The 70006-nt window shown below is 32.8% G+C and overlaps 11 protein-coding genes across 13 annotated transcripts in view; 4 read left to right on the top strand and 7 right to left on the bottom strand.

Annotated features, from left to right (window-relative positions):
- Positions 1-1519, top strand: part of LOC133038494 (uncharacterized) — a 2662-nt gene extending 1143 nt beyond the window's left edge. Inside the window, exons 3-4 of the mRNA XM_061116661.1 lie at positions 1-162; positions 273-1519. The exon at positions 1-162 is cut by the window's left edge and continues 279 nt beyond it. Of these exons, the coding sequence (XP_060972644.1) occupies positions 1-162; positions 273-1519 (1409 nt within the window). The remainder of the gene's footprint in view (positions 163-272) is intronic.
- Positions 1520-9344: 7825 nt separating this feature from the next.
- On the bottom strand, positions 9345-13349 carry LOC115716744 (pentatricopeptide repeat-containing protein At1g18485). Its single transcript, XM_030645640.2, has one exon. It carries the CDS (start codon positions 12775-12777, stop codon positions 9856-9858), a length of 2922 nt encoding a protein of 973 aa, XP_030501500.2. The 5' UTR covers positions 12778-13349; the 3' UTR covers positions 9345-9855.
- Positions 13350-13635: 286 nt separating this feature from the next.
- On the bottom strand, positions 13636-14377 carry LOC115716745 (calmodulin-like protein 2). The gene has a single exon (XM_030645641.2). The coding sequence runs from the start codon at positions 14254-14256 to the stop codon at positions 13876-13878; it is 381 nt and encodes a 126-aa protein (XP_030501501.2). The 5' UTR covers positions 14257-14377; the 3' UTR covers positions 13636-13875.
- Positions 14378-22624: 8247 nt separating this feature from the next.
- Positions 22625-24643, bottom strand: LOC115717425 (haloacid dehalogenase-like hydrolase domain-containing protein Sgpp). The gene is made up of 5 exons (XM_030646411.2): positions 24367-24643; positions 23794-23908; positions 23443-23594; positions 23102-23363; positions 22625-23032 (listed from the first exon to the last, which is right to left on the bottom strand). Exons 1-5 carry the CDS (start codon positions 24402-24404, stop codon positions 22841-22843), a joined length of 759 nt encoding a protein of 252 aa, XP_030502271.2. The 5' UTR covers positions 24405-24643; the 3' UTR covers positions 22625-22840.
- Positions 24644-26016: 1373 nt separating this feature from the next.
- LOC115716404 (uncharacterized) lies at positions 26017-29544 on the top strand. Of its 2 annotated transcripts, none has more exons than XM_030645190.2 (10): positions 26017-26193; positions 26354-26595; positions 26696-27184; positions 27415-27547; positions 27917-27984; positions 28060-28121; positions 28405-28508; positions 28594-28666; positions 28758-28938; positions 29028-29544. In XM_030645190.2, exons 2-10 carry the CDS (start codon positions 26394-26396, stop codon positions 29111-29113), a joined length of 1398 nt encoding a protein of 465 aa, XP_030501050.2. In that variant the 5' UTR covers positions 26017-26193; positions 26354-26393; the 3' UTR covers positions 29114-29544. The 2 variants fall into 2 exon arrangements, with proteins under 2 accessions (XP_030501050.2, XP_060971926.1); XM_061115943.1 differs by having other exon boundaries at positions 26021-26193; positions 26294-26595.
- Positions 29545-31116: 1572 nt separating this feature from the next.
- LOC115718170 (pentatricopeptide repeat-containing protein At4g18840) lies at positions 31117-33504 on the top strand. Its single transcript, XM_030647132.2, has one exon. The coding sequence runs from the start codon at positions 31117-31119 to the stop codon at positions 33043-33045; it is 1929 nt and encodes a 642-aa protein (XP_030502992.2). The 3' UTR covers positions 33046-33504.
- On the bottom strand, positions 33501-35105 carry LOC115718171 (expansin-like B1). Its single transcript, XM_030647133.2, has 5 exons — positions 34740-35105; positions 34513-34619; positions 34256-34437; positions 34027-34159; positions 33501-33908 (listed from the first exon to the last, which is right to left on the bottom strand). Exons 1-5 carry the CDS (start codon positions 34885-34887, stop codon positions 33711-33713), a joined length of 768 nt encoding a protein of 255 aa, XP_030502993.2. The 5' UTR covers positions 34888-35105; the 3' UTR covers positions 33501-33710.
- Positions 35106-39930: 4825 nt separating this feature from the next.
- LOC115715640 (haloacid dehalogenase-like hydrolase domain-containing protein Sgpp) lies at positions 39931-42590 on the bottom strand. Of its 2 annotated transcripts, none has more exons than XM_030644299.2 (5): positions 42249-42590; positions 41230-41344; positions 40898-41049; positions 40550-40811; positions 39931-40308 (listed from the first exon to the last, which is right to left on the bottom strand). In XM_030644299.2, exons 1-5 carry the CDS (start codon positions 42278-42280, stop codon positions 40114-40116), a joined length of 756 nt encoding a protein of 251 aa, XP_030500159.2. In that variant the 5' UTR covers positions 42281-42590; the 3' UTR covers positions 39931-40113. The 2 variants fall into 2 exon arrangements, with proteins under 2 accessions (XP_030500159.2, XP_030500160.2); XM_030644300.2 differs by lacking the exon at positions 42249-42590 and adding an exon at positions 42112-42206.
- A 1011-nt stretch (positions 42591-43601) lies between these two features.
- Positions 43602-47745, top strand: LOC115717284 (uncharacterized). Its single transcript, XM_061115944.1, has 7 exons — positions 43602-43874; positions 44837-44980; positions 45159-45219; positions 45347-45482; positions 45640-45961; positions 46769-46897; positions 46975-47745. Exons 2-7 carry the CDS (start codon positions 44872-44874, stop codon positions 47409-47411), a joined length of 1194 nt encoding a protein of 397 aa, XP_060971927.1. The 5' UTR covers positions 43602-43874; positions 44837-44871; the 3' UTR covers positions 47412-47745.
- On the bottom strand, positions 47673-50107 carry LOC115717283 (pentatricopeptide repeat-containing protein At1g32415, mitochondrial). Its single transcript, XM_030646253.2, has one exon. The coding sequence runs from the start codon at positions 50105-50107 to the stop codon at positions 47873-47875; it is 2235 nt and encodes a 744-aa protein (XP_030502113.2). The 3' UTR covers positions 47673-47872.
- A 2952-nt stretch (positions 50108-53059) lies between these two features.
- LOC115717285 (ras-related protein RABH1b) lies at positions 53060-57105 on the bottom strand. The gene is made up of 6 exons (XM_030646255.2): positions 56776-57105; positions 55372-55442; positions 55024-55112; positions 54635-54746; positions 53893-53983; positions 53060-53576 (listed from the first exon to the last, which is right to left on the bottom strand). Exons 1-6 carry the CDS (start codon positions 56890-56892, stop codon positions 53433-53435), a joined length of 624 nt encoding a protein of 207 aa, XP_030502115.1. The 5' UTR covers positions 56893-57105; the 3' UTR covers positions 53060-53432.
- Positions 57106-70006: the final 12901 nt, after the last annotated feature.

The raw sequence follows: 70006 nt of genomic DNA, 5'->3' as shown, positions 1-70006 counted from the left end.
TGGAAAAGGATAGATTTCTTACTGTGAAATCTTGGGACAGTCTTTGCCAACCGAAGAGCGTCAGAGGCTTAGGCTTTCGTAGATTCAAAGATTTTAATCGTGCTTTGCTTGCAAAATTGGCTTGGAGCTTGGCTTGTAAGGAGCCTAAACCGTGGGTTCAATGTTTACTTAAAAGGTACTGTAAAATAGAGAGCTTCTGGGAGGTTGATAAAAAACAAAGTGATTCGTTTCAATGGAGGAAATTCTTGAAGTTAGGAACATTATTAAATAAGGTGCCCACACGGTAGCTGCTAATGGGTCGACAATCGATCTTTGGACTCAACCTTGGATCCCCTGGCTTGATTATGGGGAGTTTCGAAGGCTTATAAATCAATTCAACCTAATCTATCCAGAGATTAAAATTGTAGCTGATCTCTCACAGGGCAACTCGTGGAATAGAGATAAAGTAATTGAGGTGTTTGGAGGGGAGTTGGGGAGCCGTATTCTCAACATACCTCGCCTACCTCAGTCTCAAGGAAATCGGTTGGTATGGAAATTCTCACAGAAGGGCCATTTTTCTGTGAAAAAAGCTTATGAGATGGATCAACAACATCGATTTGGAGAATACAATCTGATTTGGAAACTCATTTGGCACCCGAAGATTCATCCCCGAGTGTCGTTGTTCTTATGGCGATGCTGCAATGATGCACTTCCACTCAGAACAAAACTGTCTTTTGTCAAAGAGAAGGATTGTTTCTTCTGTCAAGCAGAAGTTGAAGATGGCCTCCATCTCTTTAGAGACTGTCCTTTTACGATGTGCCTGTGGTTTGCAGGTCTGTATAGCTGCAGAGTAAATTGTATTCCAGGTGAAAATCTAAAAGTATTTTTGTTGAACCTTTTACAGAGAAGCATGGGAGAGGATAGTCATAAGATGTTGTTGTATATTGGTTATCTAGTGGAGGAGGTTTGGTTCCAACGAAACCAGATGCGATTCATAGGAAAAACTGATTTGACTAAAGACTTGATCGCGCAAATTAATGTCAAGTTTTGTGAAATGGTAGAGGTTTCAGACGAAAGGGAGAGTTTCGAATTAAACCGTGTGGAGTTTTCAGGTAAGCCAAGGAAGGATTACGATTTCATATTCATGACAAATGAATCATGGAAGGATTGTTCTGCTGGGCTTGCTGTGGTTTTGATCCACAAAAGTTCAGGAATGTGGACTACGAATTATTGTTGTACCATAACTGTCTTTGCTCTTGATGCTGAAATTCAGGCTATGCTTTTGGTGCTGAATTGGGCAAAAGGTGAAAGTTGGGATAATATTGCTATTATCTCGGATGCTTCTTTTGCAGTTGTGGCATTTGAGGCAAGGGAGTGTCCCCCTGCCTGGAATTGTTGGCATACTTCTTCTCAGGTCTTAGAGTTATTAGCTTCTTTTGTTTGTTGTGATTTTTATCATTTGTCTAGAAAGTTTACAACCTTTGCTGATTTGCTGGCTAAGAGTGCTAGATGTTCTAGCCATAACGCTGGTGTTGTTTAAGGGGAAGGAATCCCCCCTGTGACTCCTAATTTCTTTTCCTAGTTTAATGAACTCAGCTGTTCCTTCAAAAAAAAAAACAGATTTTAATGAAGCAGATTATTGCCAAATCAATCAAGCTACTTGTAACTTTATCATTGATGAGAGAAAAAGAATAACAATATAATAACTCAAGAGAAACAGCTATAACATTACCTCCATTCCTTCCTATCAAGCTGTTAAAACACCTATACCAAATGTGCCAACTTATCAACCCATCTTATTGTTTATTTTCCATTAATTTGTCAATTTCTTAAAATCTACCTATACAAAATAGTTTATGTTAGGCCTTAAGATAAATAAAAAGGGTATAGGAGTCATTGCAATAAGGGTATGGAGATAGATAGTATATATAGGAAAGTCTTAGAAAGGGTTTGGAGGAGAGAATGAATTAGTTAATGAGTAGCTCTTGGGAGAGCACTAGGTCTTTCAAATACCCAGCAACATTGTACTCATTACATTCTATAATCAATATATCAACTTATTTTATCCTATAATTGCTATTATTATATTAAAATCCTATCAATATAACAAGATCAATTAATAAACTCATGTACAATTAATTGTCGTTAACTTTTGATTGGTTTAATTTCTTTCCCTAGCATGAGATAAAAATAGTGTGTGTCTTATAGGATTCCCTATGCAAATCTATATATATATATGTCTTTTGCTATCAATCAATTTAAATTAGTTTTAACTATTCTTAATTTACTCTTTCTCTATTCTATGCGTAGCTTGTCACTCAAGTTTCCCTAACTCAGCAGCAGAAACAACAATGGCAAATTTCCCTAACTTAGCATTGTCGGACCTCCCATGGGACACAATCGTCTACATCCTAAGCCATACCCGTTCAAGATTTTCTCCACTACAAGTGTGTTTCCAAGCAATGGTGCTCGATAATCAAAAGTCGTGATTTCATCAAAAACCACCTTAATCGCTCCATGGAAAGCAACTCCAACCTCTTCGTGATCATTGATTCTGAAGCTTCAATCCGAGTTATGAGACAGTTATTTGGAACCCATCCACCATAAAGTATAGAATGGTACTCATGTCTTAACTTAATAAGCTTCCTAGTAGTCTCTGTTGTCACTTTGGTCTCCAGGATTTTGGGTACGACCCTAAGAAGGATGACCATAAATTTGTAAAGATGATCATACATAACTATAAGGATTTATCATTGTGTGATGAGGTTTATGTGTATATAGCCTAAACACCAACATTCTCATGAGGGTTGATGATTTTTCTTACTTGGTTGGCCATTGTGGGAAAGACATTCTTGTAGGCAGTTCTATCCATTGGTTGGTAGAAACTGAACTTGACAGCACTGAATCTTCTATTATTGTCGCATTTGATCTAACCACTAAAACATTCAGCTAAATTCCACTTGCCAACATAAATGCTAAGGGCAATGTCCATCATTCAATAGCACAATTGGGTGGGTGTCTTTGTGATGTTGCAAAGTCTAGAAGATGTTATAGGTGGCTTGTTGAAGCAGAGTATGTTACGTTTTGGATTATGATGGAATACATCGTTAAAGAGTCGTTGACTAAGCTCTTTACCGTGGAACCATCAAATGTTACTAGATCTTTCAAATATTTAAAGCCTCTCAAGTATTTCAAGAGGGTCAATAAGTTCTTTTAGACCAGGACAATAAGAAGGTTATGCTCTATGATCACCCATGCAATCTCTTGAAATTTTTTAGTTAAATCCTCACACTCTTAGCCTCCTTCTTCTCTAGAGTATTAACTTTTTTATTGTCCTGGTCCAAAAGAACTTGATTGGCCCACTTGAAATACTTGAGAGATTTTAAATATTTGAAAGACCTAGTCACGTGTGATGGTTCCATCATAATCTGCAACTCAACATACTCTGCTTCAACAAGCCACTCATAATGTCTTTTGAATTTTGCAACATCACAAAGTCACCCACCCAATTCCACTATTGAGAGATGGACATTGTCCTTTGCATTTATGTTGGCAAGTAGAATTTGGCTGTATGTTTCAATGGTTATATCAAATGCAGCAATAATAGAAGATTACGTGTTGTCAAGTTCTGTTTACACCAACTAATGGATAAAACTTCCCACAAGAATATCTTCGCGACAATGGCCACCTAGTAAGGAAAATCAACAACCCTCTTCCAAATGTTGGTGTTTAGGCCATACACATAAATTTCATTAAGTAATGATAAATCCTCATAGTTATGTACGATCATCCTTACAAATTTATGTTCGCCCTTCACATGATCGTACCGAAAACCCTGGAGACCAATGTGACAACAAAGACTATAAGCAACCTTATTAAGTTCAGACATAGGTACCTTTTTATACTTTCTGGTGGATGGGTTCCAAATAACTGTCTCATAACTCGGAACTCATATTGAAGCTTCGAAATTAATGATCACGAAGATGTTAGAGTTGTTTTCCATGGAGCGATTGAGGTGGTTCTTGATGAATTCACGACTTTCGATTAGCGAGCACCATCGCTTGGACAGGCATTTGTAGCAGAGCAAATCTTGAACTGGTAGCAAACTTAGGATGTAGACGATTGTGTCCCATGGGAGGTCCGCCAATGCTGAGTTAGGAAAATTCACCGTTGTTGTTTCTACTGCTAAGTTAGGAAAACTCGAGTAACAACCTACATGTAGCACAGAATAGAGAAAGAACAAATTAAGAATAGTTGAAACTAATTTAAATTGATTGATAGCAAAAGCAAAACTAATCAAAGCAAAAGACGTGTATATATAATAAAAGAGTAAAGTGTTCAGTAGCTTTTGAGTTTTGAGTACATACATGATATCTGGATATAAAGAAATGCTATGGAGGATGGGGTTGTAACTTGTAATCTATATATCTATATAATTTTAAAATTAAGAGAGATGATGTGGCATTCTAAGATTTCATCTTTCTATATATATATTTTTTTTTTACTTTTGTATATTTTTTCAAATTTTAGGATGATACGCTCCATAGTATATATTAAAAAAAAAACTCTCACATTGATTAGTTAGTATGTTATATGTCATGTTGTACATTATAAATAACACATTCAATTATTCACTTTTACTTGTATTAAAATTATTATTACTTTTTTTCTCTTTTTATATAGGTGATTAATTAACTTAATATTACCCAATTATCTTAGTTTAAATTTTTTAATATATTTTATAAAATATCAATTATAGTAGTATTATATGATTATATTTTATATATTATTATAAAATATTTTATCACTTTTTAAAATTAAAGTTTCTTTTAATTAAAAATAGGTAAAATTTATATGTATGTAAAAATAATTTATAAGTGAAAAAAATATAAAAAAATTCTATAGTAAGGACTACTTTTTTCCTTATTGAGTTTGACATTTAAATAAATTATAATTTTATATCTAACTATAAATTTTAATTTGTACCATATATTCTTATATTATTATAAAACTTTAGGGCTTCGAAATTATTATAAAATATTTTACAATAATATAAAAAAAATAATTATATAATACTATAATATTATAAAATATTTTACTTGAATTTTACATTATATAAAATAACATATAATATTATAGTAAAAAAAAGTATATTATACATTATATTTACAAAACATGGAAATGATATCGTTGTGCTCTGTATTGTATGATCACTGAAACTACTTCGTACATCGAATTCTCTCTCGGTCGTTGTCGTCGGAGATTTTTAAAAAATAATCGAGTCACAACTAGTAATAATATACTCATTCTCTCCTTCCCTTTCTCCATCAACGCTGAGTTAAGAAAATTCACTATTGATGTTTTTGCATCTGAGTTAGGGAAACTCGAGTGACAATCTACACGTAGCACAGAATAGAAAAAGAGCGAATTAAGAATAGTTGAAACTAATTTGTAAGCATGATCATACATAACCATGAGGATTTATCATTGCGTTATGAGGTTTATGTGTATAGCCTAAACACCAACATTCTCATGAGGGTTGGTGATTTTTCTTACTTGGGTGGCCATTGTGGGAAAGACAATCTTGTAGGCAGTTCTATCCATTAGTTGGTAGAAACTGAACTTGACACCACTGAATCTTCTATTATTGTCGCATTTGATCTAACCACTAAAACATACAGCCAAATTCCACTTGCCAACATAAATGCTAAGGGCAATGTCCATCACTTAATAGCGGAATTGGGTGGGTGGCTTTGTGATGTTGCAAAGTCCAAAAGATATTATAGGTGACTTGTTGAAGCAGAGTATGTTAAGTTTTGGATTATGATGGAATACATCGTTAAAAAGTCGTTGACTAAGCTCTATACCGTGGAACCATCAAATGTTACTGGGCCTTTCAAATATTTAAAGCCTCTCAAGTATTTCAAGAGGGTCCATAAGTTCTTTTCGATTTTTGCTTTTATCAGTTTCAGTTCTAACAATGTTCGGTAGGTCGGTTTGAACATTTTTTCGGTTCTTTGAATTTTATGCTCACCCCTACATGATATCGATGGATACAAAGAAATGCTATGGAGGATGGGGTTGTAAATTGTAATCTATACATCAGTATAATTCTAAAATTAAGAGAAATGATGTGGCATTCTATGATTTTATCTTTCTATATTAATTTTTTTCTTACTTTTGTATATATTTTCAAATTTTAGGATGATACGCTCCATAGTATATGTTTAAAAAAAACTCTCACATTGATTAGTTAATATGTTATATTTTATGTTATACTTTATAAATAACACATTCAATTATTCACTTTTATTTGTATCAAAATTATTATTATTTTTTTTCTCTTTTTATATAGGTGATAAATTAACTTAGTATTACCCAATTATTTTAATTTAAAATTTTTAATATATGTTATAAAATATCAATAATAATAGTATTATATGATTATATTTTATATATTATTATAAAATATTTTATCACTTTTTAAAATTAAAGTTTATTTTAATTAAAAATAGGTAAAATTTATATGTAAGCAAAAATAATTTATAAAAAAATAAAAAATATAGAAAAACTCTACAGAAGGGAAAGGGACCACTTTTCCCTTACTGAATATCATCTCTATGTTTCACATTAGACAAATTATAATTTTAGATCTAACTATATATTTTAATTTGTACTATATATTTTTATATTATTATAAAACTTTAGGGCTTAGAAATTATTATAAAATATTTTACAATAATATATATAAAAAAAAAATATAATTATATAATACTATAATATTATAAAATATTTTACTTGAATTTTACATTATATAAAATAACATATAATATTATAGTAAAAAAAGTATATTATACATTATATTTACAAAACATATAAACGACATCGTTGTTTTCTGTATCGTCTGACCACTAAAACTATTCCGTACATCGAATTCTCTCTCGTTCGTCATCGTCGGAGATTTTCAAAAAATAATCAAGTTGCAGTTGGTAATAATATATTTATTATCTCCTTCCCTTTCTCCGTCAATGTTGAGTGAGGGAAATTAACCATTGTTGTTTTTGCATCTGAGTTAGGAAAACTCGAGTGACAATCTACACGTAGCACAGAATAGAGAAAGAGCAATTTAAGAATAGTTGAAACTAATTTAAATTGATTGATAACAAAAGAGAAACTAATCAAGGCAAAAAAAGGTATATGTATTTAGACTTAATAAAGTATCTTAATTAACAAATAAATCCTAGAATCTTTTTTCTTCACAATTAAGCCCTAGCTTAGTGAAAATTCATAAACTAGACATAGTCTAATTTTAGAATTATAATTGAGTAACTAAAATCAATTAACTGAGTCTTACAAGTAGTATTGTCTCAACTAGTATGGAGACCATGGGCCTATATATCCGAGCTTCCAATAAGCAGATCTAGAATTTACCAAATAAATTCACTAACTTATTAATTCCTCATTGCATCCACCATAGAACTTGGAATTGCACTCTCAGTTATATAGAACGCTCTATATGTTCCTCGATATAGATACGCTATTAATTATCCATTGTTATAATCCCAATAATCAATGATCCTCTAACATTGCATAGGGATTAATTTATCGTTACACCCTTCAATGTATTTTATCCTTAAAACACTTAGCCACCTATAAATGATATTTCAGTGAACTAACATAATCACTGAAATGAGTACTCAACCATTTATCTCTGTTTAGCCAAGCTCGAAGGAAATCATCATTTCACTTCTATGTCCAGATAAAAGTTATAGATTCCATATCTATGATTAGCACTCCCACTCAATTGTACTACCATGTTCCTAAAATGTACGTATCACCCTGACCAAAAAGTAGGCTTAACTAACAAATCAAAGAACATGAATAACACTCTTGAGATCGAACCAAACCATGTCAGGATTAAGATCATTTGATCTAGGATCAACTAGGTGATATTGAATTGAATGGATATTACGGTAAATTTATCATATCTAATCCAAGTTCAATATCGGTCTCTTCCAATGCATACTCCATGCATCCAACCCAAGCTTTACTTTAACCAATGCCCTGGAAAGGACATAGCACTTATCCAAGGTGCAAGTAAACTATATTATAGATTATCATATTAGTTAAACCCTGTGTACTGATAAATCTAAGAATACATTTAATCACATAATCTTGATTACTTTCCACTGTGCTGACGACACAATAAACAATAATATCAATGTGATAAGGATTTGGATGAATTTATAAATCAAATAAACATATAAATGATAACATGAACCAAATGACACACTAAATAAGTGATGAAAATACTTCTGTCTCTTTATTGATAATTGAATGATAAAGATTACATTGAAATAGAGTTTTATTTAGGGCACAAAGCCCAACAGCCTTTGGTTCGCAGGTTGTCGAGAAGAGAAGAAAAGGAGGATGCACTATTGGTCTTAGCAGGCCTCTGGTTCGCAAGTTGTCGAGAAGAGATGAAATCTGTTCTCATTCGTAGAAGTGAAGGGGGAGAGAACATGATTTTAGGGGTTAGGAATTTTATGTTCTTAGATTTTTTAGGTTTTGAATTTAATTTTGTATTTAATTTAATTTTAAGTTTTTGTGTTTAACAAAACGAATCTTCTTTTGTTGGATTTTTTTATTAACATAGGATTAAATTTTAATGCTAAATATGTGTTGTAGCCTAGTGATAATTTGATTGGATTAACAACTAAGAGGTTGAGAGTTTAGATCCCAATAACTTCACATTTTCAGTGGGCCCTAATTTTTATTTTTTGCCTAAGGCTCAAATTAACATAGGGTCTGCTTAACGACCAGGTACCTACGTAAGTTCCACACTAGTGTTGGAAAGTATTTTTACCGCCAAAAATACGACTTAGGTATTTATCTGCTACTCGGCATAAAACTTAGGTATTTATACCGTAAATTAATATTATTTTATATTCCTTAAACTCTTGTGATTAATTTCACAAAATACAACGAACAAATTTAAAGTATTATTGATAAATCTTGTGAAGAATAACTTTAAAGTGATCAATTTTATTTCTGAATTCAAGGGCAGAACATGAATTCCTTACTATATAATTGGCTTCGAGCTAACAAAGATACATCAAAGGGGATGTGTTTCTACAATTGAAGAAAACACAGGGAAAAAAAAAGGTTAGATAGAAATTACTCTTCCACAAATCATCAATTAAAAACATCTTTCTCACTCTAATAAATTAATATTCTAATAATTTTTCTCTCTAATATTTTCTCATACAACCCTTTTTTTTCTTCTGAATTTCAAGCAAAGCCTAAAGTGAACAATTTTCAAACCTAATTTTGCAGCATTTGACATATTGTAATTGGTTTGTATATGGCAAATTGTCTAATTGGAATTAAACTTCAAAAAATATTGTGAGGGGCCATTTTTACATTGATGTGTTTTTATGCTAAGATACAAATATAAGTTATATATACATACAAACACACTTTAAAGAAAGAAAACATGCAATTATAGCAATTAAATATTTCTTATATGGAGCTAATTGCCAAATCAATCAAGCTACTTATAACTATATCATTGGTGAGATAAAAAGAATAACAAATTATCAAGACAACCAGCTATAGCATTACCTCCATTCCTTCCTATCAAGCTCTTAAAACACCTATACCAAGTGTGCCATCGGATCACCCCATCTTATTTTTTTTTTTTTTCCCATCAATTTGTCAATTTCTTAAAATCTACTTAGTCCCTGCAAATGGTTTATTCTTCTCAAATTCTAATTCTTGAAGATTAGCCTCAGCCTAACACTTCTGAGCCAACCCCTTTGCCCCATTCCAACTTTATCTCCTAACATGTGGACAAAATGACCATCAAAATTTTGTCTACCAATAATCTGAACAAGAACAAAGGCCATCTTTGAAATGATGAAAGCGCTTGTTGTCTCTCACTACTATCTCCCTTTCAAATGCTTTTGATATCAACTTTGCTGCATTATGACAATCTAAACAAATTCTAAGATTCTTGCATACTCTTATAGTTGACCCTTTACTTGTCTTTAATAATCCAAAAGAAATTGCCAACTTCTCACTATGCCCTCTCAATTTCTCAATCTTCTCCTCTTCTTCTAGCTCATGAAGCACGCAGCTTGTATTCGGTACATATCCGATCAAGGTTATCTTTTCCTCTAAATTTTTCCACATATCCCTAATCTCCATAGAACTCGGTAGCATATCATCGCCAGCAAAGAAGCTGTATACCTTCCCTCCGAGCTCAATCCAGCTGCGCCCAGCATCTTTCTGCAAGCCAATCTTCTTCATCCTTTGTCGCACTCTTCTCGCATCATCCCATTTCCTTGATCCAGCATACAAATTCGATACCAAGACATAGTTCTCTGCCTTTTCAGGCTCCAATTCAAGCAATCGCTGTGCAATTTTGGTTCCCATCTCCAAATTTCCATGAATTCTACAGGAGCTAAGCAACGAGCTCCAGATTCTAGCATCTGCCTCCTCGGGCATCTCACTTGTGAGCTTTAGAGCTTCTTCTATTCGGCCAGCTCTGCCTAACATGTCCACTACACAAGCATAATGCTCTAACTTCGGTTCTATTCCATACAAATCCTGCATCTCATTGAAATATTGTATGCCTTCTTTGACCATTCCAGCATGACTACAAGCCATTAAAACTCCAATAAATGTAAATCTATCAGGCTTCAACCACAATCTATACATTTCTTCAAATAGCTCCAAGGCCTTGCTTCCATGTCCATTGATTCCATATCCTGCAATTAAAACATTCCATGATGCAACATCTCTTTCACTCAAACTGTCAAAGACCATTTGAGCTTGCTCCATGCAGCCATTCTTTGCATACATATCTAAGATAGAACAACCGACAAACATGTCTTCCATGAGGTGAGCTTTTAAGGCAAAGCAATGTAGTTCTTTTCCAAGACGCAAAGCTAACAGTTGCGAACAAGCCTCAAAGGCACTCGTGACTGCAATCTCATATGGCCGAACTCCATTAGAAAGCATTTGTCGAAAAAGATGAAGAGCTTCGCCAGGTAGTTCAAGCTGAGTGTAACCAGTTAGCATAGTGTTCCAGCATACTAGATCTTTATCTTCCATCCTAGAGAACAATGCATGTGCATATAATATCTTGTTGCATTGAATGTAAATAGACATTAGAGAGATGCCAATAAATGAATCACAATCTAACCCATTACGTAGAACAAATCCATGGATTTGTTTGGCGTAATGCATAAACTTTAAATGGGCACAAGCTAAAATAAGACTACCAATGGTAAACCAGTCAGGATCCAACCCTGCATTTTTCATTTTGAAGTAAAAATCTAACGCCTGCTTTGGACTACCATTTTGTGCAAAGCCACCAATTAGTGCATTCCAAGAGCTCACAGTCTTATTCTGTATACCATAAAACATATGTTGAGCATAATCCAAACAACCACATTTGGTATAGGCTGCAATAAAAGCATTTGCTACCATTTCATCATCGTGAAACCCATGTCGGACTGAATAACCATGAATTTCCTTTAAGCTTTCCAGCTCTTTCTCCTCTAAACAAGCTGGTAACACATTCAATATCGTGATCTCATTCGGCCTCACATTCTTGTCTTCCACTTGCATTCGTTGTAATAGATCAAATGTTCCATATATATCTCCTTCCCTAGAGAAACCTCCAATCATAGAATTCCATGAAACCACATTTTTCTTATTGTTCTTATCAAACAAGATCATAGCTTCAGATAAGTATCCACATTTCGAATACATGTCCATCAAAGCATTTTTCACCATCATTTCCTCATTGAGCCCCAACTTCACTGCCAAACCATGAATCACCATCCCCATATCTACATTTCCCTCGCTAGCACACACCGGTAACAAAGTCACTATTGTAGCATCGTCCGGTAAGAAACCTTCCCCCAAAATCTCCCGTAATAAATTATAACATTCGTAAGATAATCCATTATTGGAAAATCCACGAATCATTGAATTCCAAGAAACCAAGTTCCTCTTAGGAATTTTTTCAAACACTCGAACTGCATCCTCTAAACACCCACATTTTCCGTACATACCAACCAATGCATTGCCCACAAAAACATCCATTACCAAACCCACCTTTATTGCCATCCCATGAAACACCTGCCCCAACCCCACATCAAAAATACTAGAACATGCCTTAAACATACAAGGGAATGTGAAATAATCAGGTTTAAAATCAGTCTCCGAAATCAACTCAACAAACAAGTTGATTGAATCATCAAACAGTTGATTCCTAGTGTAAGCACTAACAAGTGCATTCCACACAAACAAGTTCTTCTCCTGTAATCTATCAAAAACCAAACGAGAATCTAAAGGAGAACCACACATGGAGTACATGGTAACAAGACGGGTATTGAGAACAATGTCATTTCTAAACCTGGTTGATGCAGAAACCAGTTCATGGATTTTGCCTCCAGTTTCCATGTCTTTCCAATATCCACATGCCTGCAACAAGACCCCTATGGCCTCCCTCCGAGAGTGATACCCTGAAAAGTCTTGAGAGTCACTACTTTTATTAAGGAGATTCAGAGCCTTGGGAAGGTTCCCAGATTGGCAAAGCTTGTTTATCTCTTGAAACCAAGGTGGGTGGTGGTGAGTTGTATTGGTTTTTTGAGTGAAAGTAAAGGACACATCTTCTAATTTTGGTTTGGGGTTTGATTGAGGAGAATGATAATTGATTCTGTGAGTTAAAGGTGGCTGGTATGAGCATGACACTGGTGGTGGTGGAGCCAACAATATGGCCATTTTGAATTGTTTGTTTTGAATGGGATTAACAAAAACAAACTTGGCTTAGTTAATAACAAACACATGTTTGTCCACAAATCCCATATCCCAGTTAGATTTGTTGCAGAGATAATAAAGAACCCAGTTGTGGAATTCCTGATTATCCAAGATTTATATGAATACTACTCTGATTTTCAAAAGGAAAAAAAATGACCAGAAACTAAGAGACTCTTTATTCATTTATTTCATTAAATTTAGAAAAGAAGGGGGAGAAATAGCTTTCCTGGTCATTAGCAGCACTGCCGTTGCCTATCTTTTTCTTTTTGTTTATTGAATTTAGATTTGTGATGTTGTGTGGTTTGATTTTCTTCCAAGAGGATGAGATTTCAGTTTCTATATCTATCTATCTATAAGTCTATAAACTTAATAACTTAAAAGAGTGGTGTTTTAATAACTTACTTATTCTGTATTTTAGTCCTTTTCTATTTCTTTTAATTTATTTATTTTTATCTATTTTGTCTTTTTCCCATTTTGTTTTTTCTTGATAACCTGTCTTTTCTCAAAAACACAGATTTTACTATACCAATGAAACTGCAGTATTTCAATCAATTTAACATACGAGGTTCCTAATCATTATTAAACAAACTACTCAAAACGACAGTTCTAATCAATTGAGATACAGAATTCGAAAAACAACACCAAGATCCAAATATCCATATCTTCAGATCATAGATAATTTGTGAGCTTCTTTTTCATTTCTCAAACAATCCTAACTCTAAAATTAATAACTGATTAATGGGTTATGTGTACAATAATCACCTACCAAATCATGTATTCAAAATTAGAAACAAAACATAATTATAACGAAACAACAAATCATAGATGAAAATCTTCAAAGACACAATTTTATTAAAACCCAAAACTTTGTTCGTTTGATCACAAACTACATTCAAAGAAAAACACAAACAAATCTCAATCTTCTTCTTTTTCAATTTTATGAAATGTATTACAATATATGTTAAAAAATTAAATGTATCAAAGTTAGCATATCAATGCAGTGAGATCCAATTAATATCGTTTTGTTTTGTAAAAACTAAGAAAAAAATCAAATCTTTTCTTTTATCTTTTTTCATGATCAACAGCAATGAGAAGCAAGCTATCCTGATGAATCGCAAGAAGAATCGGAGTACCCCCAATCCCACGAGCCATGGCCATCAACATCTCCTTCGAGAGCGATTTGAACTCGTCTCGACCAATGCTGCCCTTTCCTTCCACATCGAATCTCCCAATAACCGTATCGAACAGATTATCCACCATTTCCTTCCCCACTGTTCCGATCGGCAAAGCCTTGCCGAATCCGTCGCGAAGCTCCTGCCGCGAGAGCACACCGTCGCCGTCAATGTCGAGGGCCTCGAAGCATTTCGTTACGCCATTGTCGAACGATTCCGTGTCTTGGATGAAATCGGTCAATGTGGAGTCGTTGAGAATAGCGATCCTCATTATTCTCGCCCAATTTCTTGGATTTTGGATTTTGAAAGAGATACAGACAAAATTAGGGTTGTTCAATTTATTTATGGCACAAGTTTCTTATTATCAATGTGTTTAATATTTTAATTAAGCATGCACGTGAAAATCACGTGCTGTGCTCTAATATGTAATTTTTATTTTTATTTATTTAGATTTTGTTTAATATTTTAGTTGTAAAAATGAAAAAAAAAAAATTGGAATTACTCCATATACTATTTTTTTTAACTTTTTTTTCAAATTTACGGTTTGAGTTTCTAAAGTGGTTGTAGAGCTAGTTGCAATAGAGATTTTTATACAATTTTTTGTTGCAATTTAGGTTGCAGCACTGATTGCAATAAGAGTTTCTAGGTAGAATTCCGTAAAAATGCAAAAAAAAAAAACTAACTTGAAGTGTAAAAATGAAAAAACCTTTTTTTTTTAAGAATAATTTTAATATTTTAGTTTAAACCATATTTGTTAGGTCCTTTTTTTTTGGCAATTTAGTTGTCAATTTTTTTTTTTAATTAATGTGTATTTTTATTGATTAATTTATTTTTATTACATTGATTTTGTGCATTTAATTACTCTTTTCTTCTAAGAAAAGATTACTTCTCAGCTGGTCTCTTTTTGGTTTAGAAAACTTCTTGTAAGAGAAGGAATTCTCTTATGGAAAGTTGTCTAATTTTAGGAAATTTCCTTTTTCTAATGGATGATTTCAGTTTTGCCTTTATTAGAAGAAATCAAATAAACTTTATTTGGCAGGTATGAAGTCCAAATTCGTGATCTTGGTTCAATTTAGAAAGTTTCCTTTCTGATCCTGATCTGCTGCTGTGAAACCCGATTCTGATACTACAAATCAGGAATTTTTTTAAGAAAGTTTTGTACAGGGAAATCATTTTTGTGGTTGTCTCTAGGGTTGCTATATTCTATAAATAGGACCTAGAGAGCAACCAAACGATTTTATCTTTTCTAGTCTCATATTTTCATATCTTTCTTTGTGAGAAGAGTATTTCATTTGTAAAAACCTAGAGTGTTCAACTAGGTTTTGGTTTTCTTATTATGATCTCATACTATTCTTAGAATAAGTTGAAGAGAAGCTTTGAACAAGCGTGGGTCTTTGGGAGAAGACTTGTCCAAGTTTCATTTCGGGAGGAAGTGAGCATATATCTTCGGGAGAAGATTTGTTTAAGCCTTACTTCAGGAGGAAGTAAGCACACATCAATAGTTGAAGGGAGTTCACTACTTGGTGTGTTTCAGAGATCATATTAGCAAGGTGGATTACAAAGGGTTGCGACAAATCACTAGAGGAAGTCTAAATTTGTTTAAGTCAATTGCTTTTGTAAACTTTGATACATTACTAATTGATTTCATTCTCTGGGCGTGGCCCCGTGGACTAGTAGTGTTTGAAAGAACACTGATACCACGTACAAATCTCTTATGTCAAGTGATTTAATTTTCTGTAATTATTTTTATATTCTGCTGTTTTGGCTAGTTTCTGCAAAACTGGTTTCTGCGATAGCAGAATTACATTCTGCTGGTGCAGACGTTTACAGTTTTATATTTATTATATTTCTGTAATATTTATTAATATTTGCAAAAACTCGATTTTTCAATATTAACAGTAAATTTAACGAATAATAGACAAATTAATTATTAGATGTTATTGAATAAGAGATGACTCTGTGCTTCGCTATGTCAGTCTATTGGTCTTGTTGACATTAGCTCGCCCTTATCGAGAATGATTTGTGTTTGCTTATCTTTGAGCATTATAATAAACTTTGTCCTTGATTTTATCTCTTGAAAGAAATTTTAACTTTCTCTAAAAAAAAAGAATAAGACATTAAAAAACCGTGTTTTTGCAAATATCAGTTGTATATAAGAAAATATAAAAACTGTAAGTGTTTGCAGTAGCAGAAAGTGATTCTGCTACAGCAAAACAGAACAGGCAGAATATAAAATATTTTTGAAAAATAAATAACTTGACACAAGAGATTTATACGTGGTATCAGTGTTCTCACGAACATTCCTAGTCCACGGGGCCACGCCCAGAGAATGAAATCAATTAATAAAGTATCAAAATTACAAAGACAATTGACTTAGACAAGTTTAGACTCCCTCTAAAGTATTGCCGCAATCATTTGTAATCCACTTTATGAGTCTGACTTCTTGAAACACCTTCAAGCCCGAACTCCCTTCGTCTTTGAAGTGTGAGTGCTTACTTCCTCGCGAAGTAAGGCTTCAACAAGTCTTCTCCCGAAGACCAAGTGCTTACTTCCTCCCGAAGTAAGGCTTTATCAAGTCTTCTCCCGAAGCCCAATCTCTTGTTCAATCAAGTAGTTCTTCACAACCTCTAGGACAGAGTAAGAACAGAAATAAACAACTATAACCTAGATGAACAACTAGGCTTTCACAAAACAAAGAAACACTCTCTTCTCTCAAAAGATAAATGCAAAAAATGAATAATGGAAGAGGTGATCCGAATGGATGCTCTCTAGGCTCTATTTATAGAACATAGAAACCAAAGAGACAACCACAAGTTCGAATCTACAGCTGTACAAAAACTTTCCTAAGAAAACACGATCTGCTACAGAGGCTGACGCAGCAGATCACATCAGAATCGGTAAACTTGCTAAAATTGGGTCCGATCTTCTATCAATGCTTGATTCCTGCCAAAAACAGATTAGATATTCTGATTGTATTAAGATACAATCGAAATCAATAAGGAAAAGGCAATAATCAAAGTTTCCCTAAAAAAGACAACTTTCCAAAAGAGAATTTCTTCTCTTTTAAGAAGTTTTCAACAAAGGAAAATTCAGCTGAAAGTGCAACTTTCCTAACAAGAAAAAGAGCAACTACAATCCGAATTTATAAGGCAAGAAATCGAAAATGAATGCACAACAATCTTACCATAAAAGGAAAAAATTATTTTGTCAACTAACTTGCCAAAAAAGGACTTTACAATCTCCCCCTTTGGCACTTTAGATGAACAAAATAATTTTTAACATAAAGTACCTGCAAGGCAAAGTTAGCAAGAGCAAAAGAAACTACTCCCCCTGAGTGACACACTCGAAATTGTAAAACAACATGCTAACTTTTAATCCAAATAAGTTCACAAGTACTAAACACAACTCCTACTGGAAAAAAAGTCCAGAATTGATAAAAACAAATTGAATGCTCAATAAAATGCACATTAATTAAAAAATATTTTGACAACTAAATTGCCAAAAAAGGACCTAACAGACATAACCCCATTTCTAAAAAAAAAAAGAATAAGACATGACTATTTTATTAAGAATAATTAGTAATTTTGTCTCCTGAACTTTTACATTTGCAAAAAAATTGGTCATTTTATTAGATTTCATCTCATTATGCGCATAAATGAATATGTAGTATTTCGAGAATCGATCCACCACCACCAAGATAGACCGAAACCCCTTTACTTCTAGAAATCCCACATTGAAATCCATGCTTATTCACTGCCATGGTTTCTCAGGGATTGGAAGAGGTTGAAGCAACCATGCTTCTTGCCTTCTTTCTGTCTTATCTTGTTGACATACAAGACATGTCTTCACATACACCTCTATGTCTTGCTCCATTTTCGGCCAATAGTAAGACTTCGACAGTAAAGCTAGCATCCTAGCCACACCCGGGTGACCAACCCACTTAGGATTGTGGGTTTCTTTAAGCAATTCCCTTCTTAAAGTGCCTCTGTTTGGTACAAATAATCTGCCACCCTTGGCATAGAGAAGTCCATCTTCTTCCCGGTACCGCACCAATTCTCCATTTCTTGCTTGACGTGTATTTGTAAATTAGTAATTTTGCCCTCTAAATTTTGACAACTATCAAATCGTACCATCTCAAAATAAAAATGAGAAAGATTCAATATTTCTTTCTAGTAAACTTAAAAAATTAATTTAGATCGTAAAAAAAATAATTTTGAATGATTAAGAAAATTAAAAAAAATAAAATTTTAAAACTTATTTACTTATTATTTAAAAAATTATTTAGATATAAAAAAATATATTAAAAATTTAATTTTTGTAAAAACTAAATTTTATAGGAACCTGTTTGAGTCTTTTTTTTTTCTTTAAAAATCTAGATTTGTTTAAGTAGACTTATCCAAGCAACTATAGATGGTGCTTCATTGGTGAAGACCTTAGTGTCATATTTGGTGTGATATTTATTGTTGAATGATTGAAGTTATTACATTAAAAGTAGTAAATCCTACACCAAATTAATAATAAATGTAGATCAAAATGTTACCATTGTTAAAGATTGATCTAACAATAAAAGATTACATACTATATACACGAAGAGTGTTTAGGAGATTCTCTTTGACACTCACTCTATAAATTAGTAACAAATGTTATCTTTTGATATTAGTGTATTACAACTGCCTAAACAATAAAATTATCCTACTAAAGTTGCGAGTTCGTGGTGGTGATGGTTTGAAGAAAGAAACAGAGAGAAAGATAGGAGAGTGAGAGAGAGAGAGAGTGCGTGAAGAAAGGGAAAAAAGGTGAAAAAAAAAACATTGTTTTTTATTTAATGATTTTTTTTAATTTTTAGTTAATTTATTTTTATTTATTTTAAATATTTATTTACGTGAGTCAGTAATATCATGTTTTGTGTCCATGTGGACAACATTCTACGTACACGTGGACATCCAACTTAGCAGATAATTGCCAAAAATGAATGGAAATGGGTAAATGCTAACAGAACACGAGTTTTGGAGTTTTTGCCGTCAAAATTTGAGTTTTGATGATTAATTCTTAGCAAAATAAAAGTATTGAGAGTTACATTCAACTCTAAGTTAAAAATTAGTAGGATAATTTTATTGTAATGATATAGTTATAATAAGTACAAAAAAATTAATCTCAAAAGATTACATTTGTCACTAAATTATAGAAAGAGTGCAAAAGAGATTACAAAAGAGAATCTATTTAGCACTCATCTATATACATTTACATGCCTAGTTGGAAAGATATATAAATTTTTACACTCAATCATATTTTTATGTAGTACTTTTTAAGAGAAATAAAATTTATTAGATAATGTTTGGTTCACCGTAATGGTAATCGTTCGTAATGGTAATGAATATGTGCATTATATTATTTGCTTTTTTCTTTTAACTTTTGTAATCCATTACAATATAATGGTTATTACATTGAGTATTGTAAAAATGATTACATATCATAACTAATGTAATCCACATTACAATTACACTCCATTATAAAGAAAGAAAAAAATATTTTAATAAATATATAGTTAAAAAAAAAAGACAAAGGTCTACATTATTTTTTTTTTTTGAATATTTTATAATTATAAAATAAAAGCAATAAGGTTATTTTGGTTAATATAAATTTTATTTCATTATATTCTCATACCAAACCAAACACAATAATTATGATTACAATGTTCATTCTAACTACAAACCAAACATTTTAATCAATTCCTATTACCATTTATATTCTATTACATTACCATTATTATTATTATTACTATTCTATTACACCAAACTAAATATCAATAAACTTTGGAAGGGTAAATAGTCATGAAAATCAATACAAATAAGTCATTTTTATATGGGGAGTCTCCTTAAAAAATTATAAATCCACCTTAATATTAATAAAAAAAAACTTAAATTTATTTTAAACATTTACTTCTAATTTTTTTTTTTCACATTATTTTGTATATTGCATATCAACAAAATATCTTAATTTCAATAATTATTTTAATTTTGTTTTCATATATTTTTCTATTAAATAATATATATTTTCTGTTTTTATTTTATATCTGTGTTTCTTTAGAATGTGAGAAGGAAAAAAAAAGTTAGTATAAATTAAAAATATATATTTTATACCAAATAAAAATAATAATAATATATGGTGCCTTTACAAAATTTCTCTTTTACAATAATAAGATATGAAATAGGAAGATAGTAAGAAAAACCAAGTGAATTAATTTCATATATATAGTAAATTTATCATATTTTTAACAACATTTTAGATAATTGAGGTCTAAGATACATATATAGTAAAGTTATGTACATAGATCTTGTGAAGAATCACTTAAAAGTGAAAGTGAATTCAAGGGCACAACATGAATTCCTTGCTATGAAATTGGCTTCAAGCCAATAAAGATACATCAAAGAAGGTGGGTTTTTACAATTGAACAAAACATTGGGAAAAAAAAAAAGGTCAGATAGAGACATGAGAATTTAATCTTCAACAAATCATCAATCAAAAACATCTTTCTCTGATATTCTAATATTTCTTTGGGCAATTTACACTAATGTATACATTATATAATTTTATTACAATATATGTGCAAAATAATTTATTTTCATATAATCATACATTTTATCTATTATGAAGAAAATTATTTTCAATTTATTATACAATATATAAATGGTAGTATTTGATTATTTGATTTATTATCACTCATTATTATAGTTATTGAATGATGATATATTAGTAATTATTTTATATTTTTATATAATTTTAAAAACCAACCATTATTACAAATATTGAAAGTTTGTATTTAGATTAAATCACTATTTAATTCTTCTCTATAAAACAATTATTCAAATACATACTATATCCAAATACAATATACTTAAATTTTAAACATTTATGTTTATAAAAATTATAAAAAGAAGATTAGTTTTTTTATTTATTTATTTACAAGTGTTTTCTTTTGATTTGTATTTTTTTTTTATTATTATTATTTGTGTTATAAATGTATGTAATTTTTTTTGTTTATATTTTGTTGATATATTATCACATTTTTATTTATTGTAAAATATATGATTCTTAATATTGATTTTTTCCATAAATAGTTTTGTGTTCATTAGGTAAATTATATGCATATATACTTATCTACAATTTATATTTTATTTTTTCTAATTAAATAATGTTTGAAGTTTATAAAGTTATGTTTGTTTATTTATTTTTTGATGTAAGAATTGTTTTTTAATAGATAAATTCGTTCACTAACTCATTAGAAAATAATCAACATATAGAAACAATAGAAAAAAAATATATATTTATTTTAGTATAGTATAGATATTAGCTATGTCTATTTTTATGTTTACAATTATAATAAACATACCAATAATATAAAATATTTTGTATGTATATATGTGTTTATTTTATTTTATATTAATTTAATAAACAAAATAATAATATTCACATAGGTTTATTATATCACTCTATGTGTGTCATGTTTATTTTTTAGTAATTTTTTAGAAAATAAATAATATACATAAAAAAATTTGTTATCATTTTTTTTGTGTCCTGTTTATTTTTTCTAATTAAATAATATTTGGAGTTTATAAAGTTATGTTTGTTTATTTATTTTTTGATGTAAGAATTGTATTTCAATAGAAAATTCGTTCACTAACTCATTAGAAAATAATGAATATATAGAAAGAAAGAAAATATATTTATATTTTAGTATATAGTATAAATTAGCTATGTCTATTTTTATATTTACAATTATAATAAACATACTGATAATATAAAATATTTTGTATATATATGTTTATTTTTTTTTTCTATTTATTAAACATACTAATTTAATAAACAAAATAATAATATTCACATATGTTTATTATATTACTCTATGTGTGCCGTGTTTATTTTAGTAATTTTAAACATTGATTTATATTTATATACATTAATGTTTATAATTTTTATATTGTATTTTATTGAAAAAAAACTTATTAAATTATAATAATTCATACTAAAATAGATAATAAATATTTATTCTTTAATAAAATAAATATTTAATTTGTTTATTTTTATAAAACTATTTATTATTATTTAATTAATTTTACGGAATTATTTATTTTGAATTTTAATAAACATATTTTATTATTAATAATTTTTAAAATATTAATATAATAAACATAAGGATAATATATTATAAAATAATATTACAAACATTAATTACATTAATCTATTTATGGTAATTAGTTTAATATTTATATTATTTAATGATTAAAATGTATGGTTTTATGTAATAAGTTTTCAAAATGTATACATTTTTCAAATAATTTTTTTTTGCACATTTTTTGTAATTATTTTGTTTTTGTTGTACATTTATGAAAAAAGCCCTATTTCTTTTCTCTAATACTTTCTTTATACAACCCTTCTTTTAAAGTGAACAACCTTCAAACCTTTTTGCAGCACTTGACATGTTGTAATTGGTTCATACAATGGCAGATTATCTAATTCAGTCCTTAAAATACTCAAATTGGAGTTAAACTTCAATCAATATTGTGAAATGGGCCATTTTCATATTGTGTTTTTATATACATATAAGTTATACATACATACATACATACATACAAACACACTTTAAAAGATGCAATTAGAAGAACTACCCTTATTGAAATATAGCAAGTACACAGATTTTAATGAAACAGATAATAGAAATTAAATATAGTTGCCTAATCAATCAAGCTAGTTATAACATTATCATTGATTTGAGAAGGAATAATGGGAGAGGAGATCATATAAGGCTCCTCAAAAAAATTATTTAATCAGTTTGATGTGCTGAGATAAAAGATATTTCAAGCTGCATTGGTAGAATTACCTCCTTTCCTATCGAGCTCTTCGAGTACCTCCCACAATTTCGGGTCAGCATAATCTTTTATAAGTAAGGTTGGTTTGGCTTCCAGAAGTAAATGTTCTGGGTTTCTGATGGTTATACCAACAACAGGCATACCAGCAGCCACCCCAGCTTTAATCCCAGATGCAGAATCCTATAAAGAGAACTTGGATTAAACTTGAAACTACCTAAAAAGGGTATTGATATGAAAAACAATACAAACCTCAAATATAAAAGTGTGATCCTTAGATGCCTTAAGTATTTCTAGAGCCTTCAAGTAAGGTGCTGGGTGTGGTTTGGCATGTTCACATTCATTCCCAATTATCACAACATCAAAAAAATCTGTAAGCCCGAGACTTGTGAGCATGAGTTCAGCATTTGGTCTTGGAGCGTTTGTAACAGCAGCGCGTTTCAGACCACGATCTTCAACCCATTTCTTCACTTTTTCAAGACCACCTAGAGGCTTCAATTTTTCTGCTCCAAGTCTGTTTCATCGATCATTAAAGAAAATACTTCGTCGGGAACATAAAAGGAAATTCTATGTAAGTGAGCAATGAAATTTACCGGCGAAACATGGCTTCCTTGTCATCTGTAAACTTTAAACCGCGTTCAAAATCATCAGGGAAGAGTAGCCTAGCTACATCATCATTGTGTTTGCCAGCAATATTTTCGATATAATAATCCTCAGTAATGGGAACTCCTCCATTAAATCCTATCTGGTAAACACTAAACACATCAGGTTCTTGTTAATCACACCCAACCCCAGGTGAAATTCATTTTGATTCACAGATTCAAATTCATTAAAAGAAAACTTCTCTTATAAAACAAGAGTTGAACTATGAACATTGTCAAGTTGGGATATAAATACAAGTGTAAACCATTATGGATTAAGCTAGTAAAACATAATTCTCTGACCTCTTGAAGCATTTCATAGAAAGCCTGATAGTGAAATGGATCTGAATCACATAGAGTTCCATCAACATCAAATAGTACAGCTTCTAGTGGAGCTAATCCAGCAAACACATCCTTGCTGGTTCAACAGAAAAAATAAAATGAAAATCAAAGCAGCTCATCTCAAATTTATGTAATTACAAAATGGTAAAGGTTAAAGCTTTGATGGGTTTTGTGTGATTCAGAATCTAAATATAAATGGTCATGAATCTGAATATAGACAGTGATAAAAACACATTTATTTATGATTTAAAATACTTGACTCAAATCTTAATTACATTAGTGTCAATTCATATTCATTCCAAAATGAGATCTTGTCTTTTTCCCCCAAATATGAATTTGGCCCCATAGATTCATCATTGAACATTAGCTAATAAAAGATAATACATTTATAATTATGTGATAGAAAAATGCAGTGAAAAAATAAACATTATTCATCAAAAAATGTCATGGAAAGGATATAAGAATTGAAAAACTAGCAATACCCAGATGAAATTAGGATTAGAAAATAACAAAAAGTAAAAGAGAATTAATTACCTGTTGGGAAGAGAGTTTTGAGGAGAAGAAGCTGTCATTTTGAGTTGATGAGGAAAAAGAAATATAAGAGGAAAGGATCGAAACGCTTAAATATGAGCAAAAGGAATCTTTAGAGAATCATATTCATCACCCACACACATGCACTGCAGATGCTATTTTTTTTTTTCTTTGAATTATTATTATTATTTAGGATATTTACGTGGAAAGGCACTCAATATTTATAATTATAATACATATATTCAAATAAAACAAGTAAGAAAAGTATTTTATCTACAATCTACAATTTTATTGAAATGGTACTGTTTTGATTATTAAATGCCAACTTAAAAAGTAATAACATATTATTAGACTACGTATTAAATAATTATTATTTATTTTATTTTTTAATAAAAAATATACAAATTTGAATGGAAAAGGATTTCTAACAAAATTTTAAAATAAAGTATTTTTGTGGCCACTTAATCTATTAAGATTATATATAACAATTACAAATATTATGAGATCTCACCAATATCCTTTGTTATTTCAGATTTTTTTTTCTTTATTTATTTTTGTGATTGGATTAATAAGAATAAAAATGAGAGGAGAGTGAATTCGTGTGTGTCCTTTTCGAATTTAATCAAGGAGTTTTCTTTCTTTCAAAAATTTGTACACTCTAAAAGAAATCATTCAAAAAGTATTCTCATATAAAAGTTTTTAAGTTTTTTTTGGGAAATTTATGGTAAAAGTTTCATAATATAGTTTCACAAAAATTAGTGTTTTATGTAATTATTTTAGGAGTTTTTACAAAAATACTGAATTTTAGGTAAGAGTTTATAATTTTACTGTCACACAGATTTTTTTATAAAAATACTGTTTTTCCAAAACAACAGTAAAACAATAAAATCGAATAATTAACACAACAGTGGAACAACTAAAAAATAACCGTGGAATAACTATGAAAACTTAACACAATACACAATATTAAAAAAAAAAAACACACTATTTTTGAAAAAAATTCAGTTCCACTCCACAATACAAAAGTGAAAAAATTAGAAATTTCTGATGTGAAAATTCCATTATTTTATGGAATATTTAAAAAAAAAACACACTATTTTTGAAAAAAATTCAGCTCCACTCCACAATACAAAAGTGAAAAAATTAGAAATTTCTGATGTGAAAATTCCATTATTTTATGGAATAATTACATAAGGCACCATTTTTTGTAAAATATTTACATTTTTACGTTCAAAGAATGTTTTTTTACATTTTTACGGTTTTCCAAAAAATAACACGAAAACAATATAAAATCAATAAGAAAATAACATAAAAATAACGTGAAATTAACATCAAAATAACAACAAAAAAACAACAAAAAATAGCATACATATAACAAAAAATTAACAACAAATAAACAAAATTTTAATATAAAAGACCGTATTTTATGTAAATAAAATCAAAAAAATCGTAAAAATGTTTAAAATTCTGTAAAACTGTATTTTTATATTTTTTTTTTTTGTTGTTTTTGTGCATTTGTGAAATTAACCCTTATTTTATCCTATGTACGAAAGTATCACGTATGTTGTAGTTTGAGTTAGCCCAATACGAGAAGCCCAGGCCCAGGCCCAGGCCCAGATACAAAACCAAAGTGGGTCTGATTATCTTCATCCTTCCGAAGTCATGGCTCTCTCTCCGTTACTCTTTCGACTTTCTTGGGTTCTGTCATTAGGTAACCTTGAAATACCTTCTTCAACCTCCTTCACTACTGATCGGAGATCGGAGATCGGAGGTTACGAATTCCGTTTCACTCACTGGCTGCCGGATAAACAACTGTTTCACTCACAACAGGTACTGTATTTACGTTTCTCTTTGTCTGGTTGTTTGAGTTTTCTCAAGTGATTCTCTCTGTTTTGTTGTATAGAGTTGTTCTACATTTTCCATTCTACAGGGATATGAGTTTGTAGCTGTTAAATAAAGCATGTTCCATCTTGGTTCAAAACTTCTACAGGTTATTAATTGGTAACTAGTCGATGAAGGATTGAGTGGAAATGGCGGGTTCAGGGTCGAAGTCTCTTAAGGAGTATCTAAAAAAATATGAGAGCAATAACGAAGATGAAAATAAAAAGAAGAAGAAGAAAAAGAAACAGCAGAAAGCTAAGCCAGATGCCTTAGGTGTTTTAGTTGTTGATGAAGATCCGGTTTGGCAAAAACCAGTCCATGTTGAAGAAGATGATGAAAATGATTCTGCTGGTAGGTAGTGATTGACTGAATTATGATGTATGTATTATTCATTTATTTGAATTCATAGAGTTTATAAAGTTATGAATAATCTTTTTGGTCTTCTCTGTAGGAGAAGAAAAGCCCCAAATTGAAGAAGATATTGAGGTTAAAAGAATGAGAAGGCTTGAGCATTTAAGAGCCCTTCGTGCTAGTAATCCGATATCAGAGGATGGAAGTGGTTGGGTTACTCTCTCTCCAAAAAATGAAAATTTGAGTTCTGATTTGTCTCCACCTCGTAAACATTCGGCTAGAAATGACACGCCTTCACCTGAACTCAAGCCTTCTGAAGTAGATAATGACTTTTCACCACCACGGCACCGGCGAACACGCCACCATAGTCCATCACCAGAACCTGATAACCAGGACTTGTCTCCACCTCGTAATCGTAGAGTAAGAAATGACACACCTTCCCCTGAACGTGATAGAAAACCTATTAAGGAAAGTGTGGATTTGTCACCCCCTCGGCAGCGGAGGAAGCGCCATCACACTGAGTCACCTGAACCTGACAAGGGTCATGTGCCTTCAGACCTTTCACCCCCAAGGAGAAGTAGGAATGATGGTAAGGAAATTGAATGATTTCTTTTCTTTCTTTCTTCATTGTTAACATTTGTATGCAAAACTGAGATTTGAACTAAGAAAATACTTCACATTATTATTACTTGTTTAGAAGACTTAACAGCTTGATAAATAGTACCTAGGGTCTTTTCATAGAACACAGGTTTTATTAATGAATAGCATGCATGCTCCGTCGAAACTTGTTCTTACCATTCACATATGTCTTTGTTTCAGATCTTTCTCCACCTAGAAAAAATACAAGGCAAGTGTCTGCTCAAGATATGAAAGAGGAGCGGAAAACTGGTTTAATTACTGGTCGAGACATGAGAGATGAAATTGCTAGAACTAAGAAGCAGGATCTTATGCGGTAAGCATTTCCTTATGTCACAAGAATCCAAAATTCATTTACATTTGCTATATCAGGTCAGTAACACGAGATGACTGAAGCCAAAGAATCATAAAAAGTTGTCACTTCTTCCTTGTTCTGTTATAATCTGATAGAAATTATATTCATTAAAGCCTTTGGTTTTCTTTTATCTTCCTTTCAGATATGTAGTTAGTTAGTATGGTTACTTAGCAGCCTTCTTAACTATTGGCTTGCATTCAATATACTGGGACAAAAAAGGGAAATATAACCTTGCTCAATACCTCATAAGTTACTTTATCAATTTTATCTTCTTTTTGTTTTCTTGAACTTTTTTTGGTCTTGATATATATATATATCCACTTTTTGTAGGTTTCAAGACATGGACCCTTCAATAAGTGGCCGAGGTGCAGAGCCTGTATATCGTGATAGGATAAAAGGTCAGAAAACATTTAATTATTAGTTCATTCTCCTGCATTTATGCTTCGCCCATGTCTCATTTAGATATTTTGCAGGGGTACGTATAACAAAAGAGGAATTCTTGAAATCGAAACAAAAAGTAGAAGACAAACCGAAGGTACTTGCCAAAGTTGATATAATATTTGACTATTAGGTCTTTTTCTCACCAACCTTTGATTATGGTAATAAGAAAAGGGTGTAGATAGTATCTGCTAATTTGCAGTATTACATGTGGGGCTATGATCTATCTCTTCATTATCACCCATTTGTTTCGTTATAACTGTTTAGATGTTTTTCTTATATTATAGCTCTGTAAGACAACTAACAGTATAGATATCTTCAATTGACTTTGCAACTTTATTGTTTCTCTGGTTTTGATGGTCATTTTTTTCACATGTCAGGAGATAAAGTTGGAATGGGGCAAGGGGTTGGCTCAAAAGCGGGAGGCTGAGGCTAATCTTCAAGAATTAGAACTTGAGAAGAATAAACCATTTGCACGGACTAGGTAGATTCTAAAATACTTGCTGCCAAAAGTTATTTGTGGTTTTGTTTTGTGTTCATAATGGTCATAACATCATCTTTATTTGCAGGGATGATCCAGATATTGACAAAATGATGAAAGAAACATTGAGATGGGGCGATCCGATGTTACATTTGGTAAAGGTAAGTCGATAATGAAGTAACTATAGATTGTTTAGTGATGGAATCTACCGATTTTTAAATGCTCACTCATTACCATTTTCACACAATGCAGAAAAAGCAATCCCAACCTGCTCTCTCTAACTTCGGGGATAATGAAAAGATGAAAGAATCAGGATTTATTATTCCTCAGGAGATCCCTAATCATAGCTGGTTGAAAAGAGGATTAGATGCTGCGCCAAATCGATATGGTATAAGACCAGGAAGACATTGGGATGGTGTTGATCGTAGTACCGGTTAGTTGAAAAAATAAAATAAAATCAATCTAGTGGGAACAATATCATGGACTTAGCAGCATTTCTAATATTTCAATTTGTGTTTGTAGGATATGAGAAAGAACTATTCAAAAGGAAGAATGAGAAACAAGCTACCGAAAGAGAAGCTTATCTTTGGTCTGTAGCTGATATGTGATTGAATCAGGCATCATCCATTGGCAATTTGTATTCTTTGGGGGATTGTGGATGCCTTTCGTTAGTGAACAGCCGAAGCTTGCCTCGAACAATGACGATCCAGACTAGAATTATCAGCAACCAAATTGGACTCATGGTCACAAGTGTTGTTTCTTCTAGTTATTTGCTATTGGTTGGAACTTAATTGAGAGGCAAAAATTACAGAGTATTTCTTTATCTTACCTTTTAGGTGCAGTTTGTGCTATCATATCAAAGTAATATGTATACTATTTGGTATTAGTTTCAAAACAGAATTAGAGAAAAATGTCCCTTTCAAAATTAGAGAAAAATAGCCATTTTTCATTCTTCCTAGTTCATTATATTCTTTTGGCTATTTTTTCCTCCTAATTTACTCTTCGTTATTATATACAAATGTAATTATCTTTCACCTTAGTTGCCTAATGTACTCCATAAATTTCTTTAAACAACCATACTACTTTTGACTAGTGCTGGAAATACAGGCTCGACTATTTGACACGGTACGAAATTGACACGATCAGACATGCAAAAGTTTGAGCTTGGATACAACACAACACAAAAATGTGTATAGACATGACACAACACGAAAAGCTTAAAAAATGCACGACACTTACATACAAATTCACTAACTCGAAAAACACAACACACATTAAGCTTGAAAAGTATGTCACGTGACATTAAAAAACCCCTATAATAATAATAAATATGTATTTGTTAATGATAAATGAGTGAAAATAATAATAACATTTAAATATAATAATATTGTAATTTAATAATTAAAACTATTAAAAAAATACAAAAGTAAAACTATATATTAATTTATTTGTAGTGTGATAACAATTTGAGTTTTATAAATAAATATTCAAATTTCAATAATTGTAATATTTTTTTTTATATGCATTGTCAATAAAATATTGTTAAAAAATTATATAAATATAATTAAGATTATAAAATATACTTATAAAAAAATTATGAAAAAGTAATGAACGGAATAAAAAAATAAGCTGTCTTATTTAAGAAAAACAGGTCGATACAAGCAAAACAGTGCACAACATGAAAATATTGAGACTACATTTTAAAAATATTATCATAACACGACACGATCCTTATTTTAAAAATTATGGAAAAATAGAAAAATATTGATCGAGCCAACACGACACACATAAATTTACAGCACTACTCTTAACTAATGAATGGTTTTTTCTTTTTATTTCTCCTATAAATATGTAATTTTTCATTAATATTTACGTATGAAATAGATTATTTGAATATTATTTTTTATATTGTAAATTATCTAAAATTTATTAAAATTTAACAAAATATCTTAAATAACTTCCACGAGACTATTAAAAAAATTACATTAAAATATTGTTATGAATGCTGAAACAGTTTGAGATAAGTGCATCATAATACATGTAAAACAAATACAATAGATAGATAAAAATTATCTTAGTTGATTAACATATTTTTTTTTATAGTAAATTTATCAAAAAAAAAGGTAAATACCATTTTAGACCCTGTGTTTTGCAAAAGTTACAGATTGGACCCTGTGTTTTGTTAAATGACAAAATGGACCCTGTATTTTCTAAAATAGTAAAAATAGGACCCTCAACTTAATTTTTAACAACTTTTTTTTTAATACAACCAACTTGAAGACAATACTTAATACGAACAGATATAAAACATTTAAACAATTTTGTCATAACACTTTTAGATCGGATTATAATTAAACTTTATTTTGACAAAAAATTAATTCAGGGTCTTATTTGTACTATTTTAGAAAACACAGGGTCCATTTTGTCATTTAACAAAACACAGGGTCCAATTGTTAACTTTTGTAAAACAGAGAGTCTAAAATGGTATTTACCAAAAAAAAAATGATTTTTTTTCTCTTTTAATGGAATTTCTTGAATGAAATTTCCTTTTAAAGAGAACAGAGTAAGCTCTTGCCGCCAAAACACAATTGGGAAGAAGAGAAAAGAAGATATGTCCGTACGACTGAAACCATCGAAATCAACACCTCGTTTGTCATCGATTTCCATCGAAAAGCTTCTCAAATCTCACAAAAACCTTTCCACACCCTCTCCAAGGCTCTGGCTTAACCAAGAACACGAACTCAATGATCTAGGACTCCCCATTTTGAAGCTAACACATCCTCTTCTCCGAGCTTTGGACTCTTCCAATGGTTTCAGAGAGTTCAACCAGATTCAGACCCAGCTCGTTGTCTCCGGTCTTCTTCAAAATTCTCTTGTTGCGAGCCGAGCTATTAAGAAGCTCTGCTCTGCTCCCAAGACTCTCCCTCGTGCTGTTAACGTATTTGATTTCATTGATGAACCCGACGCTTTTCTCTGTAACACCATTATGAGAAGCTATGTTAATTCGAATGATCCGAATTCTGCAATCGGGTTCTACTACGAGAAAATGGTGGGAGGTAAGAATGTTGTTCCCAATCATTATACTTTTCCTATATTGATTAAGGCTTGCGCAGGACTTGGGTCTTTGAGAGAAGGGGAGAAAGCTCATTCAAGGATTGTGAAATTAGGGTTTGAGTTGGATTTGTTTGTTCGCAACTCGTTGATTCATATGTACTCTTTTAATGGTAGAGTTGAGGATGCTCGTGTGATGTTTGATGAAGGGTCTGAGTTGGATTTGGTAAGCTGGAATTCCATGATTTATGGCTATGTGAAGAATGGGGGTCTTAGTGTTGCACGTAATCTGTTTGATGTAATGCCTGAAAGAGATGTTTTTAGTTGGAATTCTATGATTGGGGGTTATGTTGAAATGGGAGATATTGAAGCTGCTAGACAGTTGTTTGACGAAATGCCGAGTAGAGATGTCGTTTCTTGGAACTGTATGATTGATGGGTATGCTAGGATGGTGAATGTTCTTGAAGCTTTTGACCTTTTCGAACGGATGCCTTTGCGGAACATAGTTTCGTGGAATATAATCTTGGCTCTATATGTGCGTAGTAAGGATTATAATGAGTGCTTGAGATTGTTTGATAGTATGATAGAAGTAGGAGAGGTGAAACCAAATGGAGCTACTCTAATGAGTGTCCTTACTGCCTCTACAAACTTGGGAAGGCTTGATAAAGGAAAGTGGGTTCATTCATATATTGAAAGTAATAGGATTAAGCCAGATGTATTACTTTCTACTGCATTGTTGACAATGTATGCAAAATGTGGGGATATGGACATGGCTAGGAAAGTCTTTGATTTGATGCATGAGAGGAGTGTTGTGTCCTGGAATTCTATGATAATGGGGTATGGTATACATGGGAATGGAAAAAAAGCCCTGGAAACATTTTTAGAGATGGAAAAGAAAGGTCCTTTGCCAAATGATGCAACTTTTATTTGCATTTTGTCAGCATGTACACACTCAGGAATGGTTTTGGAAGGTTGGTGGTATTTCGATCTTATGCAACGAGTTTACAATATTGAACCAAAGGTTGAACATTATGGTTGCACGGTTGATCTTCTTGCTCGGGCAGGTTTGGTAAAAGATTCAGAAGAACTTATGAGAAAGATGCCAACGGAGGCAGGACCAGCCTTATGGGGATCCTTACTTTCAGCTTGTAGAACTCATTCAAATTCAAATCTTGGGGAGATTGTAGCCAAGCGATTGATTGAGTTGGAACCAACAGATATTGGACCCTATGTGATGTTGTCAAATATATATGCATCAGAAGGGAAATGGGCTGATGTTGAATGTGTTAGGAAAATGATAGCAGGGAATGGGTTAGAAAAGAAAGAAGGGAGAAGCACAGTCCACATTGAAGAAGTTGGATCTGAATCTTCTCTGGAAAATGGTTCATTTCATAGAAGAAGTATGATGTACTCAATGTTGAGTGAAATGGGTGCTCAGATGAAATTTTCTTGTACAAATGCTCATGAGTTAGAGAGTCTAAATACTTAATCTAGAGAAAAAAGGCTCTGCTAAAGGACTTTTGGAGATGGAAAATATTGAATTTGAATACTAGACCATATCATATAAAGGAAGACAATGTCAGTAGGAGAAAATAATAAATCTGTATGCATTCAAGACAGCAAATTTGGATGCATATCCAGCAGGTAGCCCTTTATTAAGAAAAATTTGTGGCTATGTACATAAAACATATGTTGTTCTTTATACTTTGTAGCTCATAGTCGATCCACTGTGAAGAAAAATAATTTATCATTTTTTGGGGCCACCTTTGTTGTATTTTAATGACAGTTAATATAACTTTGAATTTTCTCTTTATTGCTTTAAGGAGTTCTAGTTTTCGAGTGGTATGCTTCTTCTGCTTCCATATAGTTGAGAAAAATTGGGCTATGATGCTACTGGTTTTCTTGATGTGATCCTTGCCATTGTTTTATAACAAGATTTGGATGTTTAAAACACATTTTTCTTTTTATTTTATTAGTAATATCATGAAAAGATTACATTCACAACTTCAATGACACTTTTTATAGCAGCAAAACAAAGAAATTTAATCAAAAAAATGAAGCACGCCATTACAACTATTAACAGCAAAAACCATGGACTTATTTTATGGTACTTGCTAAAGACATAAAAATAATAAATTGTTGCAGATGATTCACTTAGTTCACTTGAACTCCTGTATCATATGTTTCTCCAGCTTTCCATTCTTCTGGTATGTTATTCACAGGTACAACCCATGACTCGTCCTCATCATCACTGAACAGCATCCTTATTTGCAGAGCTCCACTTGGGGGTGAGTTTGTTGTCCATACCGATCCTTGACTCCTATCCAATACTTTGCAGACAAAATTTTGAGTCTGCACCAAACATCATCACAGTTTTCTTTAGTTGAAGTTAAGTTCACACAACGTGTAGATGACGAAAAGGTATGATATATTTGTATATTAGTTATTGTGAAGGAAGTGAAATAGGTACCTCACAAAGCTGCACAGCAGTGATATCTTTCTTTCCTTGTTGATAGTATATGACAAAAGCAAAATAGTGAGGGTAATTGCTGTTCTCATCTATTTTGATTGTGATATTTTTGTTGGGGTAGCTGCAAGAAACACTGTTTATATGGACAAAGAGAAAGAACACTATTAGTTAAGTTTCATAAAAAGAGGGAAAAGATGTATATGTTTTTGAACAGTTAACAAGCTCTTACCGTCTGTATTCAATATCAACCACACCAAGGGATAACAGAGATGATTCTGTGTCAGTAGTTTGAGCCATCCGACGAAAGGCTCTACTGCTCATAATGAAGTCTGTTCGATCACCTGAACCGTGGTCTGTTACAACGACGGTAACTCCTTTGTCTGAGCAATATGCACTGTTACTGCATCTCACCTGTCAAAGAAGATCAAAATGAGTAAGTACATGGCTTAATATTTTCATGATTTTGATGTTTAGATTCAGACTCACCTCGTAGCAAGCACCACAGCCAACTCCATCTCGATAGAGATCAGATACTGCAGAGACAAGTCCATCATTGATGGTTGCTCCAAACGAACCATATCCGCATCTACCAGCTGTTAAATCAAATGAAACAAAGAAAAAAGTGTTAGGTAAGCATGTATATTTACTGGTTGAAAAAACACAAAAATTATTATGGTTTTCTTTATTTGTTTTCTCTTATCGAAATGCCTTACAATCAGTTCCTTTCTCATCAGAATTGGAATAGTAAGATGCCCGGGATTGAGTGAAACAGTCATCACAGGTAGAAGCTTTTGCCTTAGCATGCATTATTAGTAGAATTGCAAAAAGGAAAGAGAGAGAGGTAAGAGAGGTTGCTGCCATTGTATAGAAAAACTTAAACAAAAGCAAAGGAATGTATGAATGACAAGTTGGTATGCATGAAACTGTAAATATGTCACTATTTATAGAGATGTAAAGAGACTAATCTTGTTGTTAAATCATGTTTACACCAACTTTGACTTTTGCTAATAGTCCTTTTGAATCAGAATAAAATGCTTTCAAGTGTGATAATCAGCTAGAAACATTGACTTACTTAATATGCTATATTAACAAAAAGTATTCAAACTAATTAAATCAAGTTTCATATTAAGTTCATGAAATTAACTCTAGATTTTTTGCAGATTTGGTTCACTGTATTATTGTTTGTACAATATTGGAAGTTGCTATCTTTTCTTATGTGACAAGTATACATAACATTATGGATAAGCTGGAATAAAATGGAATGAAATTTCCTTCTCAAGACTTGGTCTTGTTTACAATTTTCCAGTTATTTGACCATGACAGGCAAATTATTTTGACTTGCCTAACAGAGAGTTAAATCAAATATTGAAATTGAATTGCTTGATTTGGAAATAAAAGGGGGGAATTAGGTACTTATGCACTAAAGAGAATCATATTATGTAAATTGCAATGCATTTGGTTTCAACAGAAAGAATTCAATAACAAGACATTCTTGGTTTTCTGCCAAAACAAATTTCAAGTTCTAAGTTCTAACCATGAATTGCATACTTTCAAAGAATTAACAGAGCACAATTAGTCTCATAATCATAATTAGTTGACATATAATGCAAATTTCTACCTTAAAATTGTATTTTAAATATGCCATCTACTTAGAATGTCAAAGCAATAAAGTATATTTTATTTTAAAGTAAAATAAAGAATAACAGAAAGAACAAAGGCTATTTTGTTTTGTCCAAGCCAAGCAAATGTCTTGTTATGGTAATAAAATATATTAGGGATACTATTTTTGTCTCTATTAAATTAATAGGGACATCTATGTTTTTGGCATTTTAAGAAAACATATTTTTTCATATGACATTATTTATTATAATTATACTAGAGGCATCCGACTCGTTTTTAAAAATTCTAAATAATTTATAATTTTGAAAATAAAATTTAAAAATTCATTTACACAAATATTTGAATCATAATTTCAATCCTATAAATTATCCTCATACACAATCAAATTTTAATTATAATTTTTGTAAATACTAAAAATAGAGAGGTTCCAAATAATGTTCCTACATTAAAATTATTTATTATATAAATATATTCCATCTTAAAGTTAATACTTGTAGTATGTAAGTTAAAGATTGTGTACCATAATGTTGAATACAATCAATTAACACGTTTTCGTGGGTAGAATTTGTTAGCAGACATTTGAGAATATACAGAAGTAGTTAGCTAGCCATAATCTATGTTATGTTATGGTATGTTTATAGGTGAGTGGAGATGAAATCAGTGAACCAGATCAGGCATGACATGGAATCCACTTGTTGGAGTTGGAGGGATTGTGCGGCAGGCCCATGGCTGCTCTGCTCTGCTAATTTGAATTTGATTGGTTTAACATTAAAAACAGATAGTGACATGAATCACTCACCATAACCAATATATGCAAGTTCCTTTGGCATACAAATACAAAGATCTATGTTGCTATTTGAGTAGGGGACCTCCATTATAACATTTCATACATTCCTATACCTCAGGAAATTTATGAATCACAAGTTTTTTTTTATTATTATTATTTTTTTAAGATTCCCTATGACGGAAAAGCAATCTTGCAGATAGACGCAAGCGACAAACACAGGGGAGCAATTCTACTGGAAGAAGACGATCGTGGCAAACGCAAGGTGTGCGGTTACAAAGATTCTCAACTGCACTACCATTCCACTCTTAAAGAAATACTAGCGGTAAAAATGGCCATCACAAAATTCAAGTTCCACCTCATTGGACACAATTTTCTAGTGGAAACAGATTTTTTCCCATTTCAAGGGATGCTCACGTTAAAAAAGAACAAAGCAGTCAATGCTCAACTGCTAAGGTTAGCCATGTGGTTCTCGCGTTACACGTTCGAAATCAAACTCATCAAAGGAAAAACAAATGTGATTTCTAATTTCTAGGCAAACCTATTATAAATATGATCAACTCACACACCAACAATCCAATCCCACTGATCTACATGGACAACTTATCGCTTATCATCCCTACATTTCCCAGTGATGCAAAAACAATTGTCAAAAGCAAAAACCCAAGGGTTAAAGAAATTCAAAGAGCCCTAGAAGTTCATTCCACTCCTGTCAGGGGATATGGAAAGATAATATCCGCAGAATTTGGCTTCTACCCAGACTACCCATTTGCCAAACTGTTACACATGAAAAATAACATATTCATGCCAAAAAAAATGATAGATCTATACTAATACTTGGCAAGTTCATACACTATTGCGGTCGAGATCCACACGGTAGGGCTCCGAACATCAGTTCGTAGCTATATCCAACGCCCTGACCTCAGGCCTGCCTACCAACATCCAATGACTATGTTGCAATGGTTCAAAATATTGCCCGAATGGGACACACTCCTTACGCAAAAGTGGGAAAAAGTCCGTAACAAAAGACCCGTGGGACTCAATTGCCCAGTCACTAAAAACATGACAAACCCATTGCGCTGCTTCACAATTTTGCTACTCATGCTACATGTTAATCCAGATTTGTCCTTTACAGCAAGTTTCAAAATACACAAGTCAAGCGAACACCCACTTGTCGTGATAGGTAGCTCAGAAGCAAGACAACTGGAAAAATACATGTTTGCCATTAACATGGTGATTCCAGACGCCATCTGGCCAAAACCTGAAGAGGACGCACCATGGGAATACAATTTGCCAGAGTATCTCCAACGACTAGAAGAAGATATGAATCATTATAAAAAACACCACGTTGAAGAAAACGAGGTTGACTAGAATGATCCTATCTTTCAAGATCCGCAATACCCAGATACTGCGTGTAACTGTCCATTCTCACTCAATGACCTTGATGAAGAAATATGTAGGAGACTGTCTATTTCTCCACCTGTCAACAACAAACCCATTGCCTCAACAAGTGGCAACAAAAGAGCAAGTCCTTCATCAGCGTGGCAAGAGGACGATAGTGACACAGAAGACTACATGAATCTCAGTCCCTCACATGAGCCCATTAACAAAAATTGGTAAAACTCCTTAACCACTGCAAAGATACTCACTGTGTTTGTGACGTGTTTGTCCTATGCCAATAATGAAGTGGACATGTGACTCCTGAAAATGTCAGTCCATTGTTTCGTGTGTCTTGACCAGTGACTACTCACAAGATCAAAAGAGATTTCCTCTCGTAACAAAATGACAACTAGCGACAAGGAATCATTCAGACAACAGAGATTCCTCTGGTCCTCTGAAAATGTCATCTGTTTGTAGTTATAAAAAGAAGAATCTGGAATGCCAGAGATTCCCTACCTAAGGAAAGATATAATTTAAGTCTTTAACGTTTTCTATCTTTAATAATTAAGGTTTGTAATGTTTTCTGTATGTTGAGGGCCTATATATATGGCCTCTCATTTCTGTTAAGGGGATCAAGTTTTCTAATAATAAAAATCTTATCTATCTTTCCAAATATGTATTTCTAAATCTCATCTCTGGGCTATTTCTCTACTAGGATAGATTATATATAAGGATATTATCAGTAGCTCTAAGACTACCACCCAGAAGATATATAAAAGCAAAGATAGTAGGTGTCAATCTCAAAAGCATAACCTACAAAGGCTAAGAGGAAAAACCAATGTTAGGGAAAGCTTGAGTTTGATTCTAACTGTATGGATTAGCGTTATATCTCTTTCTACTGCATTTCAGTCATATCTACTACACACTAAATGGTAATACCAACTTATATATATTTATTATTTTGGTGTGACTAAATTTATCAGAAAAAAAAAATATTTTTTATCACACATTGTTCATGTGTGAGTGATTTGTAAGATTTATACTACACTTAGTAGCTACCAAACCTTAACGCATGATAGAGTTTTGGTAATTAGATAAATAATACGTTGGTACTTGTACATATATATTTGGTAAAATTTGTTGTGACAATATATATTTTACAACAAATTGTAACTTTTATAACTAATATATTTAGTTATAGACTAAACGACAATAAAAATGTATTTAATTATAATCTTTTCGGTTCATTCATAAATTTTATTGTGACTTGTGAGTAAAGTAATTTTTTTTAAGTTAAACTCTAGGTTGAGAGGTGCTATTTGATATATAGGTTAGTGGTGTTGAGATGTAAAGGGTGTTTTTTGTGGGGGTATGTTTTTTCTTTCTTGGTGGTGATTGGGGCGAGACTGTGTTGTTTGCTATTGGAGGTTCTGACATCGATAATCTATCGAGTATTGAGTGGTTCTAGTATCGAGTTAGGCTCTACAGGTGTCTATGTTACTAGGGTTGGGCTTCACTGTGCAAAACCTTGCATTCCATTCATCTCTACTTTTCTCCTATTCTTTTTATGGTTTCGTTTAATTAGAGTTGGAGATAATAAAATAGAATAGAATGTAAAAGAATTAATTTTCATTCAATTCCTTCGTTTTGTTGCATTTTAAAGTATTTAAATGATTTTTTCACTAATTTAAAAGAATAACTATTCCATTTTAAACTAGAAGAAAAGACTATTCCAATGCAAGATATAAAAAATTTAATAATATTTTTACTTTTTTTTTTTATATACATTTTAAATTTTATACCTTTCTATTTCTATTCCTTCCAACCAAACACACCCACACCCATAGTATATTATCTTAGTTTTTCATTTTGATTTGGGCACCAATTATGAAAGATTAACAATAGACCACTTCAACACTCTTCTTGCTTCATTTTTCTTAAAATAGTGCAATTAAAACATGTATTATGTAATGTAATATTCCATTTACAAATATATTCAACAATTCCAAATTTATTCCTTCTAAATGTAAGTCAATATTATTATTCTACCCTTCTGAGATTCAGCTCACTCTTGAGGAAAAGGGGAATAAAAAAAGAGAATCAAATCATAAAGAAGAAGATGATAGTAATAATATTTTTTCTATAGATATATGTATGTAGCTATGAAGCTACTGTAACAATGTCATAAATAAGAATGATATGTTATGATTCTCAAGTGAAATAGATAATGAATGGTAAGAGGAGGACCAACACAACAAGGCTCCTACAAAATTATTGTCATTTTTCCAACTTCAAAAAGTGTTTCAAGCTTCATTGGTAGCACCATTACCTCCTTTCTTATCAAGCTCTTCTAGTGCCTCCCACAATTTCGGATCTGCATAGTCTTTTATAGTGAAGATTGGCTTTGCTTCCATCAATAACTGTGCTGGGTTTCTAGTGGCTATACCAACAACCGGCATCCCAGCCGCTACCCCGGCTTTTATCCCAGACACCGAGTCCTACAAAACGAGACAACTTACACTATCAACAATACCCTCTTTAGCTTTTATGGGACCTATTCAAATAAGTTCTTGGAGCCTTATGGACAAATGTTAATCGGGAGGGAAGCCTCTTCGGTTGAGGCACCTTGGGCAACAGCTTCAGCTGCCCCACCCTAAAGACGGCCCTGACTATCATGGAAGTTTGGATAAGCTTTTAGATTGCTAATAAAAGGGCTGTGGTGAAAAAAAGGAAACAAACCTCAAATATGAAAGTGTGATCCTTAGATACTTTCAGTACTTCCAGAGCCTTCAAGTAAGGTTCTGGGTGTGGCTTGGCATGGTCACATTCGTCTCCAAGAATGAGAACATCGAAAAAATCTGAAAGCCCAAGAAGTGAGATCATGAGTTCAGCATTCGGTCTTGGAGCGTTTGTAACAGCAGCGCGTTTTAGGCCACGATCTTCGATCCATTTCTTCACTTTGTAAAGACCTTCCACAGGCTTCAATTGTTCTGAAGCCAATCTGGTATGTTACATAATCGAAAGAATTATTTAGCTTGGAGTTTCAACAGAAATTCAAGGTAAATGAAGAGTGAAAAACTAAATTACCTGCGAAACACAACTTCCTTCTCCACTGTAAGCTTTAAACCTCGTTCGAAATCATCAGGGAAGATTGCCCTGGCAATGTCATCATTATGCTTACCAGCAATATTTTTAATAAAGAATTCATCATCAATAGGAACTCCTCCATTATAACCTATCTGTTAACCAAACAAGATTCACATTATTAATCAACTTTGACTAATATTTCTAGTATCAGGTTGGGTAAACTTCATTATTGTCAGTATAGATTGTCAATTAGAGAGTCTTGAGTGTACATCATTCTATCATTTTGGTAAAAGAATTAAAGGATTGTGATTCGGGAGATGCGATTGACATACCTCTAGAAGAATTTCACTGAAAGCTTGGTGGTGAAGTGGATCCGAATCGCATAGAGTTCCATCAACATCAAATAGTACAGCCTCGAGTGGAGCTAGTCCAGAGAGAGAGCTTTTGCTGATTCAACAAGAGAAGAATAAGGCAATTAAGGCAAAAAAGAATGAAACTGTAAAAGGTTCAAAGGCAACTCATCTCACAACAAAGTACAAAAAAATAGCTTCTACAGTTAATAATCCCATCTAACATGGTTGAAAAAAGAAATTAAAACTTCTCTGGTATTAAATCAGGTATAACAATATATACAAACTTAGATAGTAATAGTATTCATGTTCAAAAAATTGAGAGAATAATCTACTAAGCAAAGGAAGAACATAATTCTGGAATTTAGAAAAATTTAGCTTTTGCTTCAGAAAAGTGCTAATATATGCAAAATTGGTATCCTATGACCATTTTTAAGGCACAATCACAAATAAAGATCAATCTAGGCATAAGGTATATTATAAATGAAACAAGCAGTATAAAGTCTCATTTAAGATTGCAAGTATTGACATCTTTTTGGTCCTACACACCATCAAATCTGATTAGATACAAGAACTATTAGACATTGATCAATTGATCTCAACCCTCAATTCAAAAATCTATCATCTGGGTCATACATTATACATACATACTATAACTCTTTCCACCCACTTTCTAGTCTAGTGCAACTAAATCTACAAGAAATTAAAGCTCAACGTGAGTAGCAACATCTGATGAAAATTGGGTATGAAACCAAAAACCCTTTTAAGAGATTAATATAAATATACATATATATATTATACAGAACAAATTATCAGTATGGCCCCTGACATGCAAACCACTAAACAATTTATATATATACATACACATTATATAAAGATGCCATTTTGGAATAAATTCAATACAATATGGTTACGGGCAATGAAACTAAAACTGAAGTATGTAAAAGAAGAAAAACCCAGATGAAATTTTCAATCAAATTTAAATAAAAAGATTTCATTACCTGTTTTCAGGAGAAGAAGAAGAGGCTGTCATTGTAAGTAAGTTTTTTTGATGGAGGATAGAGAGAAGAGTTCGTATTGGAATTGGTTTGGAATATATAAATACTATTATTATATTATAGAACAAATAAAGCACAAAAGGAATCTACCAAGAATCAAAAAATAAAGACTCATATGTTCTTTCTATGCACGTGAGTGGGAAATTTTTTTTTTTTTTTTAATAAATATGGAAATACTAAATTGGTCACTTAATATTCTTGGTGGAGTTCGTGGTAGCCCTTCTTTGGGAGTAATGGATATTTGAGAGCCTTATTGGATAAGAGTATTCTTAGTAAGTATTAGTAGTATTTAGTATCATTTAGAAGTGGTGTTTTATGATAAGTTAGTGATAAAATTATTACTTTAAGTTATATGAGACTTAATACTTAACTGTATTAATCGCGATATGGCACTGAAAAAAATACTAAGTGTTATTAGTGTCTTTTTCATTCAAAAAAAAAGTACTATTAGTGTCTTTTAGCATTTCTCATTAGGTAGGCTATATTATTCTATATAAGAGGGCATTGGACGTCAACCATCTTAGGGACAGTGTATAAACTCTAATTGACTACTCGGTAGTCTCCAAGATTGCTATTAAATTTAAATCCAAGGAATGAGGATAGGATGTGCACTGCCTTGAAAAAAAATCTTTTGCAAATTAATATTCCTCATACACTAAAATTTATGTAAATAAAAATTTTTGGAATCTAAGAAAGTTTTGTAAATTATATAATGTAAATATTTAGTATTATTTGTTAAGTTTAAAAAAATTCTAAACAGTTTACCTTAATAAAATTAAAATAAAAATATTTTTTTGACTTTTGTTTTTACACGCCAAGTAAAAATATTTAGACATTACTTTAAAAAAAAAATACAAAAAACATTATTTTTGTTATTATAAACTATTTGATTTTTATTGAACTATATATATTATTGTGCCCTTAAAATCTTTAACCTGTTATAAATAGTTCTTGAACTATTTACAATGTTCTAAATTGATCATTCTAATTTTGTCATACGTGACAAATAAAATGATGACATGATTGCTTAATTGTCACATCAGTGCCACATTTATAATTTAACATTAAAAAAAATTATACATTTTTAAAAAATTATTAAACTAAAAATCAATTAATAATTAGGAGAATTCAATAAAATTAAATTATTTTTTAAATTAATTATATATATAGCGTTGATGTAGCACTAAATACCTTCATAAAAAAATTAGAAAAAAAATATTTCTAACATGTATTTTTAAAGACATAAGTTAACTAAATAATTTTAATAAAACTTTAACAATACACTCCTCTCAAATAATTAAAAGATAAGAGAATTTCACAATAAAAAGTAAAAGAAATAAGATCATTTCATAGAAAAAAAACAAAGAATGCGGGTATGTATGAGAAGCCAAATAGGAAGCGATCCAAAGCTACAACTGATTTCATTTCATCTCTCTCTCAGGTACTCTAGAATGATTATCAACCTCCTTCACTAACTGATCGGACAGGAGAGGAGGAATTTCGTTGGCCCTTGTGTTGTCCAACTCCGCTTCATTCATTACCACAATTACTTCACTCACTCACTCGCAGGTACGGCTTTGATGCTGTTAATCAGGATTGGTACCTTTTCTACACAGATTTCCTTTTTCCCTTTTCATAATTTTTTGGTTTCTCTCCTAAAGTTTTTATTTTTTTTCCTATGGTTATAATTTCAATGTTAAAGCAATTGAAATTAATCTGTATTTGAGTTTAGATGAGACTAACAGTATCCCTCTGTGAAGAATAGTTCAAAAGAAGAGCATTAGTTAGTGGTTTTGAAATATGCTAATATATATATACTGTTTTCATTTTATTCTGCTGTAACCATAAGGGATTTTATACCTTTTGTTATTTTGAAATTAATTTCAGATTCTAACCGATTGACAACAGATTCTTATTTTGACATTTACATGAAATTGTTGCAAACTGTGTGGGATGAAACTTTTAGTATGTATTGTTTAGTCTGCAAATGGTTGCATCTTTCAGTCAGGAGAATGCAACTGTTCACTCAATAATTTCTATTTGAGTAATTCACACTTCTCTTAAATTTCTTCTTTTTTTTTTTTTTGAGAAAAATTCTGTTAAATGCACAACAAATAACGTTAGATAGCCATATATATAATAGGTAAGATAAGATTATTCATTCATGAATTACATTTCTCTGGTCTATCTTCTATTTTGTGTTCTCATTATGGTTGCAAAAATTTCAAGTTTGTGCTTTTGTTTTTGTCAGTATTGATTCGAATTTCTCTTTGTAACAAACCTCATCATCACAGTTTGTCTAATATATATGTTGGTTTCGTAATTCCTGGTTGGCAGAACACATTTTAATATTTTCTTTTCACACATTCTTAGCATGTGTCACTGGTTTCTAAGATTTTCATTTTTCTTGATCCCCTCGAAATTGGAAATTTTTTAACCTTTTTTTCCAAAACGGCTAAGGATTCAAAGTTTGCATTTTGCAGAAAGTTTTTTATATATTTATCGTTCAACGTTGTTGGTTTGTGTTTCAGGAAGGTGATTATTGCTAGCTTTACAAAAAGGAAAAATGCAACAAGAGGAGAATGGTGACATTAATCCTCACCAATCTCTGGATAATAGGCCTGGCATCATCTTTATTGGCTCCCCTAATGCTGGCAAGCGCACTCTTCTCTCACGTATGTCACTTTTCCCTTTTCATTTCTTATTCTCTTTATGGTTTGCAAAGTTTTTCTGTTTGGTTCTCACATGGTAAATCAATTGTAAGCTTTCGTTTCGTTTTTAATGGCTCCTTTTTGAGCTATAAATCGTTACTTTCCGAACTTTTGTAAAACTGAGGGCACATTTTCACTGCAGGATTAACCTCGATTGATTTTGAAGATGCTTCTGATTCATCCCAGGAGCTACTACTTCATGGGTAGGTTTACTTTTCTTTTACCCCTAGGCGATCACTATTTTCAACTTCATCAGTGGTAGCCTAAGTGACAAACAGATCTTGAATTTTTTTCTATTAGTGACTTATTTGTTGTTGTTTTCCCAAGCAGCTGGACTATCAACACAAAGTATTACACTGCTGATGTTTCCGTATGTGTAGCTCATCTTCATGACACATTATCCATTTCGACCCTTCCATCATATTCCCAGCTAGTTGCCTTGGTCATGGTCTTCAACATGAATGATGTAAGTCATTTCCTTTCCTACAATCTAACTATATGTGCTGTTTACTTGTTAGTGCTCAATGCTTTAGCACCCTACCTCATTACATTTTGAAATTGCTCTTTGTGCAACCATAAAGGTTTTAGTGGAAATGAGTATATTTCTTTGACATTCTGTGCAGCTCTCGTCTCTAGTTGCCCTTCAGGATTGGGTATCTCGTAATGATCTTGAAAAGTTTGAGATTTTGTTGTGCATAGGGAACAAAGTGGATCTTGTTCCTGGTCATCCAGTTCATTCTGAATACAGGAGAAGCCTAATGAAGGTTAACGACTCTGATTTGGAGTTTGATAATTATGGAATTTCTGAAACTGAAGGAAGCAGTTTGTTAGGAGATGATGAACCAGAAATGGAATTGGAGATTAGGAGATCATGTTTGGAGTGGTGCACTGAGCATAATATCGAGTTCATTGAAGCATGTGCTTCTAATGCTGATTTTGACAAATGTATGCTCTCTTCCTGTTTTGACTTACTCTCATCTGATCTTTTAGTTATAATAGAGTCAGTGTATTATATTCTACTTTAGGTTGAGTCTTTGAGACTACTAACATCATAGCATAACTGAGGGATGTGAGCATCTGCTCAAATGCTTCACCAATTGTTCAATCGTGGATTGAGAAATCCAGTAGAATTTGCTTCAGAACCGAGTATTCCAAACTCAAGAAAATCAATAAAACAGTAGAAAATTGCTATTAGAACAGACAAACAAGGTTACAACTATGGGAGCCTTTAGGGCCCTGTGATGCAAGAGAGAATACTCAATGCGTTGCATACCCTCAAATTTCCTAATCCTAAATGGAATGTAACAACGTAGGGATCCATATGTAAACATAGTATCTATTTAGATATGCTCGAATGACCCCTTCTCATAATTAGAATGTATATAACCCTATTCCGGTCTGGTCCGGTATGGAATGAACTTATAATCATGGAATCGACTCGATCATCAAATTATCGATTATAAGTTCATAACCTTGGCCCATATTCCTTTTGGGCGGAACTGATCTACTAATTATTTGATTCCAGTTAGTAAGAGGGATTCTTGCCTTACACACTTCACTCAAGACTACCCTCCCATATAAATACCAATGTACACTTTTTATTTACTATATTCTAGCACACCATACTAATCCTAGGTTCTAACAGTGTCATGGTATGCCAATGAAGTTCTCTTCCTTGGTCCTATAATATCTATATTAAGTGATTTTCTTTGCCTTTATTATGTCAATGAAAAGTATGCTTTTCCTGAGCAGGTTTGTCAGTACATGGTGATTTACAAGGAGTTGAGCGTCTTTCCGGTGCTCTCTCTGCTCATATGTGGCCTGGAATGATTCTTAAGTCAGGAGATAGGATTACAGTGCCATCATTTCCTGAAAGAGAAGGTCTTACTCCCATCTACATTTGGTTATTACTCGACTTCTTGTTTGGAAATAATAAGTTTTTTATTCTTTCCTTTCAGACCTGTCCGAAGAAGAATCTGATTACGAATTGGAGTATGAAATTCTGTCTGGTGGCTCAGCTGAACCATGGGATGATACAGATAAAGAATGGGTTTCTGCAAGTGTTGCAAGCCCTCAAGGTAATTCCAATCTAGACAATGTGATCAAATATGATAGGGAGGAGATGCGGCCCTCAACATCTGGGACTGCATTTCATGATGAGAATGACAAAGCCGACATGATTCCCCATCCAGAAGATTCTAACCAAGCATTGAAACCAGATCAAGGTTCACATTTTGAGTTTGAGGAGTTGGAACAGTTGATGTCTGAGATCGGTAACATACGAGATAGTTTAAGGTTGATGCCTGATTCTCAAAGGAGAGAAATGGCTGCAAATATGGCATTGAAAATGGCCACCATGTTTGGCGGTGCCAGCGATGATGAACGTGAAACTTAATGCATTTAATCTTGTCTGGCATATTTTAAGAAGAGAATAGCGAGTTGTTTCGTGCCATATCTGATTTTGCTCTACTTGTTTCAAGCCACTACCATAGACATGAGATAGTTGCTCAGAAGTACACAAAAACTTCACAATGTTTTTTTTTTCTTTGGTTTAAATTTTAAACTTAAAAAGAGACAAATATGCATTGTGCCATACAATATCTGAGATTTAGAAATAATTGAATGAGATTTGCAAAATAGTTTTGTAGATATGCAGTTTTGAGACTGGAACAATGATCTAGTAGATTTTATGTCTGGTATAATAGAACATCTCAAATGTGTTTGAGCAATTGCATAGAACTATCTATTTTTTTTGTTTTCGAAGCTACAAGTGTATATATCTTACATTTTCCATCAAAATAAAACGTTTTTGTTAGCTGCTTGTCTTTTACTTACTATATGACCATAGTTTTCACTTTAGGATTCACCAACAGTATTGAACAAGATCAACAACATGTTATCCACTTCTGGTTCTTGTGCTTTATCCCCCGAAAGAAATACATGAACTTTCCCTTTCATCTGTATCCAACTACATCCAGGAAACTTTCTCACACCTTTCAATCCCATCTCCTTCCTCAACATTTTCTCCTCTTCATGCTCATCATTTGCTGCATAAATATTACAAAGCGTCACATGAGCAGGAGCGTTTAGAGGATCGAGTTCAAGTAATCGTTTGGCTGCCTGTCTAGCAATCTTGGCATTTGTCTCGCCTAAGCCACATACTCCAAGCAATGCTCCCCATACAGTATGTTCTGGTTCAAAAGGTAGCTTCAACACAAACCGATAGGCTTCTTTTACTTTCCCGGCCCTGCCTAGAAGATCAATCATGCATATGTAATGTTCCAAGCCTGGTTGAACATCATAAACATTGTTCATGGCATTGAAAATTTCCCACCCTCTACTCACAAGTCCTGCATGGCTACAAGCTGATAAAACACCCAAAAAAGTTACAGAGTTCGGAAGAGTCCCAGATTCCACCATTGTTTCAAAGGTCTCCATACATTTCTTTGCCAGTCCATGATTTGAAAACCCCATGATCATTGAATTCCAAGAAATCGAATCCCGAAAAACCATATTTGAGAATATGCTATATGCAGCATTTATCTCCCCACATTTGGCATACATTGAAATCAATGAATTGTCAAGAATCAAATCAAACTTATACTGTGTTTTTATCACCTGGCAATGAAACTGCCTTCCAAGATCAAGATACGCCATTGCACCCATGGCTCCAATGAGAGTACAATATGTGGAATTTAATGGTAAAACACCATGAACCCGCATTTCAGAAAATATATCTATTGCTTCCTTGAAAAGCTCGCTTTGAACATGTCCTGAAATCATAGTTGTCCATGCCACTGCATCTTTGTCTGGCATGTTCGAAAACAGATGACAAGCCTTTGAAACTTCTCCAACACTGAAATATCCACTTATCATTGAAGTCCAAGAGACCTTATCTCGGATAGGTACCATGTCAAACACACTGTGAGCCCTTTCTAATTCTCCAGTCTGTATGTAACCATTAATCATATAATTATAAGATTGAACAGTAAGGTTATTTAAATTCATGGTAAAGATGATATAGGCCAATTTCATGTTACCAAATGCAGAATACATGTGAACAAGACTCTTACTTAACCTGCCATTATAGTCATTGTTGTCCAAACTGTTAATAATTATCTGAGTATGTAATTGCTTACCAAGACAAGGCCAACCCACCCCAGCACAAGCATAAGCAAGTGATATGAAAGTCTCTTCATTTGGTTTCAAGTCAAAACTCCCTTTCCAATTAACAAAAAGCAAAAGGGCTTCTTCATAGAAGCCATTCCAAGCAAAACCCCCAATCATTGCTGTCCAAGAAATGACATTCCTTTCAGGCATAATTTGAAACAAAGAATACCCTTCATCCACATAGCCAGACCTACAATAACCAGATATCATACTAGTCCAAGTAACAACATTCCTATCTTTCATCTCATCAAAAAGAGCTTTTGCTTCTTCCATTCTACAATTCTCAGAGTACCCTGCAATCATAATATTCCAAGAAACTATATTCTTATCCGGAATTCGATCAAAAACAAGCCTTGCACCATTCAAGTCACCATTCCTAATCAACCCAGATACCATAGCATTCCAAGAAACGACATTCTTCTCCGGCATTGCATCAAACAAGCTCCACAACTCATCAACCCTCCCTAGTTCTGCCACTCCACAAAGCATGGATGTCCAAGAGACCACATTTCTCTCTGGCATCACCTCAAAAAATTGAAAAGCTTCAAAGAATCTCCTTGACTGAACATAGCCCGATAACATTGCATTAAAAGTAACAATGTTCCTCTCAGGCATGATATCGAAAAGCCCGCGAGCTTCATCAATAAAGCCAGATTTTGAGTACTTTGTGAGCAACGAAGTCCAATGAACAATATTTCGGCGGTTACCATCTCTGTCAGACAATTTATCGAGCAGTTGGCGTGCTTCCTGAACTCTATGTTGGGAAAGACATTGCAGGATTCTAGTATCGTGGAGTGAGAGTTTAAAGTAATCATGGTGTTTGGAAAATGGAACCTGGGTTGCATTAAAGTTACGAACTTGAAATTTGAGCGAGGTTGTTGGGAGAGTAAAAGAGAGAATTTTTAGAGAAAAGAGAAGCATAACAGTTTATAAAATGTAAAGACCAAAGATAATGGGAATTATATAAATGAATGAAGCAGATAACTGAACTGGGTTTTGGCTGGAATTTGATTTGAGAGGTGATATAATAAATCATATATTGGGGAGTTGATTATGGCATAACAACAGCTTTGGTTAATAGTTTCCAGCCTTAGATGCATTTCTTATTCTGCAGAGCATTGTGAACCTTGTCCAAGTAAGTAATGGACAATGTTATGGGAAAGTGTGATTTCGTGTGTGAGTGAGAATAGTTTGAGTTGTATTTGGTGACATTTTTGGATCTAATAATATTACATGTGTTTCGGGTTCAGGTGTATGGAATGAGTTAGATGAGCAGAAGCTAATTGAAGATACTGGTTCTGGCAATACCATTTATAACATTACAAAGCATACCTCTTAACATTTGGGATTTGAGATATTCTCTTAGTGGTGCAACCTGTAATCAGATTCTTAATGTATACAGGATCAAAGAATGGAAGTAAGGCTGGAGACAAAGTTACTTAAACTGTAATTATGTCACTACATGATCATAGTTAAATTAGATGAAAACTAAAGGAATAAAAAATTAATAAATAGTTGGTATGTATAGCATAAAATTTTAAATATTTACCCAATAAATATTCTGCTTAAATTTTAAAAGAAGTTATTTGAGCTTCAGCTTCTTAGTAGTAGTTCTTTTACAAAATTATTTTGAGTTAAATGAGTATAAAATTAATATTTTATTATAAATACATTAAAAATAATATATTTGACAAAATATAACAATAATATCAACGGCATTTTGTTTAATATTTATTTTATGTATCACTCTCTATTACCTATTTGAATTTATAACACATAATAATACCATAGCCATTTTCTAATTTTTAATAATTTACTTAGTTGAAGGGTTTACACATCAAAATCACATACTAAAAATATATTTATAACCCATAGATGAAACTTAAATAATTTATAAAAGATGTGGGACATTTAATTTTAATAATCTCACAAAATTTTAAAAATAAAAAAAAAAAAAAAAAAATCTATGATGTCACATTTAATAAGATTAAGATCGCCAATGAAAGTTTGTGAAAGGTGAATCAAAAGTGGTTTGATAGTAGAAAGGTTGGTAAAATTTATTTCTATAGGGCCCGTTTGGTATGCAGGACTGGATTGGATTAGACAGGCTAATTTGTCTAATCCAGTATTTGGGTATGTTAGAAGTTTGGATAACTAATCCAGTTAACCTCATCTGTCTGGTATTATTTATCTCATCCAGCAGGGTGGGATAAATAATCCCATGCATGTGAGATTTTTTTTATCGTTTTTTTAATTTAATTTTATTAATCTATTTTAAATTTGATAAGAATTTAAAGGAAATAATTATCACACAATTATTTATACATTTTTTTTTATCAAAAACTTATTCATTAAAATTAGTAAAAATGTATAATTTTAAATTATTATACATAAGTTTTTAAAATTTAGAATATTATTAATTAAATAATAGTTACTTAAATTGATTCTAATAAAAAAAATATGACAATAAAATTATATATTATTTTTAAATTACTAAAAGATTTACATAAATATTTTTAAAAAATTAATATTTATATTAAATTAGTGATTAAATTAGTGTTTAAGATAAACAATTTTATATTATTCAAGTATTTTTATTTTACTATTTTAATTATTTATTAAATAAAAAATATGACAAAATATTTTATTATATATTTATGATATATTCTTAATTATATATGATATATTATTTTTTTTTTGCTACGAATTATTTATTTATATTTATTTATTATTATATATTTTAATTTTAATTTATTATTATATATTTTTATTTAATTTAAGTTTTTTTTTTCTAAAAGGAAATAAATAAAATAGTCCAGTCCATTCTTAAACCAAACACAGGATTACTTTCAGCATAATCCAATCTTGTCCAGTCTAGTCCAATCCTTTTCAATCAAATCCATTCCAATCCTGCGTACCAAACGGGCCCATAAGAGACTATTTCACATTTGAATTGTCACCTTTCTATAATAGCTTCATGTTTAATCTACAATTTTCTATTTATCTTATACAGTTGAAAGCTCTTTGAGCTCAAAAAATATAAGAAAAAAGAGTGAGACAAGCAAATTGAAGTACACTGAGAACATGAACATGTATTCTGATTAGCCTCGCCACAGATTAAAGACTGATAAATTTCTCCTTTTTATGTTTGTGTAGTTGAATCGTTATCTAAAAATAGATGAAGATCTCCATTGTAATTACTTAATGATTCTCTTCTCTATTATCCTTCTTAGTTTTATCTTTTATTTCAATGAATTCTATCATTACAAATATTTCACTTGTTATCTATTTATAGTTTAACAATAATTATTTTAATTAATAAAAATCACTGCTACTATTCTAAATATTTATGATAAAATAGCAACAACTAGTGACAGGTATCTAGATGCAAAGAAAAATGAACAAATAATATTTCTATTGATAAAGTTAAATATGTAGGCATTTAAGCCTCATTTTAGTAAGCCAATTTAGGAAGTGTTCTAATGTAATATTTTGAGTCATATTGTGTGAATTTACACTTTGCTTCATGTTAATTCAAGTTCGGGAGGTCACAGTAGAATATGGAGCAGGATCGGGATCGAAAGGAAGCTAAAAACTCGAAAATGGCAAACTTGGAATTTCTGGATGGCTGGTTGATGAGTTTCAAGCTGCAAAAGGGTACAAGCCAACAGTTTTCTCCAGTATTGAATTGATTACTGAAAAAAAGCTCAGAATTTTAGAGCTTCAGTTCAGGGTACATCAAAATGTTTTTTCTTCATTTTCAAATAAATTTAATAGTAGGGTGCAACTTTCAAATTCCTGTCTATCTATGATCTTGTTATGAAACAGAAACTATGAAACAAATCTTGTTATGGATTCCATAAAGATGAGAGATTAAACAAATAGATGTTTTCCCATAACAATGCTAGAAAAGTAAAATATCAACATTGTTCAATATCACAAAAAATGCATTAAGACCAAAATCTATTCGAGAGGACAAAATATGAGACAGACTATTGGTTTCTTGATTCACCACCAGATTACCCCCCCTGATCATAACTCATCTATTTCTATCTCCTCAGTTAGTTTTTTTGTCCTGAAATAAGTTTCCAAACAAAGCAGAATATACCTACAGAAGAGAAAACCACTCAACCGAAAGAAAATGCAGACGAAAACCCTTTACAGATCTGATGCAAAGAAAAATAGAGATACCCAACTGGCACAGCGATGAAACATTGGGTGTACAAAGAATGCTCAAGAGGATGCATCAACAGGCACATCCACTGGATTGAGGTTGGGATTGATTTGATGCACTCATTGACTTCAGATTCACATCAACCATGTCTTCTTGCTTCGTTGAGGAAAGTGTTTCCATTCCTGGTAAAGCAGCAGCAATTTTCCGAAAGAGTGCCTGAAAAATTATTCAAGTATTGTAACGTAATCCATATACTCTCATGAGCAAATCAAAATGGAAAGAGGAAATTCCCAACGTGAGGTTCACATCACTCAATTATTTACGTAGTTAGTAATATCAATATGAAAAATAGTATTTGAGAAGATTTTCATATCATCTTATATGCCGACAACCCTGGGCTATTTTCCATATCCCTTCCAAAACATTTACTGAAAATGTTTAACTAATTCATAATAAATTTCCCACCCCGATACTCCCCCGAAAAGGAAAATTAGAAAACAATAGTACATAATAATTTTCAGAAATGGTTTACCTTTATATTAAAGCCAGCCTTAGCACTGGTTTCAATAAACATGACATTAAGATCGCGAGCTTTGGCTTCTCCTTCTTCTATAGACACTTGTCTGTGAAATCAGGAACAGTAAAATTATAAGTATTAGTGTGTAGTACTAGCGCCTTTTTATTGAGAAGCAAAAAAAGAAGATTTAGGCCATGCATGATCCATAGCAATGATGCAAACATGAAAGCATATCAAAGTAGAAAGATCTATAGGTCGTAATATGCTTCTTACATTTAGTTTCTTTTCCTTTGATGTTTACTGTATTAGCATTTTGTCTTTAGAGCATGTATTGAAGCGTTTAGGATATGTTGAGGCAAATATAATCATTTCATATTTGAATGGCTCACACAAAGTCTACACTTATTCACAACAAGAAGGAACTACTTAATCTGGCAGGTGGGAACAAAGGGTAATAACAGGAAAGATTCTATTGAAAGCCCAGATTTCTAATTTATCAGAATAACAGTCTTAAGGGTTGCTGTTAAGAATAGCTTTTAGGTTACTGATGACTCCATAGTCTTTTTATGTTGGACAAGAGTAACTAATGACCCTCTTTTTCTTACTTTATGTTATGATGTTTTAATCATGTTTATTTAACTCAATAGTAACATTTTCCTATGAAGACCTACTTTTCTGAAAACCAAAGCTAGTGCTAAAATCACAATAAACCAGAAATGGAACGAAGAAGTTGGTCAACTATATTCAATATCAATACCTCTTTTCAACAAGATCTGTCTTGTTTCCAACAAGTACGATAATAACATCACTGCCCCTCTCGCTGCGCACCTCTTCTATCCACTTCAGAGTGTTCAGGAATGATTGTCGACCTACATCATAAAACCACCAGGAAGAAAAAAATGTGCATCATGGATTAGGACGGTAGCTGAAAAGTAAAAAAACTTTAAATAGTACAGATTTTTTTATCATTTTCAATTTTGGGCTGAAAGTGAGTTCAGATTACAACAAAAAAGCAGAAAACGAGAAGTTTATAACTCATGATGCTAGCACTGTAAGAAACTATAAAAGAAGCCAGACATTCCAAACTATTCATGCAAGCCGAGGAAATTGTATAAGGAATTAAGAGAAAAATCCAAACTTTCTTACTTGCAACATCATAAACAATGACTGCAACAGATGAATCTCTGATGTAGCTTGGAATGAGACTTCTGAATCTTTCCTGTCCAGCTGTATCCCTACCACCAAATGAATAAAGTCAAGAACTTAGTACACTATATTCAATTCAATTTTTAATTAAACAGAGAACAGAAGATTATTACATAAAAATGAAGGGGTAAAAAACTTAAACAAACATTTTTCAAGCTCAAGGAATAGAAGGAAAATATAAAAGCAACTAGTGCCAAAATGTTATGTTCATACTATTATAAAGGTGAAACCACATTACTAGCAAAAAAAGGACTGTCTACAGCTTAGTGAAATGAATGAGAATATTACCACAATTGCAGTCGAACAGTTCGATCTTCAAGATACATGGTTTTTGAAAGAAAATCAATGCCAATTGTAGCCTGGTCAACAAAACAGAAGAATCATTACCGATAGAATAGCAAAGTAATTCATTCATTATATACTAAGAACACTATTTGCAACTCAGAAATTCATTTGTGAACATAAGAGTCAGGTGAGGGGCAACAGAACAAAATGAAAGAGGCAAAGAAATGGGGAACCATCATTTGTTTTTCTACAAGTGGAGAGCAAAGGAAAGCGTTCCAAGTTACAAATTGACATAGCACTACAGTTACAGAATTTCCGATAGGATCATCAATACAGAATATATAACCTTTACCCTTTAGGATACAGAATACAAAATCATTCAAGTAAGCAAATAGGTTCTATTTCACTGTCTCTAAAATTAGATCTTGTACATACTTAAGAGTTTGTGGAAACCCAAGGAAAGAATATACAATTAGGTAACCTGAAATTCTATCAGCGTCTTCTACAAGACACCTAGAATTACTTCTTCTTTATATAATCTAAACTGTAGAAGACGTAGTACATGTCCCAAATCACCAATGGAAAAGTACTTTCTAACTAAAACTGTAAGGTCCCACTGATATTGTACTACAAAGATTCCATTTCCATTCCAGAATGAATGAATGGCAAGAATAGTTTGAGTAATTTCCCTCTCAAATGGCAACAGAGCCCCCTGACCCTAAAGTATGCCTCTTACACAAGAAATGCATACTACACTTCCTTCTCTTTAGATATATTTAGGTAATAATGTTAGTTAGAACACAAAAACAACGAGTGCTACAAATCTGTCAAATCTGTTATTATCAGCTCAACCATATTTCATCTAAATTTTCCTTTCTTCACTTTCATCCATTATGAATCAGCAACTTTATCCCAAAAGCATGTTATTGCCAAACAATTCACATAAACTACATCATCACTGTATTTGAACAAGTAAATCAGCATACATCTACGCGTAATTAAGCTCATAAACTTTCATTTCTTCAATTTAAATGTGTTGAGGAATACAACAACTTCGTTAAATCAATAGATCGTTTTAATAGATAAAAGAACAACCCAAACTAGAACTCTCCTTAATCAAAACAAAAGAATTGACACGATCCATTTCATTTATGAAATTATGCAAAGTCTGTGAAATCATTCCAATAAAATTTTCGACGTTTTCTTTGTTGATCTAATAGCGCCATGCTTACCTTTCTTTCTAACTTCTATAGTAAACCAAAAAGACATAGAAAGATCACAAAATCACCAAGGAATAACAAAACAAGATCAAATCTTAAAAGAATCGAACCGATCTGAAGCAGCGAGGAAAAAAAAGGGGAATTAGAAAGAAGGAATGTGAAGTAAAGGAATTGAGATCTGGGGTACCTGATAAGTGTTGTCAAATTTATCGTACATGAAGCGGGTGATGATGCTGGTCTTGCCGACTGACTGGTCTCCCAGGAAGACGAGCTTGTACTTGGCGAGAGCTGAGACTGGAGCCATTGATTGTAATAATAATAATAATAATAATAATAATAATAATAATAATGGATCAAGACTTGAATATGGGGAAAGAGAGAGAGAGAGAGAGAGAAGAGAGAAAGGTTTGTTGTTGTTCTTCTTCTTCTTCTCTTTGGATGATCAGTTGTTTTGTGTGTGACTGTTTACCGCGTGCAAGGTTCGAACCATGTAAAAAAGCTCCGGTTGTCTTCTCTAATAATAATAATTATTTTTAATATGTATATATATTAAATAATTAAAGGTATGTAGTTTTAAGGCTAATTAGTTATTTTTCTTTCACATGTACCGAATCGTGCTTTTGAATTTTTTTGGCCGTTAAAAATTACCCCTGAATTATTGAAATTGTTAAATTTAAGAATTTTTATCGAATTTCATTCAATTTTACTATTTCAGTAATTGTTTATGTATTAAATCATGCTCCCTAGACTTTGATATCTACCAAATCATGCCCCTCAAACTTTGATATGTACTAAATCATGCCTCCTGAACTTTCATCCATGTCAGAATTTTTTTACTAAAATTAGACAAAAGTCCTTAAATTTAACAATCTCAATAGTTCGGGAGAAATTTTTAACGGTCAAAAAAGTTCAAGGGCATGATTTGGTATATGTCAAAGTTCGAGAAAAAATTACTAATACACCCCTCACACAATAAATTTCTTGCCTTAAGCGCTAAGATTAAGAGAATCCGGGATCCGTGCATCTTACCCACAAATACAAAAGGGTCATCGCCCTCAAGCTAAAAAGTTACATTCTTTCTTTTGCAATTAATAGTAGCGTTGTATTTTGCAAGCCAATCCATACCCAAAATAACATCAAAGTCCTCCAAATTCATTCTATTAGATCAACTGATAACTCCCTTCCTTCCACAAATACCGGAAGGGATCTTACCCACCTGTTGGAGATAACCAACTCTCCAGTAGGCAGCAAAGTTCTGAAGCCTCTAACTAGTACATCACTAGGCCTATTCAATTTCTCAAGTATTCTACTTAAAATATAAGAATGTGTCGCACCAGAGTCAATCAAAACAATCAATAAAATGCAAGCAATAGAAAGCTGACCTGTCACAATGGAAGGGCCGACATCAACCTCGGCCTGAGTTAGGGCAAACACCCGGGCAGGAGCAGGTGTGTCATCTTTCTTTTGTTCTGGTCGCAGCAGCTGTGGGTAATTCCTCTTCATGTGACCCACTACCCCACAGTGAAAACAAGCCCTGGCCTGACACTCGCCTTGGTGGCGCCTTTTACATCTCGGACATTCAAGAAAAGTCTGCCAATTTTTGTTCCCACCACGACGGAAACCCTGGTTGCCCTGGAACCTTTTGTTTGAGCCTATAGTTGTTGATTCATTAGGCCTTTTCTTGCGATCACCCAGGTCAACACCCCTACCAAAACCAACACTAGAAATCTGCTTCCATGAATCCCTTCTCGCAATATTTTTCTTTCGTATCTGATCCTCTGCACCCTCAGTAGCTAGGGCCAACTCAACTATCTGGGCATAAGTCCGAACAACCCCAGGTTGTTTAGCAGCAACTATCACATCTCGTGCAATGTGTTCATCCAATCCTCGAATAAACTTTGATTTTCTAGCAGCTTTAGTAGCCATTTTGTCTAAAGCAAATTTTACCACTCGATCGAACTTAGTGGCATATTCTATTACTGTCATACTGCCCTGAGTCAAACGTATAAACTCTTCTACATTTGATGCCTGAATAGACTCATTATAGTACTTCACATAAAACAAGGTCCGGAAAGCATTCTAGGTCATGACCCTGAGACACGATCTGCCACCAAGTACGGGCATCTTCACGCAGCATTTAAATGGCACATCTGACCCAATCATTATTCTCGACCAGCATAAAATCAAAAGTGGATGTTATCATACTCATCCACTGCTCCGCTTTGAGTGGATCAGCACCACCCTCAAACACTGGCGGGTTCTGCTTCCTAAACCGCTCATACAATAGTTCCAGACGATTTCCTGCATCCGGTTGCACTACCAGAGGTGCCATAGGATCAGGGTTAGGGTTTAGAGCATGCTGAGCTCGCTACTCCCTCAATTCTCGAATTTGTTCACCCTGCTACCGAATAGTCTCTTGCATCGCGTCATATAACTCTTTCCAGTTTGGTGGTGGTGGAGGGTTCTCACCCTCACCAGTAACCCCGAGCCCAGCTAGCTCGCGTTTACCTCTACCAGTCTACCTCGGGTGCATAATCTATACACCTGTAGTCACATTTCAAGTAATAACGATACTGATAAGTATTCCCATATATTTTAATCTTTCCCACACATTTCCAATATTAACACAATTCAAATAATCAGGCAATCAAATAATTAAGAAATTATCTATTAATTAAAGCTTACTAAACCATGAGTCAAACGAGTCTTCGCAGCCAATGTACATATCAAACCAGTCTTCAGGATCTAAAAATCTTGGCGCTCTGATACCATGTTGTAACGCCCTATCCAACAGGGACGCCACGTGTGTGTGTGTGCTTTTATAAAATTCTTATTTTATGTACTATATAATTATACCAAAAGTATGGGTAATTAAATTTTGATAATCAAAAACAGACATATGAAACTTCTTTATAATAAAAGATAAGTAATATTAACTACGGGGTCCCCCTATTTTCAAAATATTTACAAACTGGTTTAATAGTACTTTTAAACATAAAGTTTGCATTCCCAAAATGCATTCAAAATAGAGCATCATGTTCACTAGGTTGTGCCACTGCGGCTGATATGTACATTGCTGCTATGACCTCAAACTTATGGCTGCTCAACCTTTGCCTTCTCTATACCTGCACCATAAAGCACCCATGAGTCATAGAGACTCAGCAAGAAAAGTGAATAAACAATAATCGATAATATTCAGCAATTCAATCTCATATCAACATGCTTACACATTTACACAATATCATAAACACACAATCCTGGTACTTTATAAAGTACCCCTTTACCACTCGTTAACCACAAGCTAAATATGTCACTATCGTTGCCCGATGAAGCAAACAATAAGTAAGAAACTTATCCGTAGTTTCAAGAGTAATTACTCAACGGTGATAACTGTTTCCAACCCTCGTCATAACCGGGGTTCAACAAACATTTATCCAAAATCTCGATAATAATCGAGGCTATAATCATTCAACTGCTAAGATTTAACCACATACGGTGCTTACCACTTTTCTTACCTTAGTTCAGAACTCAAGCATGCGGGGCGACCTGAGTGGAAAAATAAGCTAGGCGATCCTCATCCTATGTCACGATAACCAAAACTTAATGAATACCTTAAATTGAAATTCCGAAATAAAACCCTAATTTGAAACTGAATAAGAACCTAGCCCCCAATAACCCTAAAATAGGTTAGACAACCCATAAACAACCTAAAACAGATACTACGCAACTCCCCGACCAAAAACTAAACTTGAAGAAAACCTAGGAATTCTCCCTACAGGGCAACCGGTCGACTGATTCTGGTGCACCAGAACCAACCGGTCGACCGATTCTGGCAGACCAGAAAACCTTGGGTTTTCTTCCTCAATTTCGACCCATACCTCCTCCAACCTAACCAAACATTCCAGAACAGTGTAATATCATAAACATAACATGTCCTAAGCTTCAAAATACAGTAATTCAATCTTTAAGTCAAAATCACATGCTCAAGTGAAAGAAATTTAACTTTTAGCCTCGTCAAACACATTTCAAACTAAGCAGCCATAGAAACCTCTCAAAACAATCTCCAACATACTCAAAAACCTAGCCTAAACACAACTCAAACTCAGTCTAATCCCTACAACCACAGAAACACAAAACCCTAACCTTTAACTAACTAAAAATTCATAGAATTCACAATCTATAAGGTGTAAACTTACCTCAATTACGTCTAGGTTGATCTTAGGTTGAAGAATCTGCTCCAAAAGCAAAAGAAAATGGTGAGGAAGGTCTCTCTTTGTAAAGACCGCTTAAGTTTAATATGCTGAGTTATTAAATAATTAGAGTTTATTCATAAGATTTAACTATTATTTGAAATATACATATTGTGGAGATTTATTTAAAGTTTAATATATAATAATTATGCTATATGTGAATCTCTCATTTTCTGTAATTGTGTTCGGTAGCGGTAGAAAGTGACGTTGGGCCATTAGAGAGTCACATTTTGTATGTTGTAGAATTTTATTAATAGCGGGGTGTCATTGTTAGGTTTTGGAAATTGTCGGAAGTTGGGTTTGACCATTTTGCCCTTGAGCAGTATGGTTGCTTTTGTTTTATGTTAAGGGCATATTGGTCTTTTACCTTGAGGGATTTTGTCATTTTATGGGATTATTAGTTGCTGTAGGTTTATTTTTGTTATTGATTAAAATAGGAGAAAAGGGATTAATTTTAAAGATATAACCTAAAAACACATTTCCTCACCCTCTCTCTCTCTCTCTCTCTCTCTCTCTCTCTCTCTCTCTCTCTCTCTCTCTCTCTCTCTCTCTCTCTCTCTCTCTCTCTCTCTCTCTCTCTCTCTCTCTCTCAGCATCAAGAACCCAGCTTAGGGTTGGATTTTATAGCTCAATTCAATGATTTCTACCAGTATTGGAGAGCTTTGATTCAAGATAGTACCTCTTAGCTTCTTTCCTTTTGATTTCTTGAAGCTTAAATTAGAAGTAGGTGTTTGAATATTTGATTTTGGGTATTGTGGTACCAATTGATGGTTGGGTTAGGATTCTAATGTTTATTTTAGGTTGTTTAAGTTGTCCTGTGTTGGATTTATTGGTTGTTGAGGTGTTTGGGCAAAGTTTGAGTTTTAAAACCCAAACTTTGATCTTCAATGGTGAAATGACTTTCTATGTTGTATGCTGAGTTCTATTGCTTAAATTTGGTTCATTATAGAATGTATAGGTGTTTTGGAAGGTTTCTTAGAGTTTAGGGTTGAATTGTGGTGTGAGGGTCGATTTTTCGATTTCTCTGCACAAAACCGGTTGGGACTTGAGAAACTGGTAAACCAGTTTTGCCCTCAGGAAACCCAATAAACCGGTTTTCCGGTTGGGATTTTTCTAGGGCTGAACATCGGGCAGGTTTATCGGGTTTCGGGTTGGCGGGTTTCGGGTTCACGGGTTTCGGGTTCAAAAAATTGAAACTGAACCCGGACCCGAATAGGGCACGGGTTGGTGGGTTGGCGGGTCACGGGTTGGCGGTTTCGGTTGGTTGGGTTTAGCGGGTTGGCGAGTTGACCCGGTCAACTCAGTCAACTCGGTCAACTCTTTAAAAAAAATTAATTTTTTATTGAAATAATTATTTTTTTTTATTTTTTTATTTATTAAATTAAGCATATATAATATAACAATTTGTTCATAGTATTTACTATTGAAGAAAAAATGCATTAATCAATCCAACCAACAAACAAACAACTTATTTATCAAAGATTCAAATCAAACTTCATATTCATGTTCATGAATCATGATAAAAGTGAAAACTAAAATATTTCAAAATACATCCATATCCAATATCCATAGTCCATAAAAATATAAAATCCATATTATATATATAAAAATAGTAATAATAAAAAAATATATATAATATATTTATAAACCGGGTTGGCGGGCGGGTTCGCGGGTTCAACCCGAAACCCGGTACCCCTAAAATGTCAACCCGCCAACCCACCCGAAGGGTACCGGGTTGAACCCAACCCGCCCGAAACTTTTATAAAAATTTTTTGCGGGTTCACCAGTTCGGGTTCGGGCGGGTTGCTCGGGTTCGGGTCAAACCCGCTCAAAATGTTCAGCCCTGGATTTTTCCAGGTGCCATAGTTTTCCCTAAATTGTTGATTGTAGGTTATGGACATGTCTTTCATCGATAATGTTATATTCCTAGTTGATTTTAAAGTCCTCGAGAAGTGTTTTAGCGTGTCTCTCACCAAAATTACAAATGATGTGATTTAGGGCCCTGTGAAACGTCGAGTTGCAATTCCACTCAGGCTAACTGGCACACCTGAGCACGGAAACGAGGTAAGATAGCATAAAGTATATATATGCTAATGAATGTATATTATCATTTGTTTACACTACTAACACTAATGCTTATGTGATTTTAAGGGTGTTAGTACAGTGTAGGATCTTAGGGTGGTTACGGTGTTACCAACACAAGTACTAGGGGGTATGTCGTGCATGTGGTACAACACTTAAGTAACTCCCGGGAGTACAATAATGGATCTACCAATACGAGTACAGAGTTGGTACTTTAGTGCATATGGTACAGTGGTCGTACTTCCATTAAGAACGTTCTTAACCATTTGGTGGGCTCGATTATTGAGCTCAGAACGACTTAAGCATAAAGTCGGTGCAACATTACTGTTATATATGTTATGCATATCTTACTGAGTCTGTTGACTCATCAATTTGCTATCTTGTGTAGGTAAGGGAAAGGCTAAGCTGGAGGAGCAGTGAGTTTGAGCTTGGCAATGGTTGTACATATCGTGGCAGTGCAACCTGGAGGGTTTCGGTTTTATAATATTTTGAGTTGCCCTGTATTTTGTGAAGAAAAAAAATTATTATGTAACTATATATTGTAAATGTAATTTTTAATTTTGTTGTAAACTCAGAATCCCGACCTACATGGCTATATAATTATAATATGATAAGATTAATTTTGTTTAGCAAATTTTCAAATACGGGCGTTACACTCTTGCTGGCTGGTTTGGCTTGCACGAAGGGGAAGAAAAGAATGAAGCTTTGGTTCCTTATTTCCTAAGTTATTAATATATATCCTTAAAAGAAAATACATTTATCATTTATTCAACTTAAAACACTTAACCTTCAGCCTATTAATCACTAAAAGACAAATAAAATAAATCCTTAAAATGACCACTTTGCCCTTTTAAACCTTCAAACTTAAAATATAAACTTAGGGGTAATTTGGTAATTTTAACTAATCTACCAAACTGACATTCTAACATTCTAAACTAGTTCGGAATATTTTCAAAATAATCCATCTTTAAGTGTCATGACATTTCTAACTACATTATCCAGTTTCCACGATCTCCGGGCCTGAAAATATTTAATTTTAAAAATGGTATCCACGATACCCACACATTTTGATATAATCTCCGTAATTAATAAATTACGCTTTATACAGTTCTATCCAAGAATACACTTGGGACCAAGTAAATTATATTCTAATTGGGAGGTTATAACTAAATAGAGTTACACTAAAAAAAAATTAAAAAAACCAAAAAATATCAATGTAACAATAATAACAATAAATAATCATTAATACTATATCATAATAGAAATATTTTAGAGTAAATATAATTCCATACATGTATTATAATTTAAAATAAAATTATTAATTTTACATAAATAAATTAACAAAATACATGTATATATTTTATTAAGATGTAATTATTCTTATATAGAGGTATACTTTGTTAATACGGGACTTAGAAAATATATAACTAATTACAATTTCGAGGTTATTCTTATTTGTAACTGCCCAAATCGGGACTTGATTTTTATATAACAAATTAGAGGTTATTCTTAAATAGAGTATTCTTAAATAGAGGTTCTACTGTATAATCATTTAATAAATCCTCACTAATTAATCCAAGTAAGATCATAATCTTACTTTACTACCAAAAATAATTATATATTTAATAAAATATGTCCAATTAAATATCATTTTATTTTTTGGGATATTACATGAATGGTCCTCACTGTAGCCGAAGTTGTCGCTCGCCCACCTAGACAGACCCCCTACCTAGCCAATCACAACCTCCCCGTTCATTCCCTTACTGGACCAAGCCGCACCAACCCCTCTCTGGACTCATCCACTACTTGGCGGTAAGTTTCCCTCCTCTCTCTTTCTTTTTGAAGCTCACCCTCTCTCCCACACAAATCTCTCTCTAAGTCTCGATCTTTCCCTCTCTTTCTTATTTTTTTTTAGGTACGTCGATGGTACATATCGACTCAGGTGGTTATAGTGGATTTAGAGATATATTTTGAAATATTTTTATGTATTTGTTTTAGATCTGGTTTTGTAAATTAAAATGAATTTCTAATACTTAGGGGTATTTGTTTTAAATAATTGGTATTGTAAATTAAAATGGACATTATAATAGGGAAATTTGATTTTCTATACTTTTCTCAAAATCCCAAAAATACCCTCAAACTCTCACAACATCTCTCTTTCTCTCTCTATCTCGACATCCCACACCCCAGGTCCGATGGTCGGACCATGGGGTCCGATTGGTCGGACCCCATGGTCCGAGCCATCTCCGAGCTTTTTTTTTTTTTTTTTTCTTCATTCGATTTGAGAGAGACGAAGAGAGAGGGATCTGATGGTCGTGTTGGGTTTTATGCCCTAAATAAAACTCATTTCAATATAATCAGATTTACTTATTAATATAGATCAGAAATAACATCTAATGTTGCATGGTTCACATGATTTATTTCATGATTATATGTACATAATGTATAGATTCATCTGAAACCCTTTTCACATACTCGATCCTGTTTATTGTGCCGTCAACACATTGGAAAGTAAACATGACTATGTGAATAAAGTTTCCTAGATTTATCAGACATAGGGTTTTACTGATATGATAATCTACAACAAGAGTTTACTTGTATTTGGAGAAATACTATGTTCTTTCCAGAACATTGGTTAAAGTAAAGCTCAGGTTGGATGCATGGAGTATGCATCGGAAGGGACCGATATTGAACTTTGACTTAGATTTAATTAAACTTACCGTAAAATCTATTCAAGTCAATATCGCCTAGTTGATCCTAGATCAAATGATCTTAATCCTGTTATGATTAGGCTCAATCTTGAAAGGCTATTCGTGTTCCTTGAATTGTTAGTTAAGCCTACTTTTAGGTCAGGGTGATACGTACTTTTTGGGAACACGGTAGTGCAATTGAGTGGGAGCGCTAGCATAAACATGGAATCTATAGCTTCTATCTGGCGAATAGTAAGCAAAGGATGATCACCTTCGAGCTTGACCAAACGAAAATAAATGGTGGAGATCTCATTTCACATAAGCTGAAATATCATTTATACGGGGTCAAGTGTTTTAAGGATAAAATACATAGTAGGGTGTTACGGTAATTTAATCCCTTTACTGTGTAGATCATTCATATAGAGGATCATTGATCACATTAGGATTATAACAATGGATAACTAATGATGTGTCTATATGGTGGAACATATAGAGCATTCTATATACTGAGAGTGCAATTCTAAGTTCTATGCGTGGATTCAACGAAGAATTAATAACTTAGTGAATTTTAGTGCTAAATTCTTGATCTACTTATTGGAAGCTCGGTTATATAGACCCATGGTCCCCCCACTAGTTGAGATAATATTGCTGGTAAGACTCATGTAATTGGTTTTGATTAATCAATTATAATTCTCAAATTAGACTATGTCTAGTTGTGAATTTTTCACTAAGTAAGGGCGAAATGGTAAAGAAAGAGTTTATAGAGGCATATTTGTTAATTATGATACTTTGTATGGTTCAATTAATAAATATGATAAATGACAATATTATTTAATAATTATTTATAGTTATTAAATAGTTAGAATTGACATTTAAATGGTTGAATTAGAAAATTGGCGTTTTTGAGAAAATCAGATGCAGAAAAGGTAAAACTGCAAAATTGCAAAAAGTGAGGCCCAAATCCACTAGTATAGGGCCAGCCACTTTTGTAGGAAATTTAAACTGATATTTTCATTATTTTAATGCCAAATAATTCAAACCTAACCCTAGTAGAATGCTATAAATAGATAGTGAAGGCTTCAGGAAAATTACACTAAATTTTCCACACTTCTGATTCAGAAAAAACTGAGCCTTCTCTCTCCCTATCTTTAGCTGCCACTTCTTCTTTCTCTTCCTTTGAATTTCGAACTACCTTAGTGTATGAGTAGTGCCCACACACATCAAGTGATACCTCAATCATAGTGAGGAAGATCGTGAAGAAAGATCATCAAAAAGGAGTTTCGGCATCAAAGATTCGGAGAAAGAGATCCCGGGTTCAGATATTGATAATGCTCTGCTACAGAAAGGAATCAAGGGCTAGATATCTGAACGGAAGGAGTCATATTATTCCGCTGCACCCAATGTAAGGTTTCCTAAACTTTATATGTGTTTATTTCATCGTTTTAGAAAGTTCATATTTAGGGTGTTAATTAACATACTTGTGAGTAGATCTAAGATCCTGGTAAAATAATTTCCAACAGGTCGGACCATGGGGTCCGACCAATCGGACCCCATGGTCCGACCATCGGTCCGCGCGTTTTTTTTTTTTTTTCTTCATTCGATTTGAGAGAGACGAAGAGAGAGGGGTCCGATGGTCGGACCATGGGGTCCGATGGGTCCGATTGGTCGGACCCCATCGGACTGGGGCTTTTTTTTCTTTTTTTTTTTTTGTTTTCGGGCGATGGACTGGCGGTGAAGAGAGGGCCTGGGATTCGTGGGCTTCGACCGTCGGTGATGAGGGGGCCTGGGATTCGTGGGACCGGCGGTGACATGGGCTTCGACCGTCGTTCGGGTTGGGGTTGGGATTCGTGGGTGAGGGTGGTTCGGGTTGGGATTTTCGTGGGTGAGGGTGATCGTGGGTGAGGGTAGTCGACGCCGTGGGTGAGGGTGGTTCGGGTTGGGGTTGGGGTTGATGGTGGGTGAGAGTCAGCTGAGCATTTCAAATGGGAGGGGTAGTTTTGGAAAATTGGTAAAATAATCATACATTACAAATTTTAATAAGTATGCATTTAAGGAAAAAATTATAAAGTTATGTAGGTATGGAAATTTAAATTTCCCTTATAATATTGGGTATTCAATTTACTGTGTTTTAGATTTGGGACGCACTTTTTTTTATTTTTGTTCTATCGGTGTGTAACTATGCAAATCATGTAAATATGATTTTTATACTAGTTGTGTTGGTTATGAACTGAAGTATAAAATTTTATTCGTCATTTTATAATTGATGTGTATAAGTTGACATTTTTCTCTCCTGTATACACGTCTATTATTTTATTGCCACTTGTATAAAATGACTACTTAAATATTATTGGAAGAAGATATTATTACCTTACATAGATATTAAATTACAATAAACTAATATTATTGGAAGAAGATATTATTACCTTACATAGATATTAAATTACAATAAACTAGTATTAATGTGATAATGTCACAGATATTCATTTATTATTATCTATAGCTCACTATAAAATATATATTATTTCTTGTATTATTTTAATAAAATATTAAGAAAAATTACATTTTACATAATCATCATACTAAACATTGATTAAAAAGAGACAAGAGAATAAATGGTGAATCTCTTTGGGGTGTTTTTCTTTACCTCAGTAAAGCATGTATTGTATATATAACCTTTGGATTAGTGAACAATTATGTATATTACATGTGGGACTGACCACAAAGTAAATTTTACACCATTTTTCATATCTTCGCGGTTTCAGTTCTCATGGTTATTTTCAAACTTGGTAAACAAATTTAATACATGATTTAACAATAATGAGTGAATTACAAATTTTTTTAAACAATCTCAAACATTGCACTCTTTTAATGTATTACTAATTTAGTGCATAATTTATTAGTAACAACTCTAATAAATCACACCTAATTCACATTAAATATAACACCAAATAAATATATACATTTTAAACTGTATATTTATACCAATATAGCTGATATAATAATTAATTATTATATAATTATATATTGTCAACAAAATATTTATGGTTATTATTTTTAAAATAAATTAAAAAAAGAGTTAAAATAAAAAGGAAAATTATACATTAATTTAGTATAAATTCAAAATCTAACATCATTATTATGTAAATTTTAGTATATCTTTCTAGTAAAATAGTTCTACACCAATTTAGTAGAATGGTCACTTAAAAATAGTATTTTGGAATTAAGTATTTCAAAATGAACTTCTTAAATTATAATTACAATGACTTTATAGTAAAGATTTTGGGTTCTCTTCTCATGGTTATTTTCAAACTTGGTTTTGTGTGTCTCTCTCTACTATTTTTTTTTTTTGCTACTAATATTAGGTGTTATAGTGAGATTTCTCTCACTTAGAAACTCGAGACCAGACCCCTCTTTGTAGGACACGTGTATCCAGACTTCCAGTGAAGGCTGAAATGTCCAGGAGAGGCTTCTCGAAGTTTAGACCTCGCCCAGGATAAAACCAGCGAGGTATCGCGGATGCGACTTAATTCACACCGCATAACCGTAATCCTCATCATACAGGGTAGACCCAACTCGCATATGTCAGAACATGTGCGAGTGCCTCCCTCTATACCTCCGCGGCAAGTATAGAGGCCAATGCCCTATGATGCAGTTTTGGTCCCAATGACCCAATAGCCCTAACGGACCAACGTAAGTTCGCATGTCCAGATGCTACCAACTTCAGCATGCGACGTCTGTAGCGAGCTATCACCTAAGGACGCAGACGTTCCAAACGTACGTGCGACCCTACGAACTCAACAGACGGAACATGAACGGTCAACTCGCAGATGCGAAGGACGCATACGTTGATGAGTTCAGTAACTGTCATATATTTATTAATGTTAACGTTGTCTGAGTTTAATCATGACAATTTAATGTGTAAATAATGGATTAACAATAAATGTGATCCTCATGTAACCGATTGGGCACCTGCTTTGTATATAAAGGGGTGATCCACCATGAAAATGCACCTACGAATCCCTTGTTACAGTGGACTAAGCAGAACGAAATCTGACTGAACCACTATAATTCACCTTCTCATCTATTTTTCCAGCTTTGTTGCTTACTCTCGCATTCCTAATTCGAGTACTCGCCATTCTAGGTCGAATACTCGCATTTGTCATCTCTCAAATAATTCTCTCCTTTTCCAGTTAAATTGTACTTTTTGGTGTTGCGAAATATCAGTAACAACATTTGGCGCCGTCTGTGGGAATTCGACTGTAAGATTCTATTCACATTCAAAGAACGTCACTCAACATGGCTGGAAATCACGCTAACAATGAATCCATCAACATTGGAACGATGAGCGTACCATTGCATGGAACCGGAGTGCCACCTGTAGACGTCATCAACGGCG

This window comes from Cannabis sativa, chromosome 5 (genome assembly GCF_029168945.1).
Source record: "Cannabis sativa cultivar Pink pepper isolate KNU-18-1 chromosome 5, ASM2916894v1, whole genome shotgun sequence".
Classification (NCBI taxonomy): Eukaryota; Viridiplantae; Streptophyta; class Magnoliopsida; order Rosales; family Cannabaceae; genus Cannabis; species Cannabis sativa.
Note: the sequence above shows the minus strand (reverse complement) of the source record. Positions and strands in the feature narration are given on the sequence as shown.

Bases quoted from the DNA above. Each gene is read 5' to 3' on its own strand.
- LOC115715640 (XM_030644299.2), bottom strand. From the start codon at position 42,280: ATGACAGCCTCTTCTTCTTCTCCTGAAAACAG. The intron at 41,345-42,248 runs GTAATGAAATCT...TTGTTGAATCAG, and splicing joins TCTTCTTCTCCTGAAAACAG to CAAAAGCTCTCTCTCTGGAC. The intron at 40,309-40,549 runs GTTTGTTTCCTT...CTCGTTTTGTAG, and splicing joins ATCACACTTTCATATTTGAG to GACTCGGTGTCTGGGATAAA.
- LOC115716404 (XM_030645190.2), top strand. From the start codon at position 26,394: ATGGCGGGTTCAGGGTCGAAGTCTCTTAAGGAGTATCTAAAAAAATAT. The intron at 27,548-27,916 runs GTAAGCATTTCC...CACTTTTTGTAG, and splicing joins AAGAAGCAGGATCTTATGCG to GTTTCAAGACATGGACCCTT. The intron at 28,122-28,404 runs GTACTTGCCAAA...TTCACATGTCAG, and splicing joins AAGTAGAAGACAAACCGAAG to GAGATAAAGTTGGAATGGGG.
- LOC115718170 (XM_030647132.2), top strand. From the start codon at position 31,117: ATGTCCGTACGACTGAAACCATCGAAATCAACACCTCGTTTGTCATCG.
- LOC115717284 (XM_061115944.1), top strand. From the start codon at position 44,872: ATGCAACAAGAGGAGAATGGTGACATTAATCCTCACCAATCTCTGGAT. The intron at 45,220-45,346 runs GTAGGTTTACTT...TTTCCCAAGCAG, and splicing joins CAGGAGCTACTACTTCATGG to CTGGACTATCAACACAAAGT. The intron at 45,962-46,768 runs GTATGCTCTCTT...TTTCCTGAGCAG, and splicing joins TAATGCTGATTTTGACAAAT to GTTTGTCAGTACATGGTGAT.
- LOC115718171 (XM_030647133.2), bottom strand. From the start codon at position 34,887: ATGGCAGCAACCTCTCTTACCTCTCTCTCTTTCCTTTTTGCAATTCTA. The intron at 34,620-34,739 runs GTAAGGCATTTC...TTGATTTAACAG, and splicing joins TGATGAGAAAGGAACTGATT to CTGGTAGATGCGGATATGGT. The intron at 33,909-34,026 runs GTACCTATTTCA...TGTTTGGTGCAG, and splicing joins CTGCTGTGCAGCTTTGTGAG to ACTCAAAATTTTGTCTGCAA.
- LOC115717285 (XM_030646255.2), bottom strand. From the start codon at position 56,892: ATGGCTCCAGTCTCAGCTCTCGCCAAGTACAAGCTCGTCTTCCTGGGA. The intron at 55,113-55,371 runs GTAATATTCTCA...ATTTGGTGGTAG, and splicing joins ACTGTTCGACTGCAATTGTG to GGATACAGCTGGACAGGAAA. The intron at 53,984-54,634 runs GTATTGATATTG...CTGATTTCACAG, and splicing joins ACAGATCTTGTTGAAAAGAG to ACAAGTGTCTATAGAAGAAG.
- LOC115716744 (XM_030645640.2), bottom strand. From the start codon at position 12,777: ATGGCCATATTGTTGGCTCCACCACCACCAGTGTCATGCTCATACCAG.
- LOC115717283 (XM_030646253.2), bottom strand. From the start codon at position 50,107: ATGCTTCTCTTTTCTCTAAAAATTCTCTCTTTTACTCTCCCAACAACC.
- LOC115717425 (XM_030646411.2), bottom strand. From the start codon at position 24,404: ATGACAGCTTCTTCTCCTCAAAACTCTCTTCCCAACAG. The intron at 23,364-23,442 runs GTAAATTTCATT...TCGATGAAACAG, and splicing joins AAGGAAGCCATGTTTCGCCG to ACTTGGAGCAGAAAAATTGA. The intron at 23,033-23,101 runs GTTTGTATTGTT...TTCTCTTTATAG, and splicing joins ATCACACTTTTATATTTGAG to GATTCTGCATCTGGGATTAA.
- LOC115716745 (XM_030645641.2), bottom strand. From the start codon at position 14,256: ATGAGGATCGCTATTCTCAACGACTCCACATTGACCGATTTCATCCAA.